Below are 70,614 nucleotides of genomic sequence, written 5' to 3'. Positions count from 1 at the left end.
TCCCTCTCCCTCTCCCTCTCCCTCCCTCTCTCTCTCTCTCTCTCTCCCTCTCCCTCCCTCTCTCTCTCTCTCTCTCTCTCTCTCTCTCTCTCTCTCCCTCTCTCTCTCTCCCTCTCTCTCTCTCTCTCCCTCTCTCTCCCTCTCTCTCTCTCTCTCTCTCTCTCTCTCTCTCTCTCTCTCTCTCTCTCTCGCTCTCTCTCTCTCTCGCTCTCTCTCTCGCTCTCTCTCTCGCTCCCTCTCTCTCTCACAGGGTGGTGGTGCGGGAGGTGTAGGTGCCGTTGCGGTACAGCATGTCGGAGGGCAGGCAGTCCTTGAGGGGGAAGTCATGGGCATGGTGCGTGGCCTGCCGCTTCAGGGCGACGGCGCAGTAATCCACGGGCTCGGTGTCCAGGCCACGTTCCAGCCAGCGGAAGCAGACGATCCGCTGGAAGGAGCGGCGGAAGTTGTCGGAGACGAAGCCGTAGAGGATGGGGTTGGCGCCGCTGTTGGCGTAGCTGAGGATGACGAAGAGCTGGGTGACCATGGGGTCGGGCGGCCGGCGGAAGACGCTGACCAGCTGCACGATGTAGAAGGGCATCCAGCAGACCACGAAGACGGCCACCACCAGCAGCACCATGCGGGTCAGCTTCTTCTCCGAGCGCCGCCGCTGCATCCAGCCTGCCTTCAGCCCCACCGCCCGCATGCGCGCCACGATCAGGCAGTAGCACAGGCAGATGGCCACCACCGGCAGCAGGAAGCCCAGCAGGAAGGTGTAGACCACGAAGGCCTCCGACCACCACGACTCCGGCCACAGGAAGTTGCAGTCCACGCCGCCGTCCTGGGCGGGGACTGTGTCGGCGAAGACGATGATGGGTAGGATGACCACCAGAGACAGCCCCCACACACACACGTTGATGATCTTGGCTACGGTGGGCCGGCGGTAGCGGGCAGCTTTGATCGGGTGCACCACAGCGATGTAGCGGTCGACGCTGAGCACGGTCAGACAGAAGATGCTGGTGAACATGTTGATGCCGTCCACGCTGAGCACCAGCCGGCACATGAGCGAGCCGAAGGGCCAGTGCCGCAGCGCCGCCGCCGTGGCCAGGAACGGCACGCTCAGCATGAAGAGCTCGTCCGCGATGGCCAGGTTCAGGATGTAGATGTTGGTGGCCGTCTTCATCTTGGCATACTTGAGGATGACGTAGATGACCATGGCGTTGCCCGTCAGGCCCACGCTGCACACCAGCGCGTAGATGGAAGGGATGACGATCTTGCTGGCGTCGTGCTCCTGCTCAAAGTCCTCGTAGTCCAGGGAGAAGTTGAGAGGCTGTTCTGTGGGAAACAGCGCCCCCTCCGTCCCATTGGGCTGTTCCATTTTTTGGCGCTCTCACCAGCTAAACAAAAGGATCCTCCGCTGCTGCTGCTGCCTGTTCTGTCTCAGGGAATCAGTGATGGCTTTGGCCAGTGTCACCTGTACATCTGCGCCCTGAATACCAGGGGGTGGTGTTGAGGGAGGCAGGTAGGGGGTGGGTGCACGGCCTTTTGTGAAAAATGCAGGTTCCCTTCAAAGATGAGAAGATGAAATAATCTGGAAACAAAGAGAAGGAAATAAGGTGTGAAAGCAATCCCACGCGCTCTCAGCAGAGAGATGCTGTCAGGAGGGGCTGGGCTTTAATTAAAGATCAAATGCATGTGTGTCCTGCTGATGAATTTCCCAAAATGAACTGTGATCACAAGCTGTCCCACATGAGACAGCGTGTTCATGGGCATCAGAGAGCTTCACACAAGCCCCATTTAACACTGGCAGCATGAGAATCTGCTTTCTCACCACTGTGCCGTGGTCGTCCTCATATTTCTATTGAGCTTTGAATCCAGCTGCAAAAATACTTCCACCTGCAGCATTTTTCCCAAAGTAGAATGCATTTTGCACAGTGGCAGGGATACAGTGTGATAAATATTTACATTGGACTGCTATACAGTTGTTTATGGCTGTGCTAGTGCGTCCCTGGATTAGTGTGTATGGCTGTGCTAGTGCGTCCCTGGATTAGTGTGTATGGCTGTGCTACTGCGTCCCTGGATTAGTGTGTATGGCTGTGCTACTGCGTCCCTGGATTAGTGTGCATGGCTGTGCTAGTGCGTCCCTGGATTAGTGTGCATGGCTGTGGTAGTGCGTCCCTGGATTAGTGTGTATGGCTGTGCTAGTGCGTCCCTGGATTAGTGTGTATGGCTGTGCTAGTGCGTCCCTGGAGTAGTGTGTATGGCTGTGCTAGTGCGTCACTATACTGGTGTGTATGGCTCACCCTAGGACAAGTAGTAGGTTGCCCCTACAAGGAATTTTTTTGGTATGATGGTGCTCCATATAAATACAATACAGTGTATGGCTCTATAGGTGCAGAAAACCTGAGGCTATTGAGGCTGTTTTGGGTTAAGGCTGTAGGGTGTGAAGGATGCTTTGTGTTGAAGTTGTTCTGTGTTACAGTTATTTTAAGATAAGTTGTTTTGTGTTGAAGTTGCTTTTGACAGATTTGACGGGGACCTGCACAGCGATGAAGATGTCCTCAGCTGTGAGCAGATTGCAGGAGGAAAGTCCCCAGGTAGAGGAGTGGGGTGTGAAGACTGTGCTTTGAATACCAGCCACCCCAGAACCAGCAGCCAGACAGAATCAGAGGCGTAGCCACACAAACACTTCTGCTCAGCTGAGCTTTTATTTCTTTATTTCTCCAAAGGCACTTTGCCCTTTATTCCCATTAATGCAAATGCACATGCAAATGAGGCTGATTTATGTCTTGCCTGTAAAGTGGAGAGTGCAATATCTGTTCATTTTCTTTCTGACTTTCTTTTTGGAAATGAATGTATAAATCATGCAGCAGTATGGTCCTTGGCCTTAATTTGTTGTGTGGTGGAGTAGCAGTGTAGCATGGTGATAAGGAGCAGGACTTGTGACCTGGTTCAATTCCCTGCTGGGGCACTACTGTTGTACCTTTGGGCAAGGTACTTAACCCACAATTGCCTGAATAAATATCCAGCTGTATAAATGGATGTATGTCACTCTGAGTAAGTGTGCCTGATGAATGATACTAATCTAATGTTCCACACTGACACGCCCGTCCATGAGTGGTCACACTGGGGCTGGTTTGGGAAATAGCTCACATCTCATCCTCATCAACCCCAGGCATCATATGGGGTTACTGTAGGGTTTACTGTAGATGGATGGGATGACATTTCCTTCTTCCCATACTAACGAGTTTAAAAAATACGATGATACATCGATGAAAAATGATGATTTAGACCCAAGAAGAGTACAACCATTTCGGTAGGGTTTCAGAGCAGTGGACCAACCCGCACGGAAATACCACATGATCCCAGTGAGGGAAGACGCTGTGACGATCAGGGCTGAGATGACTGAGAGAATGAGACTGCAGGTGATTTACTGGGAGAATGAGACTGCAGGTGATTTACTGAGAGAATGAGACTGCAGGTGATTTACTGGGAGAAGCTGAACAGCAGCATCGCTCCTACCGCAAACTCTGCAGGTTTGCTTTTGCTTTGGTTACGATCCTCATGCTTGCTTTTCCAGCTCTGCATTTGTGTCACCAACCGTCTGCTTCCTGCTTCTGAGCAGCTGTGAAACGGGGGTGTTCCAGATAAACTGTGAAAAAGGGGGTGTTCCAGATAAACTGTGAAAAAGGGAGTGTTCCAGATAAACTGTGAAAAGGGTGTGCTAGTTAAACTGTTAGGGGCTGCTAGTTAAACTGCTAGGGAGTGCTAGTTAAACTGTTAGGGGCTGCTAGTTAAACTGCTAGGGTGTGCTAGTTAAACTGTTAGGGGCTGCTAGTTAAACTGCTAGGGAGTGCTGGTTAAGCTGTGAATAGGGGGTGCCAATCTGAGGTCCATCCTTTGGTGTGTGATCCGCACTCTGAGGTGAACTGAGCGGGAGAGTTAAAAGGTTTTCTAAACGAGGTGGCAGGTAACGAGCTAAGAGCAGCATCTGCAACCCCTCAGCCGCCAATGACAAAAACGCGAACGCATTTGTGGCTGGATCTGAATTGCAATTAAAATGAGATTTCTGCACTTAACATCACTCTGTTAAACCAGGCAGAGGGGCAGCAGCATGAATATGCAAATTGTTTTTCAACATTAATATAAATAAACACATCATAAATACACTAATCATACTGTGAAACATGAATTTTACAAAAAGAGGTCAAACTCACCATTGAGACAAACAATCGGTTTATAGATGTAGACACGCAAATGCATGGATGCAAAGTTAGCAGCAAATGAACTCAAATCCAGCTTTTCATAGGGAGCTGAGAGGCTATCTAGATAAATCAGAGTATCTCAGATCATGGTTAGTATGTGATTTTCCTTCCTTTCCTGCTTGTGTAAGTATAGAGCACAGGCAGAATGCACGATACTCAGTTTTCCCACATTCCAAGCTTGCAGCGTGCCGTAATGCCTTCATCTCTCCTCAGGATGTGCTGCAACTCACTCTGCTAAACGATGAAGCTGATATACTGTACAACCACACAAGCAGCTCTCTGTGCCAGGAGTGCGACCAAGCAATAAACACTCAAAAAAGCAATTCATGCGCAGATGTGAATGAAGACAAACGTGCAATTTAACCACCATTCAGCTGCATCAGACAGAGGAACAGCTCCCTGGTTAAGTTACATATGATATCAGTAAATAAATGTGCACTAATTTTAAAGAACATATCTTGTCATACCAGCTCAGTTACTCCGGCTACTGACTTAAGCTCTCCCGCCCGTAGACCACGCTGGTTTGGAGTGCTGTGCGCGCAGCAGGTTGGAGCGTGCAGCATGAGAAAGTGAGGGATTATCAGCGCTGAACGCGCTGAGGTGCTCAGCAGAGAGAAGCACACAGGTGGAGAGCTTTGCCCAGAGGACAAATCACTGCCAGGGAAACTGACAGACTGAGAGATGGTGGGGGTGCAAAGCTCACAGCCAAATATTAACTGTGACCCGCAAATCCCATGAAACGCCGTAACAGTGAGCTCCCGGAGCAGTGGAACACAGGCAGAGATCTCAGACGAGGGAAAGTATCTGCACGTTTTCCGTATTCAACCATCTGTCACTATTCCCTGAGAGCACGAGCTGAACTGAGCTCACGACTCGAGCGCCAAGCTTGCCGGACACGGGCAGAGCATCGATTACCTGAAACAGAGGCGGTTACAGGCTACAGGAGACCGGCAAACACAACCTGCTCGCCTAGCGAAGGAAAGCACTGCCTTTACCTACCCCCATTCACCATCCAGGGAAGCAGAATCAAAGGGAACTGCAGCAACAGAGGAACACTCCACGGTGACTCGATCCCATACACTGCCTTTGATCCAGAAAGACAGAGAGAGAGAGAGGGAGAGAGAGGGAGGGAGAGAGGGAGAGAGACGGAGAGAGAGAGAGAGAGAGAGAGAGAGAGAGTGTGAGAGTGGGTGAGAGAGAGAGAGAGAGGGAGAGAGGGATGGAGAGAGAGAGAGAGGGAGAGAGAGAGAGAGAGAGAGAGGGAGAGAGTGGGTGAGAGAGAGAGAGAGGGAGAGAGGGATGGAGAGGGAGAGAGAGGGAGAGAGAGAGAGAGAGGAGAGAGAGAGACAGGGGGAGAGAGAGAGAGGGAGAGAGAGGGAGAGAGGGGGAGAGAGGGGGAGAGAGGGATGGAGAGAGAGAGGAACGGAGAGAGAGAGTGTGAGAGCGGGAGAGAGAGAGAAGAGAGACAGAGAGAGACAGAGGGAGAGAGAGGGACAGGGAGAGAGGGGGAGAGAGAGAGGGAGACAGGGATGGAGAGAGAGACGAACGGAGAGAGAGAGAGTGTGAGAGCGGGAGAGAGAGAGGGAGAGAGAAGGAGAGAGAGAGGGAGAGTGTGGGCATCTGAAGATGGATCCACCGCCTCTGCCCCCCAGCTTCAGCTGACTGCGCTGACGGCTGCACCTTCCCTGAGGTGAAGCAGGGACGGTTGTTGCCACGGTTTCTGTCCATCACAGGGGTGAGGAGTGACGCAGGGGGAGGAATAAGTGCCTGACAGAGAGAGGGGAGATGGGCTACCCCTACCTGTCCTGAAATGAGTGATAGCACCCCAAATCTCTGTGAGCTATCAGCTTATCAGCCAGCCTTCATCACTCCCCCCTCCACTGTGGGTGATACACTCATGGTCATGGCAGTCTGTCCAGCCTCCTGCTGCAGCTGGTCTGTGTTACTGCAAAAGTGTTTGAAATGACTATGTGCAACTTCAACAAACACACAAACCCCTGCGTCCAATCAACAAGCTGCCCTATTCTTCACTCACAAATGAACACAAGTTTCCTACTTTTTGACACAATTTTTGATTATTCTCATTCATTTTGGTGATTGCAGAACTCTCTAAACTGTTTGAGAAGAAAATAGTTCTGCCAAATGCCAATAATGAAATTTAATCTTGTATTTGGAGATTACATTGTAAATAGGGAGAAAACTTTGATTGAATTCATGCAGGTGTCTCCTTCATGAAGGGATCTGGTCCGTTGCCAGTAACCAGACTGGATCTCAGTTGAAGACAGTGGATCACTCCACTGGAGTGGATCTCTAATGGAGACAGTGGATCTGTCAGACAGCATTGGTTCTGTCATTCTCAGGTTCGGAGGGTCAACCTTCTGCTGCATGAACTCAAACCTATCTCTGTCATATTGCATTGTGTTGTACATCAATTATTGTATGCCTCTTACTGTCTCCGTCTCTCTCTTTTCTCCCACCCCTTCTCTCTCCCTGACTCCTTCTCCCTCTCACTCCCCTCCTTCTCTCTGTGTCCCTCACTCCTTCTCTCTCCTTCTCTCTCCTTCTCTCTCCTTCTCTCTCCTTCTCTCTCCTTCTCTCTCCTTCTCTGATGCTGTGTGCTAACTGACTGTCAGGTTATGAAACAGAGATGCAAGGAGACGGAGGGAGACAATGTAAAGCTGCATTCATGAATAAAACATGCATTGTCTGGGAGTCGTCTGTCTGTTTTTCCTATTTAAAAAGGGCTCACAGCTAACCACAATCATTTCAGATCTCCCGATTCCTGTGTGTGCCTTCCTTTTAAGAAAAAAAAAACATTTTTGAGTAGTACTAGCAGATATTGCCAAATTTTATGCTTTTAAGTTGTAAGGTTGGGGTTTGGAACTACTTTCAGTGCCATTGTCATTTTATCAGAGTTTTATAAACATCCAAAAACATATATAAAAATACATTTCAAATATGCTTCACCACATATTTTTGTTGCATGACATCATGTTCCACACTTTCCAGTTTGTATAGCTTTAAACGGCTGGGAATAATCACTGTGGATGGAGGTTTTGAGAACACACACCATATCAGTAACTGCCGAAAGGGCTGAGTTAGTCTTCCCTCCTGCCTTCATGTTCAGGCCACTGACAGAATGGGAGTATTCAGCTCAGAATCTGGGAGCAGTGGGTGTATGCGGTGGGGGCAGGTGGGGATCTTTACTGTTGAATTAATGCTTTGGCAAGACCATCACGAAGCTGGGGATGGAGGGAGCTGTTAGCTGTAAAATTCCATCAGGCTCCTAACTCCCTGTTTGTGTTTGAGGTCCTGCTATTGGCTGATTACCTTGCTTGATAAAACTCTACACAAGCAGAGTGGCCAGCCTTGCTTACACAGAGTGAGCTCTCTAAAGGTTAAGTACCTGAAGCGGCACAGTCTGGGTCTGGGCCTGGGTTCCGGTCTGGATGTGGTTCTGGGTCTGGTTCTGGGGCTGGGTCTGGGTGTGGTTCTGGATGTAGTTCTGGGTTTGGCTCTGGTTGTGGATGTGGTTCTGGGTCTGGCTCTGGGTCTGGTTGTGGATGTGGTTCTGGGTCTGGTTCTGTGTGTGGTTCTGTGTGTGGTTCTGGGTTTGGCTCTGGTTGTGGATGTGGTTCTGGGTCTGGGTCGGCTCTGCCCTGTTTAATTCCAGCATGGACTTCCTGTACTGCAGCTGTACTGCGGTGGAGTTTCAGTCTTCAGAGAGGCCTGCGGCTTCAGTCTGTCTCCCTTTGAAATGCAAACAGTCCCACTGCCCTGCCTCCCTTTCTGTGGCCTGACAGCTAATGTGCTTCTGAGTGTGTCTGATTGAGGCACTGTATGCGCCTCATACCACACAGTGTGCCCGTCACTCGTACAAAGCCTGTCCTAAAGGAGCTGCTTCAACACCTTCAAAACTGTAGTTTTTAGGTATTTTTGACTGTATTTCTCCTGGATGTACCCATTGCCCTGTTTAGATCCTTCAGGCAAGCCCTGCTGGCCAGTGTTGCCAAATGATCTGTGATTTTTGATGCTCAGATCTAGAAACTTTCAGAAAGTTTTCAGAAAGTTCTATGCACAGAAGGTACTTGATTTAATTTTTTCTTTCCCAAGTGATCATTAAAAAGCTTTCCATGTGTATATCATACCAGAGTGCATATAAATGAATAAAAATTCAGAAAACATGTCACTCTCCACCCTGGGCAGCTTCCGCTCCTGCCCCGGGTGACGGCTGTCGAATAAAAGATAATTTCGGAGGGCAAACAGGTGACACTCAGCTCTGAGCAAGGCAAGGCTGCGCCCAGTGAATTCAGCCTCATTATTATCACTGTTTGCTTTTGCGAAAAGCAAACAAGTTTGAGGTCATCTTTACAGATTACAATAAATAGAAACATTTCTTATACAACACTGACCCAAGTGACATCTGCTGTTTCAGTGTAGAAACTCCTGCCCCGGGTCCAGCTTTTGATGCGAGATGTATTCATTCATGTTGGTATTTTTAGTGTTCAATATGAATCAAGAAAATCGCTGCATCCCACTTGCGCAGAGGAAGAGGAGCACCCAAGGGTTTACTGACAATTACCAGCCCTTTCAGTGTGTGCCTGCCACGTAAAGTGAGTTTTCACGGTCCCTGCTATCTGGGACAATGATGCTCGCAATCAGAGGTTACACACAAGGCCAGTGCTGTGCTGGGAGAGCTAGAGCAGTAAGCCTAGAGACCAGTATCTTGCAGGTTCAAGTCCCCGATAGGTGGCTTCTAACGTGCCTCTCTGTGAGGGAGGCTTGGTGCCTGGATTTGAGTCATTGCATTTGGGAGGTGAATAAATTCATTTTGTTTCTTTAAAAAGCTGAGATTGTGTGTTTCACCTGCCTTAGGTGGCAAAAACAGCAGGACCTAACAGACAGGGAGGAAGGAAAGTGCAGGTAATGAGCAAATGTACACTGCTCAGCCGAGCCCTCTCTTGCTCTGTTTGGATTGGGCTGTGAGTTGCATGTCGATCTGTATTATGTGGCTTTGACACAGTAATCTGCTCTAAACGCACTGCATGTGTGCTAAGGTGAAGGAAAAAGCTGAGATGAAGGCTTATCTGAACAAAGCCTTGTTCATTTCTATTCCATTCAATGTAAGCATTCAGGTTGTATCCAATTAACTGTTAAAGGCCTTAGAATATTATTTGAACACCAAATTATGCTCAAATAAAGGAGACAGCTGCCCTCAATCCATTGCTTTTTTAGAAAAAAATAAGGTAGGGAACCTTACCTTTGTGGTTTCACAATACCAAGCTATTTATAAAATAAAGTGGAGGGGACAAGGAAGGCCTACACAACGTTGTGAACGCAGGAATAACATAAACGTTTCATACATTGACCACCTGGGACAACCTTCTCTGGTAGCACTGTGGGCAAGGTCATGTGGACGTGTGGGTATCCAGCCATCTAATGATCACCAGCTGACATTTCCACTGCAACTCACTGGCAAGCTAGCCTGGAGTATTCTGTATTAATATTACAAAACAAACAACGCAAAAAATAAATCATTCTGAGTCATGGCTAGTGTTGTATGGGGCTCTGGTGGATGATATGAGATCTTATATTACCATTTGCTTTCTACTACAGGTGTCTAGGGCCAAATCAATTTTATTATTTTCAGTTTTCCATTCATATGTGATTTCCATGTATTCATTTTACACATCACATTTTTGATTTCATTGTAAAAATGTCCAGGTTTTAATCTTTGTGATAAATAACAGAAAGGATATGGCATTTCCACTTTGAATATTAAAGATCTTAAATTGAGAAAAGAACAATTCAAATTAACAGTGGAATGAAAATTTGACCAAAATAAAATAGCACCATTCTGTTTTGTAATGCACTGTATCTGCTTATTCCTACAGTCTTAAATATGTCATTTTAAATGTTTCCATACAAAATTTGCAGAACAGTGCCCCCCACCCCCCAACCCACCAATTCATAACAATAATCAGGATTCTCATCTGCCCTGACAGAGCAAGTTATTTACTGCTTTTTAGACATTCTTTTATACGTGGCTGAAGTTACTAACCACCACTCTATGTACATACCAGCTCTACACATCAGGTTAGAGTCTCCAACAGCGTGGTTGCTAAGTTACTGAGGTCAAGGACCAGCGCATCATTTCTCTAATGGGGGGCAGAGATGGCTTTCTCAGGGCGTTCAGGATTAAGAAGATGTTAGCGGTATTTTCCAGGTAGAATTAACAGTCATTCCTTAACTGACCAATCATGACCAATCATGATCCCATAGTCTGTTAAATTCTCCATTTTCTTTGCAGAATTCATTTGGCCCTAACTGTGTCATTACACAGGCACACGATCGGAGGAGTCTGAAGGTCCTCTGCTCAGTAGGGATCTGAGCATCACTTACACACTATTGCAATTAGTTCACCTTGAGATGAATATTAAGCCTTCTCTGTGCAACTATGCCATGCAGTTCTTTCAAACATAGAACATAGGGTCATATCTGGTATGTGAATTTACTGTGTATGGAAACCCATTATTTGCTCTTTTAAAAGAGAGCATTCTGCTGTGGACCCATTGAGGCTGGTTTCCCCAGCAACCACATGGCACCCTGGAATGCAGTGTGTGAGTTTACGCAAAGGATCAACTTCAACCTTCTCCAGCCATCTCCTCCTTCTCTCTCTCTCTCTCTCTCTCTGTGGCCTCCTCTTCACCTCCTCCATCACAGTCCCCGCCTAATTTCATTCGCTCTGAATTTACCACCTTAGCCTGTCACCAGAACTGGACCCCAGAAGTCAGATAGAAACCCACAAGTTGCTCGCATCTGTGGCGCTGTGCAGCATGCTACATTTTAAGGCTTAGTTTCCAGGATGGAAACACAAACATGCCATTGAAATACATATTTTTGATCTTTGTTTATCTTTTTTTTATCCTTGTATTTCCAAGACTTGTATGTCAACACTTTGTATCTTACACGTTGAACATTAATAGTTAGGTAATGTAAGTTTTGTTTTTAGGACAAATTTGTAATCCTTTAAAATTGTATAATATTCTATAATATTCTGCTCAATCTAGATTTCATTAAAGCATCTTAAATTTGAGAAATATTATTGTTAATATTATTGTTTTGTATGCTGCTTTTTACCACTGTTCTTACTGGTTTGTTATGCTTTCCATGAATCTCTGTCACCCTCTGAGTTAATAAGCACACAAATGCTATTGATATTCTGTTCATGGAGTTCACATAAAACACTCTGTTCCAAATTACTGTCTGCAGGTATTTTGTAATATTGTATTTACAAAATATAAATTGTAATTTCCAATAAAACACCCTTTTGCAAGCATATAAACTACATTTGCTGCAAGTTTTTTGCATCAATGGCTAGTTCACGAAGCAGAAGCATCAGTCGTCCGATTTGAAAATCAGTTTTTCCCTTTTTTGCATATTAGCCCTTACTGTCGCCGCTGTGCAATATATGCAACCGTCAAAAGCATTTGAAGCAAAACAGTGTGATTGACCAACATTATAATCATTAGGAACAGACACAGACACACACAGTCAACCATATATTTTAGCATTATTACTTGTGTTTGTGGTACAGCAGTCTAAACTTTGTAACCATGCCAACAGTAGTGACTCTCTGTTGTGACTTCACTTAAGCCACAGAAATACAGCTTGTCCTGAATTCACCTACTCATCTGAGCAAATTCAATACAATGCCCCTTTACTTTGGACAATTTAATTCAGAATGAACAATGACAGCGCGTTTACTCGTCGAAATGGACCTTTAATTGATTAATGGATTAGTAGGTGTGAAATACTTGCATGGATCTTCCATTTGAGGTGGCAGCATAAATGCTCCCTGAAACCGCACAATCCTTTTTATGAGGGAGGAGAATTGGAGGGGGTGGGGGGGGGCAGCGGGGTGGGAGGGGTCTCTGCCTTTATCAGTAGATGTGCTCACTGTGATGTGCCACTGTGAAATCTCTCTCAAGATAAGAAGAGAGAAGTTATTTACTTGAAAGGGGAAAAAAAAAAACGCCAGCCCTGATGACTGATAGAGGAAAATTAGTTGCCATAAAGCCCTTTTTGTTTTGGTCTGAAACTTTTAGAGACACTTGTGCTGCTGTGTTTGCAGTCAATGCACGCTGACTTCTCAGGGCAAAGCCAAACGTTAGAGTCTGTTTTGTTTATCTTCTCAGCCTTGGCTGTCAGCTCTCAGGGGTCTGCTGCTGCTCGACCCCAAAATCAGCTCTAGCACCGAGGCACAGAAGTGGCTTCCAATGATTACCTTATGGGATCTGCTTCAAAATAGGATTCTCCATAAACTCCCACTTTAGGAATCATTGTAAACATTGCACTCTGATAACATGTAGAACTGGCACAGAAAATCATATCTGCACTTGTACATCAATCAATTTGATATAATTTGACTGAATAGCTCATATTTATCAAAGGCTTTGCAACAGCACTTTCACACAGCGAATCAGAGAAACCAGAGCAATCACAGAGTGACAGGCATCTCCTGTATCACATGTGTTTGACTACTCTCTGATGGGGTCATAAAATAGACCTGACGCCTGTCTTATCATGCGCTTATTTCAAATTTATCTCTCTAGCAGCAGCCATCCAGTCACAAAGAAAGTGATGCCCACAGCTGAACTGATCAGCAGCTGAAGCTGTCCGGCTGATTGCCAAGATCACAGATTCTGAGGATCCCCTTTCAACAACCAGTTTCTTCCTGCTTAACGGTGTCTAATACAGCACAATTACCATTGTGTTACTCATCTTAGATATTTTAATCATGACAAAGAGATCAGAGAGAAGTTTTTAAAGTTCAGTCCAGCTGGGAGTTTCTGCTGTTGCTGAGCAGGGCACTGAAGCTTCACTGATTACAGCTGCATGAATGACTTTTTACTCTGCTGAGTAAAAACGTTCTGCTTTTGAAAAACTAGTGGTGGCAGTGCGGCATAGTGGTAAGGAGCAGGGCTTGTACCCAAAAAGTTACTGATTCAAGTCCCCTCTTCGGCATTGCTGCTGTAACACTGAGAAAGGTACTTAACCCAGTAATATCCAGCTGTATGAATGGAACTAAACTATGTTACCAATGTAAGTTGCTTTGGAGTGTCTGCTAAAATGTAAATAATGTAGTTTAGTGAGGTCTTTTGTCTGAAAAAAAATGTATAATCAAAGTGTAGGAATCTCAGGTTTTAGAGGGCGCTGAGGGGCTCATTTGGTCAGGTGCTGGCTCTGAGCCCGGGCTGAGACCTACAGCCTGTGGCATTCACAGACGGAAAGCCACTACAGCAGAGCACAGGGCTGTTTGCCCCGTCAGGGACAATGGTGTATCGTCTCGCCACTCTCAGGCACCCTGCGAGATACTCGGATAATATCACTGGAGTGCTGTCTATCCTCCAATGAGTGCTCACTCCACTGCAGTGCACTTTGGGACTTGTAGTGTGAAAAGTATCTGTTGGCTTTGTACGAGTGTATCGGAGGATTGCATTCATCTTGGATTTATTATGGTGAGACAAGCCTTATATACACATGACAATTCCCAAACAGGATAAGGGGAAAAACACACAGAAGAAGAATAGTAACTTTTAATGGTCCAGCTAAGAAATATTTATAAGTGGAAGTGATATCTGTTTTGTCTCCAGTTTCTACAGTAGTGGGTTACTGTAGATACTATGCCCTGTCTGTAAGTCAACTGTTTCTGTTGATGTCAGTCACTTTGGTTTGATCTAAAAACAGGATCTTGCACTTGTGTGTCAGAAACTGTCTGACCCCCAGGCATCACCGGGACACCTGTCAGTGTGCTGGTCAGTGCTGAAGCCTCTGCCAGTCCATTGGTCAGTGCTAAAGCCTCTGTCACTCCACTGGTCAATACCAAAGATCCCGGCAAGTCAGTGCCTCTGCCAGTCCGTTGGTCAGTGCTAAAGCCTCTGTCACTCCACTGGTCAATACCAAAGATCCCGGCAAGTCAGTGCTGAAGCCTATGTTATTTCATTGGTCAGTGCTGTGGCACCTGCCAGTCCACTGGTCAGTGAGGGAGAGCTCACAGGTAACAGAGCATCCCACCCTCCAGACACCATTACCGGGACCTGCATCGCAACACCGACTAAGTGATGCGGTTACCATAGCAACAGCTGCTAGGGGAGAGGGTAATTTAGAGATGTGTAATATCATCCTGCACTTCACCTTCTTCAGTAAGCAGCTCCCTGTAGGCCCCGCTGCCTCTCAGAGGGTCCAGACCCCTTTGTGGAGCCGGGCGCGGTATTGCAGTCTGTGGCCAGGATCAAACGACTCGCGACTGAGCAGGTTTTCTTAATAAATACTCAAGCGTGACAATTGGATTAAGGGCGTGAAGGACTGAGTGAAAGTTAAACAGTTTTATTCTAATTAGGATGTATGTTTCGTCCAATCTGTTCTACAGTGCTTACATTAATGCTGGTTTACATGGTTCTGTTCTATAAATCAAGGGCTATTAAAAAAAGGCATGAAATGAATGAAACGAATTAAAAGCAAATGCATATTTCTGTCTGGAATACAGGAGCTGAATATCTGCTCATAGCATGAGATCTGTGCAGCTACTGTCTCAAACCAGCTGGACTGAGGCCTTTTCGCTGCTAAACTCCCTGATCAGGAAGATTGCTACTAATTAGTTCTGCGTTTTGTCATCGGCTGTAACTGTGCAATGCCCTGGGCCACCTCGGTCCTCGCAGTTAACACCTCAAAGTACATCAAAATAAAAACCGAAATGAAAATTGAATTCAATAACTTTCCCAGCGATGTTCTGTACCCCAGCTGGTTGCCAAGTGACGTCTGAGCGGAGATGATGGCTTCACAGCATCCCACATCTGCTGAGTGACACATGGAGGTATTCAGGTCTTTGAGGAGGGCTGGGGGCTACACTGATCTGATGACAGCTGTGGTCAGGCTTCTTTACCCTTCTTCTCAGAACAGTGTTTGTCATACAGTTTGCCTCTCATCAGAGAACGAAAAAAGAGCCACATCAGAGCATAAAGACCGGAGAAGGATACGTCCTTCAGTCTCTGAAATTTAAGTCTTTTCACTCTTAGCGCTGAGAAATGCAGTGCTGGACACTATAAGCTGGCGGAGGTTCAGGAGCTGGCTGTGTGACCAGAGGGTTGTCAGTTCAGATCTCATGTGGGGTGTGGCTGTTGTGGTCTGGAGTTAGGCATTTTAGCTTAACTTTCCTCAGTAAATGATCCAGCTGTGTGCATGGTTAATGCAAAGGAGGTTTTTTTTATAAAGAGACACCACAGAGCTGAAAACCCTTTGTCTGTGTTAGTCTCAGCCCTACTCAGCAGGTATGTGGACAGGGTGGGTGGAGGCCGGGCAGAGCTTCCTCAGAGCTGGACTTTGTGAGGGACTTTCACACTCACAGTGCGATTGGATAATACAGGCCACCAACAACCAACCCAGGGAGGAAACTGACAGTCATAAGGGGCTCTGAGGAGGTCTCAGAAGAATGACCTTCTTAAACTAAATGGGAGCTACACTGAGCCACTGTACATTTTCACAGGAAAGTCTGAAACAAACACCAATCAAAGATGGTCTATCACAGGGGATCAGAGTGGCCCAATCAAAAGATGAACTACAACAGGAAGTCCTGAGTGGTCCAATCAAAGATGGGCTATCATGGGGGCTCCAGAGCATCTCAGCTGATTAAAGGGCACGCTCCAATCACAGACTGAGCTCTACAGCCTGACACATTACAAGTCTGGGGAGCATCATTAGATTACCGTGAGCCCACAGTGAGGGAACGTACCTGGCCCCAGTCAGCCATGGTTTGGGTAGCTTATGCTGGCCAGGGTCCCCTCATCACACTGCTCAATAGCATCGTCCAGTGATTCTACATATCCTCCATTTGGTGCTTGCCCTACGGTGGTGCACTCTGGGACTTGTAGTGACAAGCAACCATTGGCTACATCTGAGTGTATTCGAGGATGGCATTATTACTATTCATCAACAACAGATCTTAGTCCATCAGCTTACGGGTAACTGTATTCCTCTGTGTGACTGTGTGTCTGGTTGCCAGGCATTGGCTAATGGGCTCCACCTGCCTGGATGGAGGAATGTTAATGCAGGTGTGCAAGTGGAATCCCTCTCTGAGTAGCTGGTTTCTGGCCTTGCTCAGGCTGGTTCCTGCATGGTGCAGAGTTTTCAGATAAACTGCTTTCGTGAAAAAATGTCCCTCTCTGCTGTAACACGAGCAGTGAGTTGGCTGGTACTGTGACAGAGACGCCACAGACAGTCACAGACACAGACAGCCGGGCAGCTAAAGCATTCTGTATATCTACCAGAAAAACAGATAATAGATAACAATAATAATCAGTTATTTCACCATTCAGGCAGACGTACAGAAATAAATCTGACTTCAGTGAATGAATCTGTCCTTGGATGCGGAATCAGCTGCACAGTAGCCTGCAGGCCCTGCTCTGCCCGGTGACAGAGAGACTTATACTCCTGCAGACAGGAGCCCGTCGGCTCATTAATCTGACAGTTAGAGAAACGCGAGTCCCTTTTTGAAACAAAGCGACATATTTGCTCTGCCAGGCGGATGGGATGTGACAGGCAGGAAGTCTTCAGGCTTCGTACAAGATTCAGCCGCAGAAGGTCGCTGGCCTCAGTAAGTGCCATCTGTGGGAGAGCTGCCAGATGGTGTTTGGGTTACGACACTCCAGCGTGCTCTCACTCTAACACATGCAGGCCTGGCAGTAATGTGGGGTAGGGCCAGGAGAGCCCCACGCAGCCCTGATCACACACACTCAGCAACCACACACTCACTCATGCTGGGTCCTCCAAATCCTACCCCCATCACATCTCAGACACTCCCCTCCCAGACAAAATATCCATATTAATCATATATTTCAAATAATATATTTTTTTTTAGCTCAACAGTTGTAACGGAGTGAGTCCTCAGTTCCTTAATACAATAAATTGTAATAGCGTGCAGTGGGTTTGCTGTGGTAAAAATGCGACAATCTGTAATTGAAGAAAACTGTTTCGTTTGCGACTTCGCTGTAATGCAAATGAGGAACTGTTATCGGATTGCGCCTATAGTTCTGCCATAAGGGGAGCCAGACCGGCAATAGGCAGAAGCAGCACCGAAGTTAGCGTGCAGGTTCTTAACGGGGCGCTACGATCTAAGTTTCGGAAGTATGCTGAACTAATAATAATAATATGACTCGGTGAACTCGGTGAATAATACAAATAATATGACTCGGTTAACTAAAGCAAGTGACTGAAATATTGGTTAAATGTGTATGAGAATATTTTGGGAAAACGTACATGGTTAAATGAATTCTGTAAATATTATATAAAGGTAATATAACTTACCCCATTGCTTGGCGGGTTTGGGGTGGCATTGGCAGCGTCGGGTGGCGGAAAAGATCGGACGGTATCCGACGCGAAACTTTATTGATCTGCAGGAGTCTGACAAAAGTCGAACTAATGTGATATATCAACGATATTATATCGACCTGTAAAATGTTACAGTGAAATTATTGATTGTATTCTTAGAGCAATGTAGGTAATGTTATTGTTAATGATAAAATTCATGTAAATGTTGTAATCGATGATAATTGATTTTCCCAAAGTTGGTATGTTCTGGGGGAGGAGCTTAAGAGAGAAATATAGATGAAGCTGGTCTCAGTATTCATTTTCTTTTTTTTCTGAGCTGAAGAAATGGAGTGGTGGTGTTCGTATCACATGTTACAACAATATAAACCAGAACCATAATGCCTCACTGTTAGCCATCGGTATGAGCAGAAAACCAGCAGGTACTCTGAAGATCTCCTGCCTGGGCATGGTGGAACCGAATCAGATGGACCCAGGTGCGGTCTAAAGCAGTGACGATCCAGGAGGTGTAAGAGCCTCGTTAGTGACTCTGCTGTTCCAGGTACAGTCTGAAGAGGTGAGAATTCTGATGGTGAAAGAGGCTCACTATTGACTCTTCCACACTGAAAAACTTGAAGGTAACTCACATGTAGCGTGGTGTATGGGTTAGGAGACTGGATATGCAACCACAAAGATGCTGGTAATGTCATTGTTTGTATGAGGTTTTGTGTCACTTTTTTGGATGCACTTTGCACTTGACTTTGGGAGTCTCTGTGGACAAAAGTATCCACTGGATGACAGAAATATAAATGCAACGTTAAATATTCTGCATGTGGTTCTGGGTAAGATTGTCTGCTGGATGTAAATGTAACATTAACTATACTCCTATATATCTCATATAATCCTATATATCCTACATATCTCCTATGTCGCTGCATGTAAGCATCTTCTAAGTGACAAAATTTGATGCAACATATGAGGAGTGTAAGATATTTTGTGTTTGTATAAAGAGATGAATGGTGTGTTTCTGTTCTCCTTTGTTCTTGGTGGTATGGTGTTTTTCCTTGCCTCTGCCACAGTGATGTGCTTGCATGTCAAAGTGGACAGTAATAAGTGATTCACCTTTTAAAGTCATTTCGATTTAGATGGTGGAGAGTTTTTGCCGGCATACTAGATTTACTTGAGAGTACATTGCCTGCAGTCATTTAGTACTGTGGAAAGAGCTTATGGTCACACATACAGAGGTAATGTAAGATGAAAACCTATTCCCATCTCAAACTCTACTAAACTGGCCATTGAATTATACATGTGAACAGGGTAAAGTATATGGAGACGAGGAACATGCATGTAATTTATATGATAATAAGGCACCTCAATTTCTCTATACTGTGTCGCTCTTGCAAATTGGTACCTACTGGCTTAAGAGGCAAAATCTATCCTCACAAATGAAAATGTCACAGAGGATTCCTTTCAGCAATATATGCCATGGTGTGGCTGCAGGCCTGAACCCCTCTCAGGGTACACTGCAGAATAGCTCCATACACTCAACCATCTCAATCCTCAGCTCCAACTCAAGAAAACCCACTGAATCTGGGGCAGAGCTTTCCAAAAGCAGGTTCCACAAAATCCATTTGAAAAAGTAAGAGTGCAGAGATAAGTACATCTCAATACAGACATTTATTTTGTTTGGCATCATAAAGACTTTTTATGTTTGTACTTGGGCACCGGGTTTATAGCTGCAGGGCTGGGTCTTTGATTCCTCTTAAATCCATTAGAATTTATGCAGCATTGTATTCAGCTCTGATACTAATGCCTCTGTGCTGTGCATCAGAAAGCGTTCTGAAAGCAGTGTCTTTATTCTGCACGGCTAGGATTGCCCCCTGCTAGATCCGAAAATCCCAGCTGCACTCCAATATCGACCCATCAAAAAAAGGGAGAAGAGGTCTGATTTCATTGAGCCACTTTCAGAAGCCTTCCCGAGGGTAGCGTGGCTTTGGAGATAAGCAGGCAGGTGTGTAACCTGAAGCTTGCAGATCTGACTCACAGGTACAGCTCTGCTGTTGTACCCTTGTACAAAGTGCTTCAGCTACTGTTGCTCCAGTGAACATCAAGGCTTTATAAATGGACATGAATATCAACAATAATCATTTGGGTGCCAGCATCAAAGCATTCACACAGGATGCAGCTTTGCACAGAGTTACTCAGCACTGAGAGGACTCCCATGACACAGCTCTTCCTGCAGTGCTGAAAACGTGCTCTGAGAAGGCATCGCTGCGCGATACGGAGGAGACACACAGAACCATCCTCATCCCAGCCCCCTGTAACTGCTGACCCACACAAACACACCAAGCAGAACCTCAGGCCCTGAAATTCACTGCACAGCTCTGTTACCATGTTTACCTGGTGATGAATACACACTCAGAGGGGAAGATGGTAGACGCCTCCTTGGAGATGTGAGTGACGGAGCAGAGTCCTCTGTCATGCCCACACGCTGCCTGCACTGCACGACGCCCTCAAGCAGGCGAATCGTCGTGTGTGAAGGATCTGTTCCTCATATAGGGCAGCGGCGTGGTGTACTGGTAAGGAGCAGGATATATATAACCGAAAGGTTGCTGGTTCAGTTCCCTGATGAGGTACTGCTGTTGTGCCTTCGGGCAAGGTATTTAGCTCACAGCTGCCTCAGTAAATATCCAGCTGTACAAAGGGATAAAACTAAGGGCATGTGCTGAATTACAGGAATATAAATGTTTGAAGTTAGCTGCGGGGCTTCATGTGCTGTCATTTCACGCACATTTCTTCCGCTGTCTGCAGGATATAGCCTCACGCCCATCGGACAGGGTGACATCACTAGGCCTGAGCCCGGAGGCGGGACGCCTCAGCCCTGTGACATCACGCTGACCTCACAGCGATGAAGTGATGTCATTGTGCTGCTGTGCAGAGGACTGCACTCTCTGCTGTTTGGCAGGTCTGCTTTCCACTCGGAGGAGGACCCTCTAATGCTCCAGCAGTGCTTTAACAGGTGCAGGCGCTTCTCATTTTCAGCCTCCAGACGGCTGTGAAGCCCTTTGGTCTTCGATCAGCTCTCCACGCCTTTATCACGATGCTGCCTTCGCTTGCTCTTCATCCCTCCCTGCTGGTCATGCGCGGGCAAAACAGCTCACTGGCAAAACTGCATGTTTTGTTTTTGTAGTGTGGCAGCTGTTCCAGTTATCAGCTGTTTCCACAAATCTGTCTGGCAGAACTGTAGATCACCAGAGCATTGCTTGATTATATTTCTACTCTCTATATCTCTACTTCAGTAGTAATGAGTAAAAAAATAAATAAAAATCATATATAAGACTGAACAAGAATAACAATAACAATGAATTTAAACAGAATAAGGAGTAAGTTCCTCAAATCTGGTTCATTTCACCGGGTGGCATGTGTCTACAACACCAGCTATCAACACAGAGCGTGGTCCGTGCAAAATATGAGTGGTACCAACATCAAGATACGTGTACAGCTTTCTGAGCAAAGACTTCTATCATACCGCATAGTCCCTATCTTTCCGAAGCCCCACTAGTCTCAAATTGTGTTATAAGGTGTGGTTTCAGCAGTCGTCTTTTCTGTAGTGAGGTTATGGGTTGTTTGGCAGGGGTGTAGATCCCTCTAGCGGTCATGAAAGGACATGACGAGGGGACTTGAGGACACAGTCGGAAAATAAACTGCACTGTGAGCGAAATAACATCACGCAGAAAGTCGCCGATGGTATCGTAGCTAGCTCGCTACTTAAAGAGCCATACTTGACTTGACTACCCTTATTCGTTATCAGGATGTAAAAACATTACCAACCATTTATGCTCAATGCAAATTGTAAAATTTAGGTTTCTGGCGTTATTGATAACAACACCATACAACACACAATTTGAAATGAGGATAACTAAATATGAAAGGTCTTTTCCAAATTCCATATTCCATATTCAAACTCTACTCTGCAGGCAACAGACAAGACTACTCGGAGTTAGATCCTTCCCCTTCCAACGAGAACGGCTCATGTAGAGACTTGGTGTCGAATTAAAGTTGTGCAGTAAATGCACTTTTATGTTTGTGTAAAACTAGATTGACAAGCAGGTGTTAATGTTCCACGTGCGTTTTTGTTTTATCGATGAACAGAAAGACTGACGTCCTGTTGTGACAGATTTCGCTCTTCTTCGCCTCCGTAAAATGCACAGTGTGCTACTGCTACAGAAGAGGAGCTAAAAACTTTGCGACGAGGATGGGATTCGAACCCACGCGTGCAGAGCACAATGGATTAGCAGTCCATCGCCTTAACCACTCGGCCACCTCGTCATCTGAAGTCCGTCGGTTATAAAACCTGAATAATACCGATAATTATGACACTCGTATTTTCGTTTTTTTACTGTTAGTTTGTGCTTTTGTCTTTATGCAGCAGATGCTAAAGTAAATGTTTCGTTTGTGTCTGTGAAAACCATGAACTGGCCAAGTTAGCCAGCTAGCTATGTTTCTTTCTACATTTCCAATCGCAGATGCATTTTGCTTGCCAGCTCCTCTACCATTGAGATGTCATCGTTTACAAGGTTTGTATGTAGTTTGAAGTTGGCACAAGGTGATGATTGTTTCACGCTACGTGATCTCTTGAGACGATTTAAAAACCGTAGCTAGCTAGCTGCTACCTTGAGACGTTAGATTCCTTATTCATGTAATATCCATTATTACCAGTAGGCGACAGTAAAGAAACAGCGAATTCTTCTAGGACTAAGCCTCACAGCGACTATTACTGCTGTTAGATATTAATAATTTTCACTGTGCAACTAATTAGTAATTAGGCTGCTAACGTTCTAATTATTTTAGTGAGATAAGCCTCGATAGGGTGCTGATCCCTTAAACTGGTTTCAGGGGGTTAAGGCGTGATGACCCCACGCTGCTTCTGATCTCATTATTTTTGCTCTCATTATTAGTTCCTGATTTGGTAATTATGCTTCTTCAACGTTTAGGGGAGGGTAGCTGTAAAAAGGCAAAAAAAAAAAAAAAAAAAAAAAAACACCCAACGATGGAGAAAAAGTCTATGGTGCATAACACAGCATGTTTTGGCTTATTGCTGGTAAACCCTGATTCCAGTCTGCCTTCTCACAGTGACTGCATGGGCACACTAACACTCTTCAGTACAGAACAAGTCAAGCACCAAGTTCACACAATTAAAATTGAAATCAGTTGTCTTAAAATCTGAAATGGTGTCAGATGTGATGCAACAACTGTTCCACTGCATGTCTGGACCCGTGTCATATGATGGTGTCCACTGAACTGCTGATGGGTGATGATATGAATTATCAGCTTTCTGTTTACACACTGAAGGCTCGGTTTTAAGTTTTCGCGCTGAAGGCTCGGTTTTAAGTTTTCGCGTTGAAGGCTCGGTTTTATGTTTACACGTTGAAGGCTCGGTTTTAAGTTTACACACTGAAGGCTCGGTTTTAAGTTTACACACTGAAGGCTCGGTTTTAAGTTTTCGCGCTGAAGGCTCGGTTTTAAGTTTTCGCGTTGAAGGCTCGGTTTTATGTTTACACGTTGAAGGCTCGGTTTTCTGTCGGTTTTATGTTTACACGCTGAATGCTCGGTTTTCTGTTTTCACACACTGAAGGCTCGGTTTTCTGTTTTCGCGCTGAATACTCGGTTTTCTGTAGGTTTTCTGTTTTCACACACTGAAGGCTCGGTTTTATGTTTTCGCACTGAATGCTCGGTTTTCTGTCGGTTTTCCGTTTTCACGCTGAAAGCTTTAGGGCACTGCTGCGCTGCAAACAGGATGGCTTTTCGTCTGGTGCAGACTGTCGGCTTTGTAAAACACAAGGGCAAGCTGTTTAATTCAGGTTTTTAACTGAGTGAATAAGACTGGAAACTGGGGAAAGGGTTCACAGCCATTCATAATGACTCATTGGTAAATGGGCAGACTGCGTTGATGCTTTCTCTTCTACTGGCAGGTGCACTTGCTACAAACCAAGCATAGTTTTTACATATTGCTTTATACAGCTGGATATTTACAGAATTATTCCACACCCAGGTACCTTAATCACAGATACAAGAGCAGTTTATTTCCCTACAGTTTAGATTTGGGGTTAAAATGAGTCTAGCCTAAAGCAGGAGGGATGTATATTGTGGACTCATATGCAAACAGACCCTCGGTCTGAGTGGGGTGTGTGGTCCATTGTGTACACAGGACAGACTGGAGGAGGAAGCAGCCTAGAGGTTAACAGGAAATTGATAGAAATCTAAGCATTCTGCTGCCAGAGTGGGGTGCGGACCCAATAGGGTCCCGGCATTTGAGTGTGAATGAGCCCATAATTATCCCCCTTCATTAGGGGAGTAATTTGTGTGTACACACTCATGATCACGTTGTGCGTTTGACTCCCCTTTCTCCTGAATGGTGGAAACAGGGGGTGGGACGCACTGATTCTCCTCCTTGTTGCATGCTCTTGGCTTTGTGTGGACTTATATTATTCCAGCCACTGTTCAATCTGCCGACCAAAACACAGCAGAATGTTATTCTATATGCCCACGATTCATGTTCTGTGATATAACCATGTGTTTTTGCCTTTTTTATGTCCACAGCTATCCATGTTCCTCTCACTTCCTTAATATTGTTGAATGTGGACCTGAAATATTTATTTATTTTTTAGAACTTTTGATTGCTTAACAAGGACGGACCTATTCTGTTCATATAGCACCAACAGTGAACAGATACAGCAGATAATAATAATAACATGTTATTCTGAATGTAATTAACTTAGCTATGCATATTGGCATTTATACTTGAATTGTGAATACACACTGTACTTATTTTTATATGATTTCATCCATAGGAAGGACACGTTTTCCCTTCCTGTACCACGAGAAAGCGGTGAGTGACCCCTGGTTTAGACGGACTTAAATAGGAGCAACAGGCCCTCAGGGTTAAGACTTCCCCCAGAGCCTGGGGAATGAATGCGCCTCTTGCTACAATCAGTGAGATTTTGTGTGATATCATGGGTTCATCATCACTGTGCTACTGTAGGCTTTACAGTATGATGCAATTAACTTTTTTTAGGCAAAAGATGATGTCAAAATTCTACAGCAAACTGGGAGGTGGGGATTTAATGAAGGTTTGAATAAGATGAAACATGAGGGCAATCACACTCTACATATTTCATAAACAGCTTTTTCTCCTTCTAAAAGTGCTCCTGTGCTAAAGACAAGAAATGATATTTCAGTTTGTTAAAATTTGTGGCACACATTTTCCTCTCACCTTACCTATTCTGGTAGCAGTTCTTCCTGATTTTATGTGCATCATTCTCTGTCGACACTCCTGAGAATCCATTGCATTGGAGGGTCGTTGGATCCATGCTTGTTTAAAATGTATAACTGTGATTCAACAACAAACTAGGTCACATGTGTACAGTACAAATAATTCCTCAAGCATGTCTGGAGCTATAAACTTTATTATTGTATTTATATACATCCATACATACACAAAACCCAATAAAGTGTACACAAACACCATTTTCACATGAACTGATGCAAAAATACAATACTGATTTAGCATGCCTTATATGTTTATACGCCCATGACTTATACATCCCTGGATTATTAAAAGTGCATAAATATTTGAGTTCAATCAGAACATTCAACAGTTGCATAGTTTATCATCTGTGGTTGCTAAGGCAGGTAAAGGGGTTGAAAATGGGGGTGTGGTGTCACTAGGAATTAATACCAAACAAGTGTGCAAAATTAGGATTTTTCCCCTAAAGTAACGGAAAAAGACTTAAAGCCATGGATGGATGCCCTGCTAACTGTGCTGTGATGTATGTATATGTACATTTGCATTATTTCCTACTCTCTGGATCATTCTGTCAGCAGGAACAGGATTTCCCGTGAGCGGTAATCCATGTGTGCCACTCATGCAGTCCCTATGACAGCCCTATAAGCACCTCCTCAGCCGGCTGATGAATATATCTACAATTTATTGCATATTTACTTTAATCATTTATTGGTCATCAATAATTTCAGCCATGCTAGTGCAAAGAAAAGCGTATGAAAGAGTCATTTACTGGACAGTGTGCTCAAGCATATCTACCGTGGAAAAAACTTCTTTGCTTTTGTCTTTACTTGGTCAGAGGACTCCTCCATTCATTTATGTTCAGAATGGCTGAAGTTCTGATTGGCTGATTGCTTGGCTTTCATGACCAATGAGGCTGGATCCTCCGCTGAAAGTACTGAGTTTAAGCACAGCAGACAGTGAACAGAAAGCCCTCAGCCTCTGTGCCTTCGGTCTGGGTGCTGTCCAGATCTCTATTGTCAAATAACCCGGGAAGGAAGCGTAGTACTGACACACTCAGGAAGTGTATGTCTGTTTAAAATTCTGCCGTAAAATAGAAGTATCTCTTTGGTTTATTCTGCTTTTTTGCTGTCCAGTGTCTTTTCTGTATTATGAGATCATATCAGATATATGCATCTAGAGTTTGACACAGAGGGAAAGGGAATTCCAGAACCCTGGGTGTTTGTGGCCCTACTCAACTATAAATTGATAAGTTATATGTGGGTGCTGTTTGGTGCTATATGGTGCCAATATTACTAAGAAAGTACAGTGCTCTTCTACCTGCAATTTAATAATGTTCAGTGTTGGATACATTAGCACCAACGCAAGGCTACGCTATGATTGATTGCACTGAGTGCGTGAATTTAGGCTTAAGCAGGTACAGGGTTGGGTGTGGTAGTGTTTGTGAGGTGGGAGTGGCTCAAAAGGGTGTGTCAGTGATGATTGGCTGGGCGGGAGTGGTGGGGTGGGCCGGAGAGGTTCCATCATGGAATGTACCATTGTTCCCAGCGGGGAGAGGGTGGAGGCAGCCTGGTCCAGGACAGAGAGGATCTCAGAGCCGTGGAGCAGGCAGGAAGTGGGTCCGAGCGGAGCGTTCACCTCACACTCCCATCGGCTCAACACAGGCAGGACTGAACACACCGACACTGTGCAGCAGACAGGGGGCGGTAGAGTCACTCTCACTTCACTGAGGGGAATGTATTCACCATCCAAGACAGTGAGAGTGGGCACAGCGTGTGTGTGTGTGTGTGTGTGTGTGTGTGCTGGTGCTTCCACACTGGTATTGGCAACAAAATCTTGTGCTAGAAGTAACCATGCCATAAGATGCACGGCACATCTTGATGCTGGATTTCACTTTGACACTTTGAGCATAAGGATCAAGTTTATTTGTTCCCCTCCACTGTGCCTGTGGAAGGTATTAGCAAGACAATCCAGCCGATCAAATCCCTCCAAAACTGAAATTTGTCCAGGTTTCAGGACACAGCAGTGGTATGTTTCCCTCTGTGTTAAGGTGGAAGCGGCATGAGAGAGAGAGGGACAGAGAGGGACAGGTTTCAGGGTCAGCTGCAGGGAGATAACTCACCCGTCCTGTGGGAGTCTTTCATGGGGTGCGTCTTTACAGGATTGTACAGGGAGGGCAGGGTTCGAGGGGTCATGGAGACTGCAGCGTAGCGTGGAGCCCAGGGCACAGAGCCAAGCGGACTCCGCCCACAGCTGTACCCAGAAGCACCTGGGACAGAGAGAGAGAGAAGGGAAAGTTAATGACCGCATAGAATTCAGATTGTCTTGAGATTGCTGTGGTCAACTTTGCACTCTGTAAATGAAAACTCTTCTGAGGAGCACCTTAGGGAGCAAAACAGGAACACGAAACATATCATAAACCTGTCATATTACAAGTACAGATTATATCGAAAATTATGGAGATGCGTTTGATCAGAATCTTGCCGTTTTGAGAAACAGTGCATTGCATGTGCATATCTGTATGTGGTGTGAGCTGTGCCTCTCCAGCCCATAACATGGCAAACAGCACAACGATCACTCCAAATCTCAGCCAAAACACAAAATCAGACCACGTGCCATACCAGAACTCCACCAGCAGGGGTCACATTGTGTTTCATCAGTCTCTAGTTTTGGTTTCTTCCAGCGAGGTGCCATTTGTTGCGGAGACCAGGGGTGACAGCCACACTGTCAGAGGGACAAACAGCAGTCATTTTGGGTTCCTGAAGCCTCACTGTCCCATATTTACGCTCAGTAAAGGAGGTCTGATTGAGCTGGATTCTGCATCTCTGCTCACTTTAAGGTCTTAGTGACTGATATGTTATGCTGGAGGTGTGTTTCTGCTCCTAAAAATAAAAGCTTAAAGGGTTTTCTAAACTTATTACTAATCGCTAGTGACTCTTATTCTTAATAATTAGTAATTATTTAGAAAATTAATCATCAATTAGTAAAGAATTACCTCTGTATGAATAATTCATACAACATGAAGCCCTCAAACATGACTAGAGTCTGTGCTATCATATGCTGTAATATGTAAGATGAAGTCCTGTTCTCCAAACCCACCCCATCCGCCCCTCCCCCAAACACACACTAACACACACACACACACACACAGACACACACACACACACACACACTAACACACACACACACACACACACAGACACACACACACACACACACACACACACACACACACACACAGACACACACACACACACACACACACACACACACACACACACACACACTAACACACACACACACACACACACACACACACAGACACACACACACACACACACAGCTAGCAGTTGCTGGGGGAGTACCTGCAGATGTTCTCCAGGTGAGGGAGAGGTGTCCCTCCTCCATCTCTTCAATGCTCTGCACTCCCACTTCTCTTCCCCCGCCCACTTTTCACGGTCAAGCCCCGCCCCGCCCCTGGAACCACACACAGAGAGGGTAAGGAGATGGAGCTGAGCGTTCCACCAAGAAGGTTGCAGGTTAAAACCCTAGAGCAGACCACCTGCTGTCAACTAAAGTAAACTAAAATAAATAAGGTGTCCACTTTGTAAATAAATTATAAATAAATATGTTATATAATAAGTCATGCAATAATATGCATGGGGCATACTGTGAAGACAAACTCTAGCTTTTCCAAACAGAGGGGTTCCTGTGTTTGTCGGGGCTGGTCAGTTCAGTGGCGGATCCCGCTAAGCGGAACTCATTCACCAGCACACTCACCCCTGTCCTGACGCAGTGACCGCAAGCGTCTGAAGCTCTGTGCGGCAGGAGGTGAGTCCAGGCTGGCTCTGTGGTGCCACGCCTGGTCTCGGGGGCCAGGTGTTGGCGTGGCCAAGGAGAGGGGACGGGGAGGCAGGGCCTTCGTAGCCCTGGAGCTCCGCGTTCGAGAGGAGGAGGGAGTCATAGAGGCGCTCCTGCTCTCTCATCTCTACTTCCTCCAACTCTGCCATGTCAGAGAAGGGAGTGAGGAGGAAGTCCTCCCCATCCATGGGGATGTAGGGGGCCAGAGTCTCCAGATCCTGCTCAGAGAGAGCCTACAGGAGAAGGGGGGGGGGGTGGAGGGAGAGAGAGAGGGAGAGAAACAGAAAGAGGGAGAGAGGGGGAGAGGGATAGAGAGAGACGGGGGGGGCCGAAGGGGTGTTTTGCTCTTAGTAAGTGAGGAGAGGACGATAGGCATAACATATCACCAACACTGGATAACTGCTATCATGCTAATGAAGCCAGTCTGAATCCCTCAAAACCTTAAACCTTGAGAGAGCAGCCATCTACTTATCAAAGCTCTGAGAGATATCCTGCTAGGCAGAGACAGCTATGAGACGGAGACATTGGAATATTCTACAGGACAAACAGGAAGAGCTCCTGATTATGTAAGGTCTGTGAAGCAGCTATTGGTGGACTGAGAGAGATTACACTGCTCCATCGTGTCTCTCCAGGAAGAGGCCGTCAGTGTGCCCACCTGAGGCATGGGCTGAGAGAGTCCCTCACTGCCCCACTCCAGCAGAGTCTCCATCACGGACACTGTCCCAGTGACCTCGGACCTCTCATCTGCTTCCTGAAAGGACAGCCATGCTGAGCAATTATCACTTAACAGTTTAAGTCAATTTTTGGTTCCATTTCTGAAAATTTCAGTTACAATTATACATTAATAAAATTGAAAGAACATATAACAATAGCCCTTGAATGATTCTCAAATGCTGTTTATTACAATGAAATAATGAAGACATGTTTTAATTAAATGAACAAGCTGTTGCCCTGATCTGAGGAAAAATTAGGAAATTATTTTTAAAAAAAAAAGGTTTACAGTAAGAAGTGTCATGATCCAGTGTGTTGTAGTTCCATTGTAAAACAAGTTACTAACTAAACTTGTTTACTACTAAACAAGTTAATAACCTTACTTAAGGAATTGACAGGAGTGAGGCATTGTTCGCCAGCACTTAGAAACAGTCCTGTACTTCCCCAAAAATACCACTCACAAGCAGTGGGGAGAGGACTTCCTCCTTTACGGTGACCTCAGCATGACCCTCGTAGCCTTGGCTGCTTTGCCCTAAAACAAAGAGTTTAGAAAACGTCCCTCTGTTAGCATTTAGTTCCAGAGGCCATTTGGTTGCTGAGTCTTAAAAGGTATATTTCCGTGAATTCAATGAGGCACTACATGTAACTCACACTAAGGGTGCAGGGGGAGTGTGAGGGGGTGATGCGGAGTGAATTTCTCTGGCGGGAAGGCATAACTCTCTGTGTCTGCATGGAATAACCTGTAGTAACCTCTGCAGTGTTCATAAAGGTGAGCACAGGGGGGACATACCTGGAGATGTCCCGCCAGAGGGTGGCGCAGGGGCCGTAGCCAGCTGGCTGACCTCATCCAGCAGGGCGGGGCCCAGGAGCAGAAGGGATGGGGCAGTGCTAGGGCTGGAGGAGCAGGGCTTCAGCAGCCTCCCCGTCTGCCCCAACGAGAACGTCAGGTCCGCCTGCTGCGTATCGCTGTGGGGGGGGAGACGGGGGGACAGGGACGGGGGGGGGTCAGTGTGTGGGGTCAGCAGTAGCACTGCCGCTTTGCGCTCAACTCCCGCCTGTCACTCACCTCAGGATGTAGTTGACACAGACGATGCTCTGTGGCTGCCCAGTCTGACCGTTGTACGTCACCATGGCGACCGTCTCCACCCACACATACCCCCCGTGCTTCACCAGCAGCCGGTACCTGCCTGTGGACACCTGACCCTTGGACAGCACTGTCCCGGGGGACAGAGGGCAAAGGTCACTGAGGAGGAGGCGGGGTTTAAGAAGAGGTTGGGTAAGTGTGAAAAGGGGTTGGGGTCAGACATAAAGGGCGTGGAGTCAGCAGTGTGTAGAGGTGGTTAGAGTGGGCATGGTCAGCAGTGTGTAGAGGCAGTCGGAGTGGGCGTGGTCAGCAGTGTGTAGAGGCAGTTGGAGTGGGCGTGGTCAGCAGTGTGTAGAGGTGGTTAGAGTGGGCATGGTCAGCAGTGTGTAGAGGCAGTTGGAGTGGGCGTGGTCAGCAGTGTGTAGAGGCAGTTGGAGTGGGCGTGGTCAGCAGTGTGTAGAGGCAGTTGGAGTGGGTGGAGTCAGCAGTGTGTAGAGGCGGTTGGAGTGGGTGGAGTCAGTAGTGTGTAGAGGTGGTTGGAGTGGGTGGAGTCAGCAGTGTGTAGAGGCGGTTGGAGTGGGCGTGGTCAGCAGTGTGTAAAGGCAGTTGGAGTGGGTGGAGTCAGCAGTGTGTAGAGGCGGTTAGAGTGGGCATGGTCAGCAGTGTGTAGAGGCAGTTGGAGTGGGCGTGGTCAGCAGTGTGTAGAGGCAGTTGGAGTGGGTGGAGTCAGCAGTGTGTAGAGGCGGTTGGAGTGGGTGGAGTCAGCAGTGTGTAGAGGTGGTTAGAGTGGGCATGGTCAGCAGTGTGTAGAGGCAGTTGGAGTGGGCGTGGTCAGCAGTGTGTAGAGGCAGTTGGAGTGGGTGGAGTCAGCAGTGTGTAGAGGCGGTTGGAGTGGGTGGAGTCAGTAGTGTGTAGAGGTGGTTGGAGTGGGCGTGGTGAGCATTGTGTAAAGGCAGTTGGAGTGGGTGGAGTCAGCAGTGTGTAGAGGCGGTTGGAGTGGGCGTGGTCAGCAGTGTGTAGAGGCAGTTGGAGTGGGTGGAGTCAGCAGTGTGTAGAGGCGGTTGGAGTGGGCGTGGTCAGCAGTGTGTAGAGGCAGTTGGAGTGGGTGGAGTCAGCAGTGTGTAGAGGCGGTTGGAGTGGGCGTGGTCAGCAGTGTGTAAAGGCAGTTGGAGTGGGTGGAGTCAGCAGTGTGTAGAGGCGGTTGGAGTGGGCGTGGTCAGCAGTGTGTAAAGGCAGTTGGAGTGGGTGGAGTCAGCAGTGTGTAGAGGCGGTTGTGGCGGGCGGGGATAAAGTGGTGGGTGTGTTTCAGGGGTCACTCACAGTTTTGATGCGCCTTTAGGATTTGGGGGCAGTCTAAAGCGTGGTAGTACTGATACACAGAGCGGCCGAGCAGCTCCATCTCTGTGTAGCCTGTCAGCGTCGACACTCTGCAGCAGAAAAAACAGCGCGCACAGGCATAAACACACCCTGAGTTCACCATGGAAACACTGCCATTCAGTAAATAAATAACACTTACAAGAAAGCTATTTATACCACTATAGTAAAATATGTATTTATATACATGCAAAAAGTAATTATATTTAAATAATAGTATATAAAAATATATGCATATTTGATTACTTATTTTATGATATTTGTACGGGTATGTATACCATGAATGATGGTTTGTATCAGAATCTCTGCCAAACAATGAAATAGATTGATACATTAAAACAGATTTAAATGCATAATAACATTAACCCATTTGCTGTAAATCTTTGTGCATTCATTGCAGGGTGTTGTGTTTAGCGTGATAGAGCCTCACCCACCCTTGAGGGAGGGGCAGGCTGGGTGGTGTGCCGGTACCTGGCCTGGCAGTAGGTGAACCTCATGTCAGGGGTGTGCCGGCTCAGGAAGGCCCTCTGGTTCAGACTGGCATCGCCGACGCTGGGTAGGGGTGCGGGCAGAGCCTGGCACAGCAGCACCAGACAGCCAGACATGGCGGGCACTGAGGCCATCCTCACACCCCTGCAGTGCATTACCTACAGCCCAGAGAGAGAGACAGGAGGAGAGAGGAGGAGAGAGGGAGAGAGGGAGAGAGGAGGAGAGAGGGAGAGAGGGTGAGAGGAGGAGAGAGGGAGGAGAGGGAGAGAAAAAGAGCAGAAGGAGGCAAAAACAGTAAAGAGAAGTAACAGTGATGTTGCGGATGAAAACAGGTGAAATATATGTCTTATTAATATTGCTTTGTAACTCAAAGTGTGGCCTGCTGAAGGCAGTTCGTGCTGATTCTGTGTCAGCTCAGACAAGGAGGCCGAGAGCGACTCTCACCTTCCAGGTGGTGGACTTCACCCCGAAGTGACGCCCCTGTGGGGGAAAAGTGCACCTCATTCGAAAGAAAAGGTCACACTCTTGGCGTTCCGATACGTCTGTGGGATGGAGACAGAGTGAGGGGCTGCAGCCAGACCAAATTACATGGACAAGCACTCCATGTTTAAAAAATCATAACTGTCTCAAAAATCCACCGCAGGATGATTTCTGTGCTGTTGATAAAAGACTCCTTCTAAACATTATCAGAGAAATTGCATTCAGTTACAGAAGCAAAATGATCTTTTCACCTGCTCTGCTGGACAGGATCTCTCTCACCTCCTTCTGGTCCCGCGGATGCATGAAGTCATAGAGGCTCTGACCAATCAGATCCATCTGCACAAACGCACACAGACACATGGTGTAGGGGGGCAGGGATGAGAAAGGAAGGCCTTTTTCCACCAGAAAAGTGTCAGATAGATCATGATTACCATCTTCCTTTAGTTTGGGTTCAGTTTTGGTGTTATTGGTAGCAGTAGTAACAGTATTGTATCATTATTATAAGTGCTTGTACCTTGTTTATAAAAATGTGGTAGCTGACAGCTGCATGGAGTCATGAGAGTGTAAAGCAGGCACGAAAAGTACCTGTTCTGTGTGTGTGGGATGAGAGAGAGTACCCCAGTTTGGGCAGTACCTGTTCTGTGTGTGTGGGATGAGAGGGTACCCCAGTTTGGGCAGTACCTGTTCTGTGTGTGTGGGATGAGAGAGAGTACCCCAGTTTGGACAGTACCTGTTCTGTGTGTGTGGGATGAGAGGGTACCCCAGTTTGGGCAGTACCTGTTCTGTGTGTGTGGGATGAGAGGGTACCCCAGTTTGGGCAGTACCTGTTCTGTGTGTGTGGGATGAGAGAGAGTACCCCAGTTTGGACAGTACCTGTTCTGTGTGTGTGGGATGAGAGGGTACCCCAGTTTGGGCAGTACCTGTTCTGTGTGTGTGGGATGAGAGAGGGTACCCCAGTTTTGGCAGTACTTGTTCTGAGTGTGTGCAGGGTGGGAGAGGGTACCCCAGTTTGGGCAGTACCTGTTCTGAGTGTGTGCAGGGTGGGGGAGGGTAACCTAGTTTGGGCAGGACCTGTTCTGTGTGTGTGGGGTAGGGGAGGGTACCCTGTTTGAGCAGTACCTGTCTGATGCCAGTGTGTGTGCCGACTGCCTCCGTGGTGTAGATCACCTGACCCCCTCGGGACAGCAGGAGCAGGAACCCCTCAAGTGCCAAATCCAGCAAGTCCTCCTCACAGAGCACCCCAAACTCAGTCCCTGAGAACAGAGCACCCCAAACTCAGCCCCTGAGAACAGAGCACCCCAAACTCAGCTCCTGAGAACAGAGCACCCCAAACTCAGCCCCTGAGAACAGAGCACCCCAAACTCAGCCCCTGAGAACAGAGCACCCCAAACTCAGCCCCTGAGAACAGAGCACCCCAAACTCAGTCCCTGAGAACAGAGCAGCCAAACTCACAGCCTGAGGGCAACTTTTCACTCACAGAAACACTCATGTCCATGGATATTCAATGTCTTTAATATTATATTAAATGCTTTGGCTGTATTTTAATTATTATTTGCAAGGGTGTTAAAGAGGGTGATACTAAAATTTGTGTGCAGTCAGACAAACATCAGCTCAGAGTGACAGAGGCCCAACAACCCTCACCATTCCGCTACTGTATTCTCAGCGTTTAAACTGCTTCCGCACTGATATAAGGAAGTATTATTTTACACAAAGAGTTATCAATACATGGAATAGGTTGCCAGGTCATGTAGTTGAGGCAGAGACCCTTGCTGTGTTCAAGTCCAGACTTGATGCAGTTTTGGATACTCTCTAATTGTAATGGCGAGCTTAGTTGGGCCGAATGGCCTGTTCTCGTCATAATATGTTCTTATGTTCTGAAACCTTGCTTATGGTATATTTTCCATATCAGTAGGTCAAACACGAGTAATACTGAGAATTATGCACAAGACCTGCTTCCCTCCTCAGAGTCAGACTAGCAATGCCACACCGCTGCCTAAACCACAGACCGCGTCCGGAGTGTTTCAGCTGTTTCGCTGTCTCACCTCGCACGGCTGCGTTCCTCTGTGGCAGGAAGGGACGGGTCATCTCCGCTGCGCAGTCGGGGCTGTCCAGCACGGCACGCAGACGCAGGTAGCTGAGTGTGAGTCTGATGATGGAGGCCTTGTCCAGGTGTGTGCTGAGGCCGGGGGACAGAGGCAGCCCCTCCGCCAGCTCCCCGAACAGCCGGGTCTCCTGCTCCCTTCGGCTACGAGCCGCTGCCCGCGAGCGAGCCCTGCGCCACTCTGAGCACACCCTGCAGCACAGAGTCACACTGCGGTCACACTGCGGTCACACTGCGGTACAGACGCGGTCACACTGCGGTCACACTGCGGTACAGACGCGGTAACACTGCGGTCACACTGCGGTCACACTGCGGTACAGACGCGGTAACACTGCGGTCACACTGCGGTACAGACGCAGTAACACTGCGGTCACACTGCGGTACAGACGCGGTCACACTGCGGTACAGACGCGGTAACACTGTGGTCACACTGCGTCAGCCATCCAGCACACCCTCACAGGGTCACATCCACACGGTGAGAGAAACGGTGCAAACAGGACACAGCTGATCATGATCCAACATGTGTCCCACACACACACACACACACCCATACACACACACACATTCATACGCACACACTCTCATACACACACACACACACACACACACACCCATACACACACACACACACACACGCATACACAAACACACACACTCATACACACACACACTCTCATACACACACACACACACACACACACACACACATGCAGGCAAGTTTGCCATACTCTCGCAGCCATAAGAGCTGAAAAAAGCCCTTTTTCACGTCTGTGATTGACAGTTACTGAAGATTTTGAAGAAGTTTTCCTCTGCAGTGAGGGGTGGAGTTTGGAGTCTGAAGGTTGTATTGTGTAAATTCTCATTGTGTGCGCACGGGTTTGTTTTTTGTTTGCATGTGTGTGTTGTAGTGAGGTGCAGTCCCAGGCCTGTGAGGGGGTGACCCCGGCGGGGGTGTGTATGTGTGTGTGTTGGGGGGGGGCTGGGGGGAGTTGCGTAAAGCGTTTCTCGCGTGTAAGTGCCAGCTATCAGACTCCACCATGGACGGTATCGGGTTCTTGGGGCAGCTCACACACGTCACCCGCCAGGGAGAGAAAACAGCGCCGCCCCGACGCAGGAGGCCAAAGGCGTCATAACAGCGTCACCACGCCTTATCAGCGCTGCACCGAGCAACCTGCGCACACAGATACAGCCCAACGCAGTGCTCAGACCAGCCCCGACACAGAGACCCAACGCAGTTACTAACACTAACACTAACCACTAACACAAAAACACACACAGCCCAGTATATTTAATTCAGCACAGTTACACTAATCACTAACATGAAATCACACACAGCCCAGTGCATTTAATTCGGCACAGTTACACTAACCACTAACACAAAAACACACACAACCCAGTGCATTTAATTCATCACAGTTATGCTAACTGCTAAAGCAAAGCACACAGCCCAGTGAGTTTAATTCAACACACAGTTACGCTCACCACTAGACTAACTTTATTCTCTGTCTGCAGTTTTTGCAAAGCTAGCAGTGAGATCAGTGCATGGAATGTAGTTAACATTGCATTTTTTAGAAATAATTACTGGTACGTTTTAAATTCACATGTGCTATATAAAATGTTTAGCGATATATTACATGTATGGCTGTTATATTTCTCTCATGTAAGTCTAAATATATTTGTAATTCATTCATCTAATATTACCTTATAGGTGTTACTTTGTTTTATCAGAAGTTAAAGTGCAGAACGGTTTGATTTATATTTTTAAGATGTCTGACACTTCTAGCTGAAATTGTATAACAATGCATCTGAGTGAAGTATAATGTTTAGAAAAGCATACAGAGTCTTACTTGTAAATTGTGTGTATATACTGGTGTATCTGTATTGTTTTCCTGATTTTAAAGTCAGGGTAAGACTTTAGTAAGTGTGTGTAAGACAAGTAAGTGTGTGTTATTTGTTTACTGAAATGCATAAAGCTCTGTGTCGGACACAGCAGAGTGAGAGGGTCGATCTCAGCTCCTCGTTAAAATGGCACTCACCTCTTCTTCCTCACTTCACTCATGCCTTTTTCCCCTGCTGGCTTCTTCAAAGTGTCGCTTCAAAGAGACACAAAAAACTTTATACATCAGAAAGAGAGCAGGCAGAAAGGTGCAGCTCACAGGGGCATCTCCTCTGTGATGCCACCGAGTTTTCCTCCTGTCTTCAACCTGAATGTTCTAATATAGCCTCCCAGACCAGAGGCAAATGACCTGCTATTAATCTCTGTCAGTGCCTCTCTCTCCCATCTCGCCCGCCCCCAGCAAGCAGGGGTCTCGCTGGGTCCTAGTGCCTTCAATAACCCCCCCCCCCCCCCCCCCACACTCTGTGCCCAGTATACATTCATGTATAGGTCTCCTTAAAATGTCAACCCTTTACAGCTGTCTTATCATACCAGGAAGTTATGTGGGTGGGAGGGGGAATAGGCTTTTGAAAAGTAAAGAAATCTGAAATATCCAGAATAAGAGAGATATGTCCTTTAATACAGTGCAGCGAGGGAATCACAAACACATCAGTTATTGCTACTTTTGAATATACTGTGCATAGCTATAGTTCGTGTATGTGTGTGTGAGAGAGAGAGAGAGAGAGAGAGAGTGTCTTTGAGTATGTGAATATGATTCTCACAAGTGTCTCATATCAAAAAAAATCCAACGGATAAAAATCACAGGCATCCTTTATTCCAAACTAAGTTAGAACAATCATAGCACTGCATAATACAATAATTTTCTGAAGCTTAGCCTCACCATTGAAAGAAAACTGTCAGGATGAGATTGAAACACATGCTCTGTGAATACACTGTGTTGCTAGATCATACACAAGAATAATGGAATAATTGTATTGTGTAATTGTATTTGTGTAATAATTATGTAATGGAAGTGCTCGTATGAAAACACAAGACCTGAGTCAGGATCTCAGGGTTGCTGGGTCTGGTCTCAGTGCAGCAGAGGTGACGGGACAGCGGGACCTCTGGGGAGTTGCAGGTGCAGACCAGGGCGGGGCATCACTGTTATCACTGAGCAAGGCACTTAACCTGAGAAGCAAAGCACGCTGTCGGCTGTGGAAGCCGTGCTGGACAGAGTGCCTCCCCAGCAGATGAATTCTGTTTCCTGAACCGTACAGCAGGAGCTGCTCACCTGGGATTTGAACCCACAGGTTACAGGTGTGGAGGTGCGGTAGGAGGAGCTGGGGGCGGAGCTGGGTGGAGGGGCCCACAGGATGAGCGTGGTGGGGGTCAGCTCTCCCACATCCTGCGTCCTGCTGCCGTCAGTGGCACAGCGAGCCGCCCGGCTGAGGGACCAGGCGCCCCCCCGGCAGGGGATAATTGGGCAATTACACAGCTGAGGGGCGGGGCCCGAGCAATGCCCAGGCTGTAGTGGCGCCAGCCGACTGCACTGCACTGTAAACACACACACACACACACACACACACACACACACGCACACACACACTCATACACACACACATACCCACACACACTCACACATACACACACACACACACACACACACACACACGTATACACTCACACATACACACACACACACACTCACACACTCACACACTCACACACACACACACACACACACACTCACACACACTCACACACACACTCACACACACACACACATACACACACACACACTCACACACACTCACACATACACACACACACACACACACACACACGTATATACTCACACATACACACACACACACACTCACACACTCACACACACACACACACACTCACACACACACACACACACACACTCACACACACTCACGCACACACACTCACACACACTCACACACACACACACACACGCACACACACACACACTCGCATATACACTTACACACACACACACACACTCACACACACACACACTCACACACACACACACACACTCACACACACACACACACACACACACACTCACACACACTCACACACACACACACACACACACACTCACACACACACACACACACACACACTCACACACACTCACACATACACACACACACACACACACACACATATATACACCCCCACACACACACTCACGCACACACACACACACACACACACTAACACACACATTCACACACACACACACATACTCGCGCACACACACACACGCACGCACGCACGCACACACATACGCTCACGCACTCACGCACACATACGTGCATGCACGCACGTACACGCACACACATACTGGCACACGCACACACATACGCTCACGCACGCACACACACACACACACACACACATACGCGCAGGCATGCACACACACTCATGCACACACGCACACACATATACATTTATGACATATTGTGGCTGGCTTGAGCTTCCCGTAACTCAAATACAAGGACGTGTGTGCCTGTGGTTGTATGCAAGACATTACATTACATTCATTTGGAAGATGCTCTTACCCAGAGCGACTTCCAGCAGGATAGAACAGAACAGAACAGAAGTGTATCCAGTTTAAATGAGTAAAACTGTCAGACCAGGCTAACACTGCCAGACCAGTGAGTGTGAGCATAACGCTGTTCAAGCCCTATCACCAGGTAACCTGTGCAACCTGACTGGACAAGGGAAGCCAAGCCAACTGCCACACATCAGTAACTAGAACACAGAATCCAAAACATGTCACAGTACTACATGGAAAATAAACAGCAAGTACTACAAGTAGCAGGTGTTGGGGGGCAGGGATTGAGGTGCAACCAAGGTGCAGTCTGAAAAGGTGGGTCCTCAGTCTGTGTGGGAAGATGGCCAGTGATTCTGTTGTCCTGACCCCGGTGGGGAGTTCATTCCACCACTGAGGGACCGGTACAGACTGGGATCGTGTTTAAGAGGAGCGACCCCAACTGGGTCAGTCAGCTGGTGGCAGAGTGAGCACTGTGCATAGTCATCACAATGAATATTGCCAAGGTTTCATTGAATTTAGCCTATCTTATACAGAGTGGACCTTTTTAAGAAATGATAAATTAGACATGTAGAAATGAGAAAGAGAGAAAAGTGAGATTTATACTAATTGTTTGGTTTGAGAGGCATTACAGAAATCCTGATTCTTCAGGTAACTGTGATGATGAATGTTGCTTCACAGCCAATTATGAATGGTAACCAATACAGCATGTCTTTTCAGCTGTAGATTTTATACTTTCCAAATATTCTGAACCATCACTTTGGCATTATTCCAATTAAGCAAGTTATAATTGAAATATTTTTTTTTTATCTACAGTACCAGTCAAAAGCTTGGACACACCTGATTAAGACAATGGACGACATGCATTTAAAGACGTTGATCTAAAGACTTATGCTTAACTGCATGCTTGGAATTTATTTCTTAGAAAAATATAAATAGTAAAGTTATGTTTCTGAATTTCTTTTAAAAAATTAAAATATTTTTGGCTACTTTGAAGAATCTAAACAGTTTTGATTTTTTTTTTGGTCACTACTTAATTCCATTTGTGTTATTTCATGCTTTGATGTCTTCACTATCATTATAAAATGTGGAAATAGTAAAAACAAAGAAAAACCCTTCTATGAGTAGGCATGTCCAAACTTTTGACTGGTACTGTGTCTATGAAGACTCCTACACTCTATCTCTAAAAAGACACTCCTACAGCAAGTTCCCATAGAATGTGACTGGTAAATTAAATGAATTATTATCATTTGCCAACAACACTATAGCCAACTGTATTTTGTGGAAAAAAAATAAATAATATAGCAACAATAAAAGAAATTAGTGCATGAGTCCTCTGAGAGTGACCTTTCCTCTGTGTAGGATCTGTGCACACCTGCAGTCCGCAGTGTAAATTGCACGATGCGGTACAGTCTGCTTCCCGCTCCGTAACACTGTTGGAAGAAGAGGAAGTCCTTCTGCTCAATTTCCCACAGACTCCTTCACATCTCTCTCTTTCTCTCTCTCTCCCTCTCTCTGTCCACCGCAAACTCAACATGTCCACCTACCACACCACTGACCCCAGCTTCGTCCAGGTCCTCCTGGCCTTCCAGTCATCTGGCTCTCCATCCAGGGTTCTAGGACCTCAGCGTCTGCACCAGCTACACACCAACCTGGAGCCGCAAGATGCACAGAAACGAAGCCCCAAGCTCCACCACAAAAACTGTGCTGTTCAGCAGTCACTGGTGTGTGTGGTAAATCCACTGACCGTAGTCTTCCTCTTGGTCTTCATCGCTCTCCCTCTCCCCGGTGGTGGGAGCAGCCCCTCTCTGCAGAACTCTCCTCCCCGCTCTGGAGCGCTGTGGCCACAGACCAGCAGGCGGGAGAGTTTCGGGACTTCACCAGCCCAAAGGCTTGTCAGGTCCTGGTGATTTATTGGAAATGGCTTCCTGTGGTTGGCCTGGGAGCAAGCTGCAGGCCGCAGCCCTGCCTGGCGTGAGAGAGAGAGTGAGGAGGAGAGAGAGAGTGAGGGAGACGCGGGAAAGACGTGGGAAAGACGTGTGTCGAAAATCAAAAAACTTTCGGGTTTGCCTTCCATTGCTTTTATCACCCATTCGTCCAGGACAATAAGCACAATATTCTTCAATATGAATATTTTCTTTGTTTGTTTTGTTATTTGAACTTGAGCATGTCAGCACAGCTAAAGCAGAAAATCCAAATGCTAAGCAGGGTGTCTGAATGTGGGTGCCAGGCTCTGATGCGGTTTTGCAGGCTGGAGGTCTGAAGAACAGAGGGTGATCAGGAATAGCACAGGGCAGCAGGTACTGAGTGCCATCCCTGAGTGCCATCCCTGAGCGCCATCCCTGAGCGCCATCCCTGAGTGCCATCCCTGAGCTGGCCATTACAGCTCAGAGCGTACAGGGCTCAGAGCGCACAGGGCTCAGAGTGTACAGGGCTCAGAGTGCACAGGGCTCAGAGTGTACAGGGCTCAGAGCGTACAGGGCTCAGAGCGTACAGGGCTCAGAGTGTACAGGGCTCAGAGTGCACAGGGCTCAGAGCGTACAGGGCTCAGAGCGTACAGGGCTCAGAGCGTACAGGGCTCAGAGCGCACAGGGCTCAGAGCGTACAGGGCTCAGAGCGTACAGGGCTCAGAGCTTACATAGCCTATTGGCACAGGTGCATCTTCTGGAGGTGACCCACGTAAAGCTCAGTCACTAATTGCTTAACACTTCAGACTCCCCCAGTATCACTATTGCTTTGCTACAGCAGCACACCGAGGTGCCATCCCAATGTGCCCCCCCCCCCAGTGGGCGTTGTGGCCAGGGGAGCGGGGCGTGCTGACGGGGGTATGATGAATGGGTGTTGCGTCACCCTCGTCTCGCTAATGTGCCGCCCCGGGACCGAGGGAAAGGCACAGCTCTAATCGCCTCCCAACTCCCGATCACCATCAGCGCGATAATCACAACATTATACGACCGTCTATCTCTGCCAAAAACTGCTCCTACCCCTGGGAGGACCGCCTAGCACTGCGGCCTCCTGGGGTGCGAAACAGGTGTTTGGTTATGACCTGCAACAGGTGATGGACCATTATGCACCTCCTAACACAGGACAGGTATCAAACACACTAACACATTAAGTGTTAAGTTAATCTGAACAAAAAGACATCTGGTTACCCAATACACAACAGTTTTGATAACAACGAATGGAGATTGTTTATTTTCACTTTAACGCCGAAGAGTTTTTATGTGAGGTGTGTGAAGACAGAAAATACTTTAAATGCAATCAAGTAAATAAGAAGCAGCTTCCAGTGCAATTATCTAACAGAGGGAAGCGGTCGGCCTCCACTGCTGCCTTTGACCGCTCGAACTCAGCGAGTAAACCCTGAAATGGACCCGTCATGGCCTCTGCTCTGAGAGGTACGAGACTGCTGAACCCGGAACCGCAGTAAGCGATGACGTCACTGCGACTGCCGCGCTGCACGGGAAACTGGGCCTCACACGCTCGCTCACTCTGGAATGGCAGCAGCGAGTAAGCAGCGACCTCAGGTGCCGCTGCAGATACGTGTGTGTGAGCATCTCCTGGACTGTCACATACAAATAGATTCAGAGTTACTTTGTAACTATAAAGGCGTATTTATTTTTCTGTTTTGCAAGGCGGCCTTTCCTAATACACAGCCTACATGCATTTGTAGATCTTGATATTGTATTTTTTATACATTTACTGCAGTAATTCAGGCACCTCCCTCAACAGTGGCATGTCAGTGGCCAGCACGGGGGCCGGAACTTTAGCTCGCTACACCACACTGTGTTCAATAAGAACACAGTATTAGTGAAGCAGTAAATATAAAAGACAATTTTACTGTATAATTACTGATAAATCTGATAATAGAGCCAACTAAAATGGCTTTTACCATTCAACCCTAACACTGTTTTTTAATCATTTTTTTTTTAATTCTGCGCATGACTTCCGAATGCTTTTTCTTTTAAATGGCATGTGCCTTTAATGTCTCGTATCTGTTTTGCTAAATTACACATATCTGTAATGTCTCTAACATGCATAAAATGTTGTTCTGTGTGTTGTTCTGTCTCTGAGACTGCACTCAAGAGTAATTTTGTGGAAAAAGTTGATCTTCATTCTATATTCTGTTCGTTTAAAACATATCAGAGCGCAGCAGCTGACCGTCAGCGGAGGGTTAGAGGACTCGGCATGTAGGGACAATTTCACCGCAGGTCCCCCGGGCCCTCCGGCCGAGGGAAACCGGCTGTGAGATGAAAGAGGAGCTGGGTGGTCAACATGCAGTTTAATAATGCAAATCAGGTCATTTCCTGTTTAGGGAAGCTCTGTGAGTGCTTGTTTTTCACAGCCCGAAAAAAAATCCACAATGTTAGAGGAAAAGCACCAAAAAAACCCCAATATGCAGAGAGGAGTGTGGAGAGCGGTGCGGTGGAGAGGGGGTGGAGAGGGGGGGAGAGGGGGGGGGGGGGGACAGAACGAGCGCAACTTCAGAGATATGCCTTCACAGGAGATAACACTGTTTTTGAGAAGCGCCGTTCTCGGAATACAGGCAAGCTTGCCCCGGGATGTTAACCAACCCCAAAGTACCACAGATTCCTGGAACCAAAAACTGAACGTGTTCCACTAACATAAAGGCCACTTCCAAAATATACTGTGTGCATATCCACGGGGTTCGCATTGTCCCTCTAAAGGGGGCAGGGGTACACAGGAAAGCAGATGCTCCGCTGCTGTTTCGCGGTAGCACCAGGCGGACTCGGCCCGGAACCCGCCGTTAGTAAGGGCAGGATTCTGCGAACACCACGGCAGCTCGCTCCCTGCAATAGAAGAATGCGTTGGAAGCAGAAACTGGGTCGAGGTCAGATGTGGGCTATTTCATATGGTTAAATAACGTAAACTACCATTATTACAATAAATACTATATTAAGTAGCCTAACTCTTAGATTAATAGGAAATATAAATAACTATCATCTTCGTAATTTGGTTGATTCGGTTGTTTGTCACGGGGGTTTCATATTAAAACAGCCCAGGCTTCTGTTGCCACATGTTGTCATCATAAAAGTTACAATAATCAACATAATCAACTTATAAAGCACAGACATACGGGAAGAAGAACAACGAATAAAGTCATTAGCGCGCAGGTGGTCTTATGCTGTCAGTGTGACGGCAGTTTGGGATCATACGTAAGGCCCAATAGGTTTTAGGTTTGAATCCCAGGGAGAACATGGCTATTGTGCCCTTGAGTAAGATATTTAACCTAAACTGTATCTCAGGCAAATAACCAGCTGGATAAATGGATAATATGCCCAAATATACGCCTTCCTTTCCTCCCATACGCACATTTGAGAAGGGTTTGCGAATGGATGAACAGCGTACAGAGAGTCATTTACAATTCACTCACATTTCAGTACAATCTTCCCATTTGTACTGCTTTGCACTTTCATGTCGTGCCATTTCTCTTCACAGGGCGAGAAGAGTGTCCTCCGGAACCACGCGCAGACTGTTTGTTATTTTTAATTCTGTAAGGGAAGGAAGGAAAATATCATTTTGAATCATTCTTGAAAATAAACACCAGTATACTCACGTAAATAAATCGGGTTTTTTAAGAATATATAGAGAGGTTAAAAAGGAACAATTAAATCCAAGTTTGAAAAAAACATGTTTTTTTCTGTTCTCCAGTCATATATGTTTATGCAGCCTATAGGCCTACTCTCATTAGATTAGCGTCTGCTGGGAACTGTGGATCTGATTTTTCCCCGACCGCCGTGTCCGGGAGAGACTATCTCCAGTGTAACCTGTCTAACGCTGGTAGGTGTAAACACACCTACAGTAGGCCTACACGTCTCACAATTGTTTGATCTTAACCTGAGGGACTTACAAATCTGATATTTTGCATGGAAACTGCTTATGCATCTTCGTATTTAATGAACTAATTCAGGTTAAGTACGGTAATGTCCCATCTGGGAATCAAGCCTCTGGTCGTATTACAAGCACTAGCTCCCTTAGCAGCGATAAACAAATACTTTTTAAATTAACTTCTCTGTAACTGCACATACGGGCCGTTTCTTTTTACAGCGTAATTAGCAGTGTGCTGGCGAGCTGTTTTCTGCGAAAGGGTAGACGCTGATTCACTGGGCTGCTAAAACAGACACAGACTGAGTCATATGCTACATGTGTGCCTGAAGACGAGACTGATGTCATCTGTTGAAATATGAAGACAGCGGTTATGTGCGTGAGGAAGTCCGCTTTCACAGCGACAGCGCTTCCATGCGAGATCCATACAGGCAACCCAACTCCACTAGGCGACGGGTGCGGTGTTCAGCTCAGAGCCCTGAGGAGCAAGTTTGATCAGGTAAAATAAATACAAAATAAAACGTGAGGTCTCATATGAAATACATACATCTCCCTGAATGAAAAGTAGTCTTAAACCGCAACACCTTACAGAGTTTGCCTTGGCTACTTGATATTTATTTCTCACGAGTGAAGGGCAAGTTCAAGTTTGTTTTTTGTTTTTTTTTGGAGATGGACGTTTTTCCCCAGACAATTTGCCACATTTTAAATTACTGCCCCCCGCTGGAACTCTATCCCGTGCATTGCATGTATCTCCAGATGTTCCAGGAAATATAGTAAACATGCTGGCTAGCAAACGTAACTGAAGTAGCTATCTGGATCAAATCAAGCAAATTCACGAAAAAACTAGTTTGGAAATCTTTAGCAGCACATTGATTGGCCAGAGATGCCCCGCCGTTCCATTTTACCTTTTCCTGTCCCCCACCCTTTTTGTGACAGGCAGAATCCTCCCCGTCAGAGATTAACTGGCCATTGCAGACATTCATACAAAAAACGGCAGGCTTCTTCAGCGCTTCAGCAGGTAACACACGCTGGCCACAAGAAGAGGACACACACCTCTTTTAACTTTGTTAGCTCCCTTAAGCACTCAAATAGACAAAATAACAAACCATACAAGAGGCTTTTAGTTGTTTAATTTTGTGAAAACACACAATTAAACATTTTTAACATTAAACACGCATTTTAAGTAGATAAGTCTTCTTCAAACACCTGCAACACTTTTTAAGCATAGCATGTAAACAGAAATGCATTTTTCTTCATCATGGGCGTTGGCCTATTCGTCTCTGGATGCCGTACACTGGATAACCATTTAAACGTAACAGCAAGTGCACTTCGCGTGTCCCCTAAGGTCTGGAACAGCCCTTAAAATGGCTGGCACTTAGTCCTCTACTGAGTGCGTTGGATTCTGTGACGATAATCATTTGTCGCCAGGGCCAGAAACAGTTTGCCGTGTCCAGTCGGCGATTGTCATGAGAAGAGTATAATTATCCGGGTTAGCGTGAGGTTTATCCACGGACGGACGTCGCCTATGATCGCAGCAGCGCAGCTTCGCCGCGTGTGTCTGCTCCGCGGCCGCGTCTCCCAGGTTCAGTATGTCGACTTTTGAGCCGCTATCTGCACGTAACTTTGGGGATTCCCACTGTAATAAACTCGGGCTAACTACTTAGCGCATAGCCAGCTAACTAGTAAGCTAACTACTGCACAGTAGTTACCGTTGATACGACCTTTTCGGTCAATCATTAAATTCAGTTGCGACGTGTGGTTTTATTTTACTGATCTGATCGTGTGTTATTTTACTTTTCATTGCGGGGCCTTTAACTGGGACACTCGCCTCTTTTTGTCTTGCTCTCAGCGCGTACTGGTTTATTCGGCTGTCCGTTTGCGGGAGCGCAGCCGCCGTGCGCCGCAGATTGGCTGCGCCTCGGAGCAGTTATCGCGGGGTTAGAGGATTGGCTTAGAGGCGGAACTCGCAATGAATGAAACGGGGAAGTAAATGCGAGAGGGTGAGAGTGCAGTTTGAGAGCGCAGGGAGCACAAACGTGAACTTTGCGAAATCAGGCCAGCGCAAAGGAGTAGCTGGACCGCAAAACAGCGAGAAGGTAATCATAGCGCGTCACCTGTTTGCGTCAAAATTCATTCCCGTACAATCCGCATTAGACAGCCAAGTCAGCACCCTCCAAACCGCAGCTACATCAAGCTCAACGGTAAAAATCTTACGTAGAAAAACAGCGTTCGCCAGCTAACAAGAAAACAGATTGCATCCGCAGAAGTCCATTTTCTGTTGAATGTGTTCTGACATAGGTAATCTAGCTAGTTAATGCGCTCTCAAAAATAAACTGGGGGGGGGGGGGTGATTTATTTTCTACAATAACCTAGCAAGTTACCCCGTAGTGTACTAACGTTAGGTGACCAAAATTAGCCGGTAACGTTAGCTAAAGTTCAGCGGGATGTGTTAGAAGATGGCCAGTTTGGTTTCGGTTGCAGTTTTGGTAACGCGGGCTTAGCCGTCTGATACAGGTTTAGACGTCCAAAAATAACAGAAAGGATGTTGTTGTCCGGAGGTTGCGCCATGCCAAAATACGACAGGTCGGTGAGCCTAGCTCGCTATACCGGTTTCAAGCAGTGATTTCAGGTCTGGGTAACGTACAGGGACGTGTGTGTAGCGCATTGAGCGTTGTAAGTTTTGTTAGCGTGGTGATCCGTTAAAAACTGAGGCGGCCTGTGTCAAGTGTAAAAAACAAAAAACAAAACAAGGTTTCACATCCAGTTAGCTGATTTGTGCGTAGCTTTTCTGTATTTCGTAAAACTCGCTCTGCATATGGTTTGACGGATTTGATTTGATCGAGGTCTCCCGCTTTTTTGGCAGTTGGTGCTCGGCGTGCGTTTCAGAGAGCGACAGAGTCTACGGTGCATTATGGTGGACTCCCAGTATTACCTCCCCAACGACATAGGGATCTCTGCCCTGGAGTGCGGCGAGGCTTTCCGGCTGCTGTCGCCCAGAGAGCAGCTGTACGCGCACTACCTCTCGAGGGCGGCTTGGTACGGGGGCCTGGTGGTGCTGCTGCAGACCTCGCCGGAGTCTCCGGCCGTCTACGTGCTGCTGCAGCGGCTGTTCCGCAGCCAGTCCCCGGCGCAGCTGGAGACCGTGGCTACCGCCGCCGGACTGAGCCCCGAGGAGTACCAGGTGTCAGGCGCGCACCGCACCGGCCCACGCCTAAAACACATACACATACACACACACATACACACATACACACATACACACACACACACACACACACACACACACATACATACATACATACATACATACATACACACACACACATACACACACACACACACACACACACACACACACACACACACACACACACACACACACACACACACACACACACACACAGAGGCAGCCAGTAAACCAGAGAACACGACCAGCCCTCCTGATAATTAAGATCTAAGGTCATCACCAACTTGTTGGCTGCAGACCCAGTGCTGAGTCAGATCGCAGACTTGTGGTGGCTGACTTTTAGGATCAAAGGAAACTAAAACCTGACTGCACTGTGACTCTTTGTGCAGGCCTTCCTGGTTTACGCTGCTGGGCTATATGCCAACATGGGAAACTACAAATCATTTGGTGATACCAAGTTCATTCCCAACCTCCCGCAGGTAAGGTCATTTCCTGACCCTTTTCTGTGGTGCTGCGAATGTTTTTATTTGGGCGGAACTCAACCCATCCAGTATGAAGCATTGTCCTTCATTTCAGGAACATACCTGAGCCCTTTTTGCTTCCTTTTAGTGAATGACTGCTGAGCAGATGGCATGTTAGGCTAAAGAGTAATACTGAGTAAATTGGTTGTTGAAAGTTAAGCTTGATGCAAGTCAGCCATAGAGCAGTTATGATTAACTAAGCTTTTGTGTTGGACCTGTAGAGAGAGATTTGTTGTGGGAGGAGTCGTTGTGTGATGTTAAAATAGCTGTTATTTATTTTGTATTCTGTAATTTTAAACCAGGTTTAAAATGCACGCTCTTGCATTTCTTGCACTGTTGCTGTGTGTCGGTGTGTTTTCGGAGCTGTTCTGCGGTCGTGTCATCCTGTGGTTCCTGTGTGTGTGTCTCAGTGTGTCTCAGTGTGTCTCAGTGTGTCTCAGTGTGTCTCAGTGTGTCTCTGTGTCTCAGTGTGTCTCTGTGTGTCAGTGTGTCCTCTCTCCTCGCTGCCTGTGGGGACTGTGCTGACCGCTTGCTCGCTGCTTGCGGGGACTGTGCTGACCGTGCTGACTGTGTACTCGCTGCCTGTGCTGACCGCGTGCTCGCTGCCTGTGCTGACCGTGTGCTCGCTGCCTGTGCTGACCGTGTGCTCGCTGCCTGTGGGGACTGTGCTGACCGCGTGCTCGCTGCCTGTGCTGACCGCGTGCTCGCTGCCTGTGCTGACCGCGTGCTCGCTGCCTGTGCTGACCGTGCTGACTGTGTACTCGCTGCCTGTGCTGACCACGTGCTCGCTGCCTGTGCTGACCGCGTGCTCCCTGCCTGTGCTGACCGTGTGCTCCCTGCCTGTGCTGACTGTGTACTCGCTGCCTGTGGGGACTGTGCTGACCGTGCTGACTGTGTACTCGCTGCCTGTGCTGACCGCGTGCTCGCTGCCTGTGGGGACTGTGCTGACTGTGTACTCGCTGTGCTGCAGGAGAAGCTGAAGGCGCTGGTGTGGCAGAGCCAGGCTTTTCAGCTGAACCCCACAGAGATGGAGGCGCTGTGGAACAGCTGCGCCCACCTCATCTACTCCCTGGCGGAGCGTCAGAAACAGCTGGGGCTGGGGGACAAGGCAAGCGCCGCTTTAACATTACACTACGTTACGTTACGCTACGCTACATTACGCTACATTACACTACGCTACGCTACATTACACTACACTACGCTACGCTACACTACACTGCGCTACGCTACGCTACGCTACACTACACTACGCTACGCTACATTACACTACGCTACGCTACATTACACTACGCTACATTACACTACGCTACACTACATTACACTACGCTACATTACGCTACACTACACTACGCTACGCTACACTACGCTACGCTACATTACACTACATTAAACTACGCTACACTACATTACACTACGCTACGCTACACTACATTACACTACGTTACGCTACATTACACTACGCTACACTACATTACACTACGTTACATTACACTACGCTACACTACATTACACTACGCTACACTACACTACAGTACGCTACATTACACTACGCTACATTACACTACACTTCGCTACACTACATTACACTACGCTACGCTACATTACACTACACTTCGCTACGCTACATTACACTACGCTACGCTACATTACACTACACTACGCTACGCTACATTACATTTATATTTTGTCACGTAGCAGATGCTCTTATCCAGAGCAGCCTACAGGATGTGAGTGCATTAAGCATTGCATTTACATTTTTGACATCCAGCGGACCTCTTAACCAGAGTGACGAGCACACAGTACATCCAGGAAAACCACATACAGTCCCAGTCAAAAGTTTGGATATGCCTCTCTTTCTTTATTTTTACTATTTTCAACATTTTAGAGTAATAGTAAAGACATCAGAAGTATGAAATAACACAAATAGAATTATACAGTGACCAAAATAATGTTAAACAACAACTTCTGTTTTAGATTCTTCAAAGTAGCCAAAAATATTTTTTTAATTAAATTTTGGAAATAAATTCATATAGGCATCAATTTCATTGTTTATAAGAAACACATTTCAAGCATTTAAGCATGTCTGTGAATGCATGTTTCCCATTGTCTTAATCAGGTGTGTCCAAGCTTTTGACTGGTACTGTATGTTCTCAGCTGCACTTTGAGTCGTTATAGTAGTGGTAATACTTGTCTGGTTCGGCTTTCCCAGGGAATCACCACCTACTTCTCAGGGAACTGCTGTCTGGAGGATGCAGAACTTACGCAGAAGTTCCTGGACTCCAAGGTAGGACAGAAAACTGAGTGTCTCCGCAGGTGTGCATCACCTGCTGCTGTTCCTGATGCTGTGTGGCCGGCAGTGGAAGGCAGAGCAGTTACTGCAGCAGTTCATCTGGGACTGTCTGGCTGTGCTGCGTACCCTGAGTTCCATCCTGCTTTCCACAACACAGAGTGCTACCTGCCAGATAACTCTGAGAATAAAACCAAATCTAAAGCAAATAAAATGGGCCTTGCCTGCCTTCCAGCAGTGTGTAATGGCTCTGTGTACTGGTCTGTAACGCCCTGGCCAGCAGTGTGTAATGGGCTCTGTATACTGGTGTGTAACGCCCTGGCCAGCAGTGTGTAATGGGCTCTGTATACTGGTGTGTAACGCCCTGGCCGGCAGCGTGTAATGGCTCCGTATACTAGTGTGTAACGCCCTGGCCGGCAGTGTGTAATGGCTCTGTATACTAGTGTGTAATGCCCTGGCCGGCAGTGTAATGGCTTTCTATAGCGCTGTGTAACGCCCTGGCCAGCAGCGTGTAATGGCTCTGTGTACTGGTGTGTAACGCCCTGGCCGGCAGCGTGTAATGGCTCTGTATACTAGTGTGTAACGCCCTGGCCGGCAGCGTGTAATGGCTCTGTATACTAGTGTGTAATGCCCTGGCCGGCAGCGTGTAATGGCTCTGTGTACTGGTGTGTAACGCCCTGGCCAGCAGTGTGTAATGGCTCTGTGTACTGGTGTGTAACGCCCTGGCCAGCAGTGTGTAATGGCTCTGTGTACTGGTGTGTAACGCCCTGGCCAGCAGTGTGTAATGGCTCTGTGTACTTGTGTGTAACGCCCTGGTCGGCAGTGTGTAATGCTAGTGCCGTCCCTGCAGAACCTGAGTGCCTACAACACGCGGCTGTTTAAGCAGCAGGCGGCCGAGGGCAAGCGCTGCTACCAGGTGCGACTGGCCTCCGCCGAGACGAAAGGTGAGTGGGCGGGGCCGGAGAGCCCCTGCGGACGCGTCTGGATGTTGAATGTGATTTTGTTGATGCAGAGCTGCTCCTGCCCTGCACACATGTATAGTGGTTTAAAATCCCCGGCTGAAACGTGTGGCGATGCCGATGGGTTTTGTCCTGCCTGCTGCAGACGGTCCGCTGTCCAATGGGGAGCCCAGCTGTGGCAGGTACGAGTTCGGGGACGCCGTGTTCATGGTGCAGAGGGGCGACTACGCTCCCATCATGAAGAAAGTGAGCGACAATTTGGTGAAGGCCCAGGTGAGCCCCCGCTGTCCCGTAATGCCTGTGCCCAGGTGAGCGTGTCACCTGTGTCCATGCTACCTGGCTGTTCTGCTGTCATTGTACACTAGTCTCCCCTGCAGTAGCAGTTTAACAGCATGGTTAGATTTCCCACGATAGCATCTTTTCAGACAGGCAGCCGTCTCTGTCTGCCTGCCTTAGGCCTGATCTTAGCTGTCTGTCTGCTTTGGGCCCAGTCTTAGATGTCTGTCTGCCTTAGGCCTGATCTTAGCTGTACGTATGTCTGTCTGTCTGTCTGTCTGCCTTAGGCCTGATCTTAGCTGTACGTATGTCTGTCTGTCTGTCTGCCTTAGGCCTGATCTTAGCTGTACGTATGTCTGTCTGTCTGTCTGCCTTAGGCCTGATCTTAGCTGTACGTATGTCTGTCTGTCTGTCTGTCTGCCTTAGGCCTGATCTTAGCTGTACGTATGTCTGTCTGTCTGTCTGTCTGCCTTAGGCCTGATCTTAGCTGTACGTATGTATGTCTGTCTGTCTGTCTGCCTTAGGCCTGATCTTAGCTGTACGTATGTCTGTCTGTCTGCCTTAGGCCTATACGTATGTCTGTCTGTCTGCCTTAGGCCTGATCTTAGCTGTACGTCTGTCTGTCTGTCTGTCTGCCTTAGGCCTGATCTTAGCTGTACGTATGTCTGTCTGTCTGTCTGCCTTAGGCCTATGCAGCGAATGAGAATCAGAAGCGCATGCTGGAGGAGTATGTACGCAGCTTCACCGTGGGCTCGGTGGACGCCCACAAGGAAGGCTCCCGCTTCTGGATCAAGGACAAGGGCCCCATCGTGGAGAGGTGAGAGGCGTGGCACAGTGCTTCAGGTGTTAGGCAGGTGTCAGGCTTGTAAGCAGTAGGTTGTAGATTTGAACAAGGTATTTATCCACTTTAGGTAACTGTCCCACTGTACAAATGAGAAATGTTTGAAAATACAAGCTGCCACCTGCTAAGCAAATAAGGTTAACGGTAACAGATGGGAAAATACTGCTGTACACCCGGCTGTAAAGGAACAGAAAGGATAAAAGAGGTGAAGGTGATAACGAAGGACAACTCTTACTCTTAGTGACTGCTTTTACCACAGTTTCGCTCTCTTCCTGCTCCCCAGTTACATTGGCTTCATCGAGAGCTACCGGGACCCCTTCGGCTCCAGGGGCGAATTTGAAGGTACGAGGGGCCCGATGGAGAGAGTATTAAATTGGCCTCTGATGTGTTACAGAACATCATACAGAACCAGGAGGTTGCAGGTTTGATTCTGAGATGGGGCACTGCTTTTGAGCAAGATGTGTCAATCTCTCATACACTATATGGACAAAAGTATTTGGCCACACCTGTTTTTCAGGGTTTGGGCTAGGCCCCTTATCTCCAGTGAAGGGCAATCTTAATGCTTCAGCATACCAAGACATTTTGGACAATGCTATGCCTCCAACTTTGTGGCAACAGTTTGGGGAAGGCCCTTTTCTATTCCAACATGACTGTGCCCCAGTGCACAAAGCTAGGACTATAAAGACATGGTTTGATGAGTTCGGTGTGGAAGAACTTGACTGGCCCGCACAGAGCCCTGACCTCAACCCCATCCAGCACCTTTGGGATGAACTGGAACGGAGATTGCGAGCCAGGCCATCAGTGCCTGACCTCATAAATGCTCTACAGAATGAATGGGCACAAATTCCCACAGAAACACTCCAAAATCTTGTGGAAAGCCTTCCAAGAAGCTGCAAAAGGGGGACCTTCTCCATATTAAAGTATATGTATTTGAATACAATGTCATTACAATGTAATGGTCAGGCGTCCAAATACTTTTGCCCATATAGTGTAGCTGGATTGGCTTTAGTAAATGTTGACCCTTTTAAATTGAAGATGTGTAAATATCTTAAGTGTGTTTTGAGGCTGTGGGTTAGGGACCCCACTGTCGTTACTAAGTGTATAACAACCGTGACTGTTTCTTAGCCAGTGGTTTTGTTGTCATGTTGGTCAGGGTTGGTGTGTAAGGCGTGCTTTCTGGGGTCAGGGTTGGCGTGTAAGGCGTGCTTTCTGGGGTCAGGGTTGGCGTGTAAGGCGTGCTTTCTGGGGTCAGGGTTGGCGTGTAACGTGTTGTCACTGTTCTGTGGTTCAGGGTTCGTGGCGGTGGTGAATAAGGCCATGAGCGCTCGCTTCGCGAAGCTGGTGGCGTCGGCCGAGGTGCTGCTGCCCCAGCTGCCCTGGCCGTCCGACTTCGAGAAGGACAGCTTCCTGCGGCCGGACTTCACCTCGCTGGATGTGCTAACCTTCGCCGGCAGCGGGATTCCTGCCGGAATCAACATCCCCAACTGTAAGCCCCGCCCCCTGCTCAGACGCGCCTCCTGGTCGCCATCACACCAGTTTGGGTTGCGTCCCCCACCCAGTGCAGTCAAAACTACATGGGCTATTTCTGATCATACCGATTGAGGGGTTTGCTCAGTGGCCAAGGCTGTCACTTTACACAAGCTGAGCTGTACGGCCCGGGTTCGAGCCCAGCCGTTTCATCAGCCCAGGGCTGATGAGGGCGTGCCGGGGTGGCGGGTGGGAGGCGTCAGGGGTTAGTCTGTCCCGTCACACACCAGCAGCGCTTGGCATCGTGTGTTTGCACTGTCCCGGGTTGTTTGCGGGGGTTGTGTGTAACGTGACTGAACATTCCAAATTGGGAACAAAAGGTGTAAATGATTGGGCAGTCTGTTCACTGACCCCTGTGAGGTAAGAGGAGGTGTTGTTTACCCCTCCAGACGATGACATCCGTCAGACCGAGGGCTTCAAGAACGTGTCCCTGGGGAACGTCCTGGCCGTAGCCTACGCCACACAGAAGGATAAACTCACCTTCATGGACGAGAATGACAAGGTGCCCAGGACTGTCACCCTGCCTGATACCCCTCCTCTCTGCCTGTCAGTCTGTCTGTCCGCACTTCTGTGTCTGTGTCTTCAGTTTAATGTCTGCTAGTTTACCTCAAGTCATTTCCAAAAATGCCAAAGATGAAATTCACATTTGACTGGCGGTCAGGTCAGTCCAGATGTTTCTCACTCCGCTGTTGTATTTCATCTCTGGACAGGATATGTATATCAAGTGGAAGGGCCCGTCCTTCGAGGTGCAGGTGGGACTTCACGAGCTGCTGGGCCACGGCAGCGGGAAGCTCTTTGTGCAGGTGAGTGAGTGACCCTCACCTGCCAGCCCGGTGAGGCTCTGTCCTGTGCTTGTGTGCATGCGGTTCCCTAACTTTGAGTGTCCGAGCTGACATCTCCCTGCAGTTACCCTCTCTGCTCCAATCATAAGTGCTGCTTCGTGTCAGCTGACGAAACACCACTGAGTGTGCGTAAAGGCAAACATAAATATGTGCTGAAGAGTACGCGCTGAAGAGGGCAGTCTGAAGCTCTGTGTCCATGTGCTGGAGAGAGCGGTGTGTTGCGACGTCCCGGTTGGTCGCTCTTTGGGCTTGTTGTATTTGATACATCTGTAACTGTAGCCCGTTTGTTACAGAGGGCCTTCTCACCTGTCCCCCAGCTTTACTGACAGCCTGTGAAGACAATGAAAGTATCAAAGTGCTTTGAGTGCCTCATTTGAAAAGCTGATGTTATACTTCTACACCACCTGTGTTTCTGCTTTCAGGACGACAAAGGAAACTTCAACTTCGATCGGGAGAAAGTTCGCAACCCAGAGACTGGGGAGCTGGTGAGTGTGTGTGCCTCTGGCTTTAACCATATTCGTATTCAGATTCATAGCTGTATTCAGATTCATAATAAGTCATTCTGTTTCTCACCACTTAATTCTGAATGGTGTTGCTGCTGAAATTGGTACTCTAAATTGTTAAAACCTAGACTCTAGCAGTTGTTCTTTGTGTGTGTGGTGATCTGCCAGTGCATGTGTCTGTGTTTGTGGATATGCAGGTCTTTTGCACGTTTACGATTTCCTTTGTTGCTAACATCGAAAGGTGAAACGAATGCAGTTTTATTATGTTTTAAAAGTTCAGTAAGCAGTTAGTTTATTCTGTGCTGTGTCTGACCTCCTTCGGCCTGAGAGAATCAGAGGTGTGGGTGTGATTTTTAGTTTGGTGTGAGGGGTGTGTTAGTGACAGGGTGAACGTTCCCTCCAGGTGTCCAGCTGGTACAAAGGGAGTGAGACGTGGGACAGCAAGTTCTCCACTATTGCCTCGTCCTACGAGGAGTGCAGGGCAGAGTGTGTGGGGCTCTACCTCTGCCTCAACCAGGAAGTGCTCAGGTGAGCTGCCATGCGCACACCCACACACGCAAACTCGCACGCACCTTCACACACTCACACAGATGCATACACACAGGTGCACATACACGCCCACACTTACACAGACATACACACATATGCGCACACAGACACACACATACACGTGTGCACATGCACGTAGACGCACTCTGATGCAAGCTTGCACGCAGATGCGCACACACAAGCATGCACACACACGTGCACATAACGCTTGCACATTCACACAGACGCACACACACCCAAACTCACACAGATATACACATTCATGCACACACACATTCATGCACACACTTTGGAAGCACCATTCTCACTCAAGGTGATGATGCATATGCATTACACAACTCATAAAAAGATGGAACTGACTCGAGTTGCCCTCTGAAGAGCTGTTGGCTTTGTGAGGTGTAACGTTTCTGTTGTGATGCTGTGTGTGTGTGTGTGCGTGCGCGTGCGCGTGCGCGTGCGCGTGCGCGTGTGCGTGCGTGCTGCAGTGTGTTTGGGCATGAGGCCGCTGACGCAGAGGAGGTGGTGTACATCAACTGGCTGAACATGGTGCGGGCCGGACTGCTGGGACTGGAGTTCTACACACCGGAGAGCAAGAGCTGGAGACAGGTCAGAGAACAGCTCACACTCACACTGATCTGGGGACAGGTCAGAGAACAGCTCACACTCACACTGATCTGGGGACAGGTCAGAGAACAGCTCACATTCACACTGATCTGGGGACAGGTCAGAGAACAGCTCACATTCACACTGATCTGGGGACAGGTCAGAGAACAGCTCACACTCACACTGATCTGGGGACAGGTCAGAGAACAGCTCACACTCACACTGATCTGGGGACAGGTCAGAGAACAGCTCACACTCACACTGATCTGGGGACAGGTCAGAGAACAGCTCACATTCACACTGATCTGGGGACAGGTCAGAGAACAGCTCACATTCACACTGATCTGGGGACAGGTCAGAGAACAGCTCACATTCACACGGATCTGGGGACAGGTCAGAGAACAGCTCACACTCACACTGATCTGGGGACAGGTCAGAGAACAGCTCACATTCACACTGATCTGGGGACAGGTCAGAGAACAGCTCACACTCACACTGATCTGGGGACAGGTCAGAGAACAGCTCACACCCACACTGATCTGGGGACAGATCAGAGAACAGCTCACACCCACACTGATCTGGAGACAGGTCAGAGCACAGCTCACACACATTCACACTGCCTGGGGACAGGTCAGAGAACAGTTCACACTGATCTAGGAACAAATTAAAAAAAGCTTTCTCACACTGTGTCTGTGTGTCTGTGTCTGTGTGTCTGTGTCTGTGTCTGTGTCTGTGTCTGTGTCTGTGTCTGTGTCTGTGTCTGTGTGTGTGTGTGTGTGTGTGTGTGTGTGTGTGTGTGTGTGTGTGTTTGTGTGTGTGCGCGCGCGCGCTTTTTAGGCTCACATGCAAGCACGTTTCGTGATCTTGCGGGTGCTGCTGGAGGCGGGGGATGGTCTGGTCACCCTGCAGGAGACGACCGGGACAGATGGGCGGCCTGACGCCCTCATCACGCTTGACAGGAGCAAGATCCGTACAGTGGGGAAGAGCGCCATCCAGAGGTTCCTCTGCAAACTGCAGGTACAGCGTCATTGGAGACCACCTGCGAGGCGTGTGACAGGAAGGAGTCCTCAGTAGCGTGTCTCAGAGCCGTTCAGCCACTGAAAGGGTGGGACTTTCAGAACTGACTGATTTACACTCGTGTTAAGATCTTTATAACCAGTCAGAGACTTAAACATTCAGCCATAAGACCCAGATTGGAGATCTTAAATGTGTCATATAACCCTCACAAGCCGGTGAGCAAACACGGATTTGCGGAGGGGTCACGCCCCTTTATTGTACCGTATGTGTATACATGATATAAGCAATTTTAGGCTGCAAAAGAAAAGCTCAACTCTAAAACTGTTCTGAGATCAGTGGCCCTGCAGCAGCAGGGGAGGCTCCATCAGCCCCCCATCAGGTGGCCGTTTTGGCTGTAAGTGGCTGCATTCCAGGGCTCCTGAGCTGCTGGGTGATCAAGTCGTTCACTTTGAACACAAGCTGAGCTCTGTGGCCCGGATCCATCCCAGCTGTCATCAGCCAGGGATTTCCAGGAGCCCACAGCAGCAGAACAAATAAACATAGTACATCTGGAGACAGTGGTGGGGATAGGGATAGGCTTAGTACCGCTGGAGACTGGCGGGGATAGGGATAGGCTTAGTACCGCTGGAGACAGTGGCGGGGATAGGGATAGGCTTAGTACCGCTGGAGACAGCGTTGGGGATAGGGATAGGTAGGCTGGGCAGGGTTTGTCTCTCTCTTTGCACACAAGCGCCCTCTGCTGGCCAGTTGGGCGCCCACAGTCTGCCTGTGTGACATCTCCCTCCTGCGAGGCCAGTAAGTGGAATCTGAATGAATCTCAGGTTCACAAGTCGACGGCGGACGTGGAGGGCGGCCGTGCTCTATACGAGGGCTACTCCGAAGTCAGCTCCACGGGGTCACATGACTTTCTGCGTCTGCGGGAGACGGTGCTGCTGCGCAAGGAGGCTCGCAAGATGTTCGTCCAGGCCAACACCGAGGTCAAAGGTCAGTCTGGCACTGCACCGCAGGGTCCTGTGATGCTTTCCAGGGTTCACTCCTCTGCTGCATCTGATCTGATTTCGCTGTGAATTCTTTAAGGGCAGCTGAAGATGTTGAGGGTCTTGCTAAAGTTTACAGTACATTGCTCAAGCATTTGGCAGCAGTGTTCCACCTAGTATTCAAACCTGAAACCTTCTGGTGAAAAGCGTTCTATAACCACTATTCCACATCCTTATTAGTGAGTAAATCTGATACTGAAAAATGCTGTTATTTGATTGGACAAAGGAGCACCGGTAACTTTGCATTCTGAGCTGAATTAAAAATGAAACGGAATGACCTGTGCGGGTGGGAGGAGCTGTGGTGACACAGCAGTGTGGGTGACGTTCTGTCTGTCCGTCCGTCCGTCTGTTCGCTCGTCCCGCAGGGGAGCAGGTGGAGCTGGTGGAGTACGAGGGCAGCGCAGCCGGACTCATCCAGTCCTTCGTGGAGAGGTTCCCGGAGGACGGGCCGGAGGTGGAGAAGCAGCTGCTGGAGCTGAGCCTGCAGGACTCCCCCTGCTGGTGCTGAGAGCAAACTGCACGCTGATGTCACGCGAGCAAGAGAAGGACACGCTGACACACTGCCCTGCAGAAACATGCACGCTGAAATACATACATACACACACACACACACACACACACACACACACACACACACACACACACACACATACACATACACATACACATACACACACACATACACACACACATACACATACACATACACATACACATACACACACATATACACACACGCACACACACACTCTGACCTGCACCTTCTCTCAACCACACAGACAGCGTCAGGTTTCAGCTGCCTAATTATAAAGATGACGGTTATTACTTGCTGACACATTGAGCTCCCTGGTGCTCTGCTCAGGGTTATATCAGAGGAAGTGCTGATTGCTGCCACTAAGAGCGATAACTCCTTCCCTTTAATGAGTCTGCATTAGCATTCCAGACACGGCACTCCCACTGTGTAGCAGTTTAATCCATTCCACGTTTTACTAGAGCTGGGTTACTTTAGTAAGGAGAATCCACTAAGAAGCCAATCCTAATCAGTACGCTTGCCTGTGTTCTAGTAAAACCCGGGGTGGGTCAGAGTGCACTAGGAGTGCTGTGTACCCTGGTATTCAGTCTAGTCATTATGGCTTTAAAATGGGTTTGGAATTGGGTTAATTGGCTGAAATCACCACCGGGTTGAATTTTGGGGTGGGACCCACACAGAATGCGAGTGGCCTTCTGTCTGACATTGTAATGGCATGTTTTTGCAAGAGTTCTGCACTTACTGTTTGTAATCCAGCACTGAGTGGAATTTCCTCCGCATGTAACAGAGCCACACGTGTGTGTACTTGCATAGCATTACGTATGGTCATTACAAGCACTGTGCTGTTACATGCAGTACTGTGTAACAATGTGTAACTGTAAAACAGCAATAGCACGCCATTACACAGGCAGAAAGCCACAGTGATCTGAAGAGTCACGTTTTTGCTGGGGGAGTCAGGATGGGCCTTTCCGGTGCTCGTCTCTGACCTCCCTGGGCGTGGTGTGGCTGGGTATTCAGTTTGCATGCTTTCTGCTTACACACATTCAGTAATTCCACGTGGAGCCCAAAATTATTCCTTTGAGATGATTAACTAATACGGATTCTCTTAAAATCAGTTTCTGAAAGACAGTTTAATGCACCTGAATTAATATGTTTGTTTCTTGGGACAGTCAGCCATACATGTTGAACGTGGAGACTGTACAACTCAACATAGGTGCCATATGCACGTTTTGACTTGTTGAAAAACTGTATGGAGTGAATTGAACTGAATTGCTGTGAATTATGGCTGCAGTGTCCTACTTGAAGAACCTAAATCTGTTTTATTCAGACTTGTATGTTGGGAGCTTTTTGTCTGATCCCGTCAGCTAGCCTGACCGAAGGACTGTGTGTCAGTGAACTTGCTCAGCTCAATGGCACACGTCTGTCATTGATCCAGTGCTGCCCAGACCAACAGAAGAATAAACTGGATTGTTTTTCCAAACCGATTCGTTGCATTTCTTTCCTCTCACACACAAAATATATGGGTTGTTTTTTGTGCTGAGTGTATTCTTTCAAAAAGTAGCACGGTCAAAATCAAAATGCACATAAAACTTGATCAGGTTTCATACAGTAAGTGGCGTTGTGTGCTGGGTGCGCGTATTATTGTAAGAATGACTCTGATAATGCGGAGCTGCAGCCTCGCCTTCCGCAGCTTGGGGAAATTCGGCGCAGGATGTTACGTTCCCCGCTACTAGTCCTGCTCATTTCCGCTTTTATCCAGTTTTCACTCCACAGATGCACGAGTAGGAGTCGCCTACATTTCTGCTGAGGCGCTGTTCATTTCTCCTCACCTTCGCTTACGGCGGACTATGGATAGTCAAGGCAGGAAAGTAATCGTTTGTGACAATGGCACAGGAGTGAGTATAATGAGTTTTTTCCGCCTTTTTCATCATAATTCATTCATAATGTGACTTGGGCTACTCTGTGGGATGTCTGCATTTGGCTTGTTCTGAAGAGCCGATGCTTTAAACAATCCGAAGGCTTGCAGAAATACCGTATTTGCAGGTAACACGGCACCTCGGTCCCACCAGCTATGCCGTGTTGTGCTGAATAGCTGCAAGTATATGTTTCGTGCAGTTTACGCTCCGTCTGTAAAAGCTTTGAGTATCAAATGATATTCGCGCAAATGCGCTTCCAGATGTCAGAGCCGTTAAACAGATGAGGAGGGAAATCTTTCAAAACTACTGTCTGAGAAAATAATTATGTTTTTGCACTGAAATGGGTGGCCAACTGCTAAGACATCTCGTTTTTTGGTGGATTTGCCCCGAACTGTAATTCGCTGGGTCGCTATTGCGAGACTGTTAAACTGCTGGCGAAATGGTAAAATGCTTTTATTGCCGTTACTTTATTACTTTATTTATTTATTTTAATTTTGTCTGGGCGGGTGTTGGCGGTGCAGTGGGTGTGCACCTTTGTTTGTGCCTGGATTAAGTAGATTTGAGTGGAGTTGCGGACAGCCCAGAAAATGCACGCGTTGCCATACAAGGTGATGTGACTGTGACAGCGTGCAGTAGGAAGCTACAGAGGAACTGACAGGCGCTTCTTCTTTTTGTATTAGTGTGAATTTTATTGTTTCGCCTCCCCAGCGATATTTATTATATTTCTGTTAAGAGCAGCCTATATTCATAGTGTCTAGTGTTCCGTGTACCTGAGACAGTACGGGCACGCGCACGGCTGCTGATAAATTATGTCGTTCCCGTAAGTTTTGCTGACTGTTTGAAGAGCAAACATGACATAAAAACAATGAATTATGCCATGACAAAGTTATGCAATTGCAACAATAGTTTTTAAAACAGCTCTGTCTGCAGTCATGATCAACATCGGTCAGAAACTGCCCTGAAATAATTATCTTGCCGTTTCACAATTTGCTTGCACGAGCTTTGGTCTGCAGTCACGTACGTGTCACAGTTTGTGTGGAATGCACGCCCACGGGCAATGGAATGCGTGTCAGCTACATTGACATGTGCAGACACCTCTCTGATGCGCGTAGCTCCAGGTTGCAAACTTAATTGCACACAGAGTGAGTATTGCGGTGAAATGCCCTGAACAATTTCTCCCTTCATCCCCCACCCTCACTTTGGTTGCAGACGTTTTCCGCTGTTATTTTTTTGGTCACTTTCACGTTTGATTTTGCAGTTTGTTAAGTGCGGGTATGCTGGCTCCAATTTCCCCGAGCACATCTTCCCCGCCCTGGTGGGCCGGCCCATCATCCGCTCCTCCGCTAAAGTGGGCAACATCGAGATCAAGGTGAGACCATTATGGTGAAGGAGGGGTGGCCGACGAGACGCATCTGAACAGTGCTGTCACCTCTGTAGAAGTTAAGTCTTAGTACAAAATGAACTGAATACAAAAGAAACAATATTTAGCTACTTTAACAGGCTTTAGTAGCAGAAGGTAGCTCTCATTCTTTGATGGTATAAGAAACAGGTGGCAGATCTTAAACTCTTTCAGTCTGTTGTCCTGAAACGATGAGGTTTGAGGGCTGATTCCCTTTGTTTTGTTCCTCATTTTCCATGGAGAAATAATGAAAAATGAAGTGTGATGCCTCCCAAACTCCGTTACCCGCATGATCTGTCCTTTTGCCCGTGGCTGAACCCTCTTTTTTCTATTTTTCAGACTTTCAGTCTATTTCTCTCTCTCTCTCTCTCTCTCTCTCTGCCTCTCATTTTTCCATTTCCTTTCTTCTGTTCTTCTCAAAAGAACAACTGCATCAGCAGCCATATGGTGAGTTTCCAGCCATGACCGGCTTATTTTCTGTGCCACGTTCGTAACTGACAGACGTGGATCACTTTTTGACTTGGCAAAACAGTAAGAGGGTCGTTGGGCCCGGTTCTTACCAGCTTCTGCAGTGATACACGAACTGGGCCTCGTTGGTACCGTGGTGTGAGAGGAGGGACAGTGAGAGAGCCCCGATGGCGTGTTCTGCAGTGCTGCCAGCTGTCGCAGTAACGCGCTCCGCTCCTCCGGCCCCGCCCACAGGACCTGATGGTGGGGGACGAGGCGAGCGAGCTGCGGTCCCTGCTGGAGGTGTCGTACCCCATGGAGAACGGAATGGTGCGCAGCTGGGAGGACATGCGGCACCTGTGGGACTACACCTTCGGCCCCCAGCGCATGAACATCTCCCCTCCCGAGTGCAAGATCCTGCTCACCGAGCCCCCCATGAACCCCGTCAAGAACCGGCAGAAGATCATCGAGGTCATGTTCGAGAGCTACCAGTTCCAGGGGGTCTACATCGCCATCCAGGCAGTGCTCACTCTCTACGCCCAGGGTGAGTTCCCTGCGCCTGGCCGGGCGGTGACGGCCAATGGCCCTGCTGCCCACTCTGTGGCAGCAGGTCATACTCAACGTGTTTGTTAGTTAGTTTCAGGAATCAGGGTGCAGTGATTAGCATTGCCGCTAATGATATGAGAGTGACACTGGAGGTGCTTACCCCCGATGTACTGTCAGTCAGTGACACGTGTGATCCAATCAGGTGACTTGGCTCTCCACAGGAGAACACTATGATTGGCTCCACCCATTTTGTGTCAGTAATGCCTGACTCTCCCACCACAGCTCCAGGGTCCTGGGTTACGTTACATTATGCTGTCATTTAGCAGACGCTTTTATCCAGAGCCACTTACATAGGTTACAGTTTCACACGTTATCCATTTATACAGCTGGATATATACTTAGGCAATTGTGGGATAAGTACCTTGCCCAAGGGTACAGCAGCAGTGCCCCAGCAAGAAATTGTACCAGCAACCTTTTGGTTACAAGCTCTGCTCCTTACCACTACACCACATGGCTGCCCACTGGTCTGGGTTGGAATTCAGCTCTGTTTCTGTGGAGTTAGCAGTGTGTTGTGTGGTTTTTTTGTATAGTCATATCTGTTTTGTTTTTTTTTCCTGTGGTGCAAAGACTGGGTCGTCCGTACAGTCTATGTTAACCGATGTGATTGGTGGCTTCCTGTGGGTCTCTCTCAGGTTTGCTGACGGGCGTGGTGGTGGACTCAGGGGACGGGGTGACACATATCTGTCCCGTGTACGAAGGCTTCGCTCTGCCCCACCTCACTCGCCGGCTGGACATCGCAGGCCGTGACATCACACGCTACCTCATCAAGGTGTGACCTCTACCTCACACTAGACGCGCCTTGCCTTTTTAGGTTTTTAGATTCACTGATATTAATATGAGGTGGAGTGGTTGCTATCATGACCAGAGTGAATGGACTTAGCAGTTTGTACGATGTATACATCAGTAAATCTGTGCAGCAAGGCGCCCTGTCCCCTCACAGCGATGGACACCGGAGCTTCAGGAACCACTGAACCAATCACTGAGCAGAGTAATGACTGAGCTTGTAAAATTAAATTTAAATTTAGTCATTTTTGCAGGCGCCTTTTTTTAGAGCAGCTCACAAAGCATGAGTATAAAAGTGTTTCTAATAAAGCTGCAGGAACACACACCCATACACACACACACACACACACACACACACACACACACACCCATACACACACACACACACACACACATGCACACACATGCACACACACACATCCCACACACACACACTCACACACACACACACGTCCTACACACACACACGTCCTACACACACACACGTCCCACACACACACACGTCCCCCACACACACACACGTCCCACACACACACACACACACACAAACACACGTCACACACACACACACACGTCCCACACACGTCCCACACACACACACGTCCCACACACACACACACACACGTCACACACACACACGTCACACACACACACGTCCCACACACACACACGTCCCACACACACATATCCCACACACACACATCCCACACACACACACACGTCCCACACACACACACGTCCCACACACACACTCGTCTCACACACAGTGATAACCTGTGCTACCGTAAATAAACAGTGATAACCATCATGGCTTAAAAGGTTAGCTAGTTTTATTTTAAGAGGAGGTGATGCAAACATCAGGTAATCTACGCTTGGCATATCTGAGCAGATTTAGCTGTAACCTCTGTTGGCAGTGTTGAGTATGTTTTAATGTCATGTGTGTACCTGGTAAATGCGCTCCCCTCCTGCTGTTCCTGCTGCAGCTGCTGCTGCTGCGTGGCTATGCCTTTAACCACTCTGCGGACTTTGAGACGGTGCGCATGCTGAAGGAGAAGCTGTGCTACGTGGGCTACAACATCGAGCAGGAGCAGAGGCTTGCCAGAGAGACCACCGTGCTGGTGGAGACGTACACGGTAACCCACTGAGCTTTACCGCACCCTGACCCAACCCCCATCTACAGACACCCCACACCCTGACCCAACCCCCATCTACAGACACCCCACACCCTGACCCAACCCCCATCTACAGACACCCCACACCCTGACCCAACCCCCATCTACAGTCACCCCACACCCTGACCAAACTGCCCCACACATGCCTACAGACACCCCACACCCTGACCCAAACCCCATCTACAGTCACCCCACACCCTGACCAAACTGCCCCGCACACGCCTACAGTCACCCCACACCCTGACCCAACCCCCAACTACAGACACCCCACACCCTGACCCAACCCCCATCTACAGACACCCCACACCCTGACCCAACCCCCATCTACAGTCACCCCACACCCTGACCAAACTGCCCCACACGTGTCTACGGTCACCCCCCTTAGCTGTGACCCTCCCTTACCCCTCTGACCACACCTCATCCCAACCTCTGTGGGAAATATGAGAAGAAGCAAAAATGGCTAATTAAATTCAGCAATGACTTTCGTCTCTTCTTTTTGCATACTGTGTTATTTTATCCCTCTCTTTCTTCCCTTCCTCTCTCTCCTTGTCTTCCTCTCTCTGTCTCCCGCTGCCCCCCCCAAGCTACCAGACGGTCGGCAGGTAAAGGTCGGGGGTGAGAGGTTTGAGGCCCCGGAGGCGCTCTTCCAGCCGCACCTGATCAACATCGAGGGGGTGGGCGTGGCCGAGCTTCTCTTCAACACCATCCAGGCAGCCGACATCGACACCCGGTCAGAGACTCCGCCCGCCGTTGCCACGGACACCACCCAGCCTGTCACTTCCTCTGTTTCTGCTGTTTCTCTCCTTCTGTGGCCATTTCTGTGCGTTTAACCAGAGCCCTGTGCTATACTGCCCCCTGCAGGTCAGACTTCTACAAGCACATTGTGCTGTCGGGGGGCACCACCATGTACCCCGGGCTGCCATCCCGTCTGGAGAGAGAGATCAAGCAGCTGTATCTGGAGAGGGTGCTGAAGGGAGACGTGGAGAAGCTCTCTGTGAGTGAGACACACCGAGACTCTTATACTGACACACTGACACACAGCGAGACTCTTACACTGACTCACACCGAGACTCCTACACTTACGCACACCGAGACTCTTACACTGACACACTGACACACACCGAGACTCTTATACTGACACACTTACGCACACCGAGACTCTTATACTGACACACTGACACACACCGAGACTCTTACACTGATACACTCACTTTCTCCGTCTCTCATACACACACACACACACACACACACACACACGCGCGCGCACACACACACACACACACACGCGCGCGCACACACACACACACACACACACACACACACATTCTAACACACACTAACACACACGCACGCACTCACGCACGCACACACACTCTCACACACACCCCTGTTCAGTGTTCCTGATGGTGTTTCTTTGTGCTGTGCAGAAGTTTAAGATCCGCATCGAGGACCCGCCACGGCGAAAGCACATGGTATTTCTGGGCGGGGCCGTGCTGGCCGACATCATGAAGGACAAGGACTCCTTCTGGATGAGCCGCGCAGAGTACCAGGAAAAGGGGCTCGGGGTGCTGGATAAACTGGGGGCGAGTGTTCGGTAAGGGGGTACAGCTGGCCTGGAGCCCCCCCGCTCACCCCAACAAACACAGGTACAACAAGCACCCCATCCCAACCCCCCTTCAAACATACAGTACTCCCACCGCCATCGCTACATACTAAATGCTATATCCACATTCTCTCTCAGACTCTGACAGACACACACACACAAATCCTGACCTTAAGAGCCAGGTACAGCACAGTCCCTGGGTCACCTGTCTCTCTGCTGTCTGCCTGTCTGTTCATCATCTCAGAAATTAGGTACATGAGAGCGGATGGGAGAGCTTTTACAGGTGTCTGTCTCACCGTGGTGCAGATTCCATACCAGCTCAACTCTTTTTGCAGCTTTTTTGTACAGTGAATAGGTTAAATGAATCATCACAATGAGACTATAATACTGCTATATTGTGGGAAAAGGGACATGTATTTGTCAGTAGAGATGATAGGAAAGATGTCTGCTGCCAAAGCAACACTGAACTGAGCATAAGCAGACAGTGAGTGAGCGGGGAGGGCAGGTTCGGCCAAAGGCCCTGCCCATTTTCACTGGTAACAGAACAGGACTGTGGTTCATGCAAAGGCCGGAAGCACATGCTAGCTGGATTCGGTCAGCGCTCCTCTCTCAGGTAAACAGTGGACCGTTTGGAATCCAGATGTGCCTACCTGCCAGCTGCAGAATCATGTGACGGTCAGCATCTGGAGCCATTTATAATTACACTGACACTGACCAGTCTAGCACCTGTGTGTTCAATAACTTTCTCTGAATCGCACCTGTGATTACAGTAGTGTTGTGAGTCTATGGAAATGGAGAGTAACTTGCATTATATGATAAATGGCAACTAATCTTGACCCCAAGGCTGGACCAAATGGAAAAATACCACAATAAAAATGGTGTCTTATTAATGTTGGTGTTATGGTTAAATATTTTCCAATGAGATTCAGTTTTTCTTCTTTTTCTTCTTTATTTTTATTTTCTCTGGATATCTAGCTATTCAACACAAAACAGAACACACTTTTCAAAGAAACTTAAGGCACACAGACACGCACACACACACACACACACAGACACACACACACACACTCACACACACACACACACACACACACACACACACGCACACACACATTCAGTTTTTTGCTTCTGGTTTTTATCCTGTAATGTACACTATATAAATGTACTATAAATGTATTTTTAAGCATTGCCAGTGAGTTTTTTTAATATGTTCAGTTGTGTTTTCTTTTTTCTTATTTTCATGTAGTTTTCTTTTAAATCTTGTATTATATCTTTATATGTGTATGTATTTCAGATGCAATATCATGAACATTAATAAAAATTTTACAAGGATTATTCAGCTGCTGGTGCTAGATGTATGTCTGTAATGTGATATCTTTTGTTTGCTGAGCAGAGGCCAGGGTTTACTTATGTCCTGTCCAGTCATGCAGGTGGTTTCACTGAAGGTTAGGATAACTGCTTAAGATCAACACTACAGACATACTGACCTACCAAGGATTTGAACCTATAATGTTCTGGTTAAGTTCTGTAACCACAGCACAACCTCTCTGACCTGAGTAAAGGTGAAACATCCCTCTAGCTTCTGTGGGCCCCAGGTTCCTGCTTGTGTTCCAGGTTATGCAGCTGGCTAGCTGGAGATTCAAAGATGTGCAAAATGCACTCGTCCTTTTATAAATATTCCCTTGTTCTTGAGTCAAAATACCCCACTTTTCCTTAGGCTTCCACCCACCCCATCCCCTACACTGTAGTGAAGGTAGTGTGACTCATTTTCTCTATTTAAATTGAATTAAGCTACCACCAAAACACCACCACCACTTACTCATCACTCCCCCAGTCTGTGGGGCCGATTCACGGAGGCCTCTGCCAGGCGAGCGGGTGCTGTAGGGGCGTATCGACGCCTTTCGGTGCCAGTTTTGGCTCTGTTTTTTGGTGCCTCTCTCCGGCAGTTCTGCACACTCGGTACCTGCCAGAGCTGTGCCGGCTTGGTTTCCATCGTTTATTGACTGCTTTTCGCCTCTTTTAATGATCTGCTGAATGTAGTTAGCAAGTGAAAGCGGTTTCTGTGACAAACCAGTCCGAAAGATGCTGGACTTCTGCAGTGCCATCTGATTATGCCGCACTCCGTTTCAATTACAGGAACGTGATTGGGCAGGTGGGAGGATGGGAGGGGCCAGTGTGAAAGCGTGTGATTTTAGGGTGTGTTTTTGGGTCTCGTCAGCGTGCATCCAAACACAATAGCAATTCGGCAATAAGGTAATCTCACTGGCAGAAAGGAATACCAGGAGCAATTTAATTAGCCAGATTTATTTAACAGTTTGCAAGTTTCTCTTGTTTAATGTGTAAATACACATTTAAAAAAAACATGCCTACCTAACCAATTCCTTCATTGCATCAATTTTCTCAGCATCAGCTTTGGTCGTCAGTTTACATGCCTGGTATCATTCTAATCCAGGACTTAATGAAAAAAAGGCAAGTTAAAATGTACAACGTAGGCTGATGAGCAGTAATTTTGCACCTGATCATGGAGAACAACTGCCTTGTGCATATAAGTAACCTGTAGTTTTTGTATGCTATAAAAGTTCCGTATGTTCTGGCCTGAATCATTGACTTAATGGAAGGGCTGCTTGGTGAGCTAAACGGCTTGCGCTGTCCCGGTGCAGCTGGGGGAGACGCCTGCATGGGCTACGCACGGAC

General features: G+C 47.6%; 4 protein-coding genes and 1 non-coding gene across 10 annotated transcripts; 2 read left to right on the top strand and 3 right to left on the bottom strand.

Annotated features, from left to right (window-relative positions):
• Positions 1 to 241: 241 nt before the first annotated feature.
• On the bottom strand, positions 242 to 5,358 carry LOC118774049 (somatostatin receptor type 1-like). The gene is made up of 2 exons (XM_036523161.1): positions 5,241 to 5,358; positions 242 to 1,567 (listed from the first exon to the last, which is right to left on the bottom strand). The coding sequence occupies exon 2, from the start codon at positions 1,352 to 1,354 to the stop codon at positions 245 to 247; it is 1,110 nt and encodes a 369-aa protein (XP_036379054.1). The 5' UTR covers positions 1,355 to 1,567; positions 5,241 to 5,358; the 3' UTR covers positions 242 to 244.
• Positions 5,359 to 21,850: 16,492 nt separating this feature from the next.
• On the bottom strand, positions 21,851 to 21,932 carry trnas-gcu. Its single transcript has one exon. It is a non-coding gene; the product is annotated as a tRNA-Ser (tRNA).
• Positions 21,933 to 25,981: 4,049 nt separating this feature from the next.
• On the bottom strand, positions 25,982 to 37,235 carry hif1al2 (hypoxia inducible factor 1 subunit alpha, like 2). The gene is made up of 16 exons (XM_036523146.1): positions 37,043 to 37,235; positions 34,948 to 35,198; positions 34,025 to 34,158; positions 33,157 to 33,241; positions 32,870 to 32,967; positions 32,408 to 32,583; positions 31,883 to 31,989; positions 30,545 to 30,692; positions 30,269 to 30,444; positions 29,940 to 30,010; positions 29,423 to 29,518; positions 28,687 to 29,000; positions 28,272 to 28,383; positions 27,528 to 27,630; positions 27,029 to 27,175; positions 25,982 to 26,591 (listed from the first exon to the last, which is right to left on the bottom strand). Exons 1-16 carry the CDS (start codon positions 37,063 to 37,065, stop codon positions 26,281 to 26,283), a joined length of 2,352 nt encoding a protein of 783 aa, XP_036379039.1. The 5' UTR covers positions 37,066 to 37,235; the 3' UTR covers positions 25,982 to 26,280.
• Positions 37,236 to 46,581: 9,346 nt separating this feature from the next.
• Positions 46,582 to 60,086, top strand: dpp3 (dipeptidyl-peptidase 3). Of its 5 annotated transcripts, none has more exons than XM_036523142.1 (18): positions 46,582 to 46,898; positions 48,180 to 48,497; positions 48,893 to 48,982; positions 49,995 to 50,132; positions 51,234 to 51,308; positions 52,162 to 52,255; positions 52,416 to 52,543; positions 53,233 to 53,363; positions 53,671 to 53,729; positions 54,679 to 54,873; positions 55,304 to 55,416; positions 55,625 to 55,717; positions 56,179 to 56,241; positions 56,663 to 56,787; positions 57,294 to 57,414; positions 58,249 to 58,428; positions 59,250 to 59,412; positions 59,831 to 60,086. In XM_036523142.1, the coding sequence occupies exons 1-18, from the start codon at positions 46,842 to 46,844 to the stop codon at positions 59,971 to 59,973; spliced, it is 2,286 nt and encodes a 761-aa protein (XP_036379035.1). In that variant the 5' UTR covers positions 46,582 to 46,841; the 3' UTR covers positions 59,974 to 60,086. The 5 variants fall into 5 exon arrangements, with proteins under 5 accessions (XP_036379035.1, XP_036379038.1, XP_036379034.1 ...); XM_036523145.1 differs by having other exon boundaries at positions 46,816 to 46,903; XM_036523141.1 differs by lacking the exon at positions 46,582 to 46,898 and adding an exon at positions 47,292 to 47,412.
• A 1,678-nt stretch (positions 60,087 to 61,764) lies between these two features.
• LOC118774047 (actin-related protein 2-like) lies at positions 61,765 to 68,909 on the top strand. 2 transcript variants are annotated; one of them, XM_036523157.1, is made up of 9 exons: positions 61,765 to 61,889; positions 63,169 to 63,279; positions 63,733 to 63,756; positions 64,012 to 64,300; positions 64,995 to 65,131; positions 66,129 to 66,278; positions 66,902 to 67,047; positions 67,179 to 67,311; positions 67,745 to 68,909. In XM_036523157.1, the coding sequence occupies exons 1-9, from the start codon at positions 61,842 to 61,844 to the stop codon at positions 67,913 to 67,915; spliced, it is 1,209 nt and encodes a 402-aa protein (XP_036379050.1). In that variant the 5' UTR covers positions 61,765 to 61,841; the 3' UTR covers positions 67,916 to 68,909. The 2 variants fall into 2 exon arrangements, with proteins under 2 accessions (XP_036379050.1, XP_036379051.1); XM_036523158.1 differs by lacking the exon at positions 63,733 to 63,756.
• Positions 68,910 to 70,614: the final 1,705 nt, after the last annotated feature.

Source organism: Megalops cyprinoides, chromosome 3, assembly GCF_013368585.1.
Source record: "Megalops cyprinoides isolate fMegCyp1 chromosome 3, fMegCyp1.pri, whole genome shotgun sequence".
NCBI lineage: Eukaryota > Metazoa > Chordata > Actinopteri > Elopiformes > Megalopidae > Megalops > Megalops cyprinoides.
Note: the sequence above shows the minus strand (reverse complement) of the source record. Positions and strands in the feature narration are given on the sequence as shown.

Bases quoted from the DNA above. Each gene is read 5' to 3' on its own strand.
- LOC118774049 (XM_036523161.1), bottom strand. From the start codon at position 1,354: ATGGAACAGCCCAATGGGACGGAGGGGGCGCTGTTTCCCACAGAACAG.
- hif1al2 (XM_036523146.1), bottom strand. From the start codon at position 37,065: ATGAGTGAAGTGAGGAAGAAGAG. The intron at 30,693-31,882 runs GTGAGTGACCCC...CCCCCGGGACAG, and splicing joins CCTAAAGGCGCATCAAAACT to TGCTGTCCAAGGGTCAGGTG. The intron at 30,011-30,268 runs GTATGTCCCCCC...TCTTTGTTTTAG, and splicing joins CTCTGGCGGGACATCTCCAG to GGCAAAGCAGCCAAGGCTAC.
- dpp3 (XM_036523142.1), top strand. From the start codon at position 46,842: ATGATCGCAGCAGCGCAGCTTCGCCGCGTGTGTCTGCTCCGCGGCCGC. The intron at 46,899-48,179 runs GTTCAGTATGTC...CTTTTTTGGCAG, and splicing joins TCCGCGGCCGCGTCTCCCAG to TTGGTGCTCGGCGTGCGTTT. The intron at 58,429-59,249 runs GTACAGCGTCAT...AATGAATCTCAG, and splicing joins GGTTCCTCTGCAAACTGCAG to GTTCACAAGTCGACGGCGGA.
- LOC118774047 (XM_036523157.1), top strand. From the start codon at position 61,842: ATGGATAGTCAAGGCAGGAAAGTAATCGTTTGTGACAATGGCACAGGA. The intron at 64,301-64,994 runs GTGAGTTCCCTG...GGTCTCTCTCAG, and splicing joins GCTCACTCTCTACGCCCAGG to GTTTGCTGACGGGCGTGGTG. The intron at 67,312-67,744 runs GTGAGTGAGACA...TGTGCTGTGCAG, and splicing joins GAGACGTGGAGAAGCTCTCT to AAGTTTAAGATCCGCATCGA.